Source organism: Schistocerca nitens, chromosome 1 (genome assembly GCF_023898315.1).
Source record: "Schistocerca nitens isolate TAMUIC-IGC-003100 chromosome 1, iqSchNite1.1, whole genome shotgun sequence".
Lineage (NCBI taxonomy): Eukaryota > Metazoa > Arthropoda > Insecta > Orthoptera > Acrididae > Schistocerca > Schistocerca nitens.
In genome coordinates this window covers 785,552,455-785,624,543 of record NC_064614.1, presented here as the reverse complement: position 1 = coordinate 785,624,543, position 72,089 = coordinate 785,552,455, and the positions used below count along the sequence as shown (strand labels likewise).

Below are 72,089 nucleotides of genomic sequence, written 5' to 3'. Positions count from 1 at the left end.
AAGCAGAAGGGTGTTTCACACGAACAAGGCAATGAGTTAGCATTCGACTAGGATTCTAAAATGTTATGTTTTCTATAAGTTAGAATACTAGGGCTAATTATTTTCTTTATGCACTTAATGCTTACCTTTAACTGCAGAAGATAATTACAAAGTTGTTTTGAACCATTTGATACATTCATAACTGTTTTAGAGATGGATCAGAAATTGGATGAACAGTTAACGATTCCTGAAGAGAAGCAATTCTTCGTCGATAGCAAATAGGCTGAGTCTTAACTGAAATAAAGTACAGTGCATACTATTTCTTTCGCGCAATTCAGTTCACGCTAAAATTTATCTTTCGTACTATTTTTGTTCAATTAGAGAAGCACAAGTCGTCAAGTCTTTTTGAGATTGACAATAGATGGCATACCCTTGTGGAAGGCACATTTTCCCGACCACCTCTACAGTAGCTGAATAATGCTGTCTGTACGATTAAAATACTATCCACAGTGGACCCATGCACTTCCGTGATGATACATGGAGTAGTGTTAGGGAGCAATTCAATTCAAGCAGAAAGAAGATTTTAGGCCAAAATGCGGCTTATCCGGACGATGCACAGCGTTATTTCATGAAGCTCATGTAGGCCTCTACTTACCGATATGGAAATTATTTTATTGGCGTCACACGCTTACGAGATTTGTGTCTGACAACATGAAGTTGTTTAAAAGAAACGGCAACATCCATTCAACGAACACAAGACGATGAAACAATATACCTGTCGTGAACACATCCTTAACTACTGTTCCAACATGTGGACACCGCTCTGCAACACACACTACAGAAACAACAGATTTTAAAAATCAATTTGGAATCTTTTCTCGCTAAAAATTCCTTCTGTTTCCAGCAAGAATGTACACTACTGGCCATTAAAATTGCTACACCACGAAGATGACGTGATACAGACGCGAAATTTAATGAACAGGAAGAAGATGCTGTGATATGCAAATGATTAGCTTTTCAGAAAATTCACACAAGGTTGGCACCGGTGGCGACACCTACAACGTGCAGACATGAAGAAAGTTTCGAACCGATTTCTCATACACAAACAGCAGTTGACCGGCGTTGCCTGGTAAAACGTTGTTGTGATACCTCGTGTAAGGAGGAGAAATGCTACCATCGCGTTTCCGACTTTGATAAACGTCGGACTGTAGCCTATCGCGATTGCGGTTTATCGTATCGCGACATTGCTGCTCGCGTAGGTCGAGATCCAATGACTGTCAGCAGAATATGGAATCGGTGCCTTCAGGAGGGTAATACGGAACGCCGTGCTGGATCACAACGGCCTGGTATCACTAGCAGTCGGGATGACAGGCATCTTGTCCACATGGCTGTAACGGATCGTGCAGCCACGTCTCGATCCCTGAGTCAACAGATGGGGACGTTTGCAAGACAACAACCATCTGCACGAACAGTTCGACGACGTTGCAGCAGCATGGACTATCAGCTCGGAGACCGTGACTGTGTTTACCATTGACGCTGCATCACAGGCAGGAGCGCCTGCGATGGTGTACTCAACGACGAACCTGGTTGCACGAATGGCAAAACGTCATTTTTTCGGATGAATCCAGGTTCTGTTTACAGCATCATGATGGTCGCGTCCGTGTTTGGCGACATCGCGGTGAACGCACGTTGGAAGCATGTATTCGTCATCGCCATACTGGCATATCCACCGGTGTTATGGTATGGGGTGCCATTGGTTACACGTCTCGGTCACCTCTTGTTCGCATTGACGGCACTTTGAACAGTGAACGTTACATTTCAGATGTTTTACGACCCATGGCTCTACCCTTCATTCGATCCCTGCGAAGCCCTACATTTCAGAAGGACAATGCACGACCGAATGTTGCAGGTCCTGTACGGGCCTTTCTGGATACAGAAAATGTTCGACTGATGCCCTGGCCAGTTCTCTCACGAAGTGAAAACGTCTGGTCAATGGTGGCCGAGCAACTGGCTCATCACAATACGCCAGTCACTACTCTTGATGAACTGTGGTATCGTGTTGAAGCTGCATGGGCAGCTGTACCCGTACACGCCATCCAAGCTCTATTTGACCCAATGCCCAGGCGTATCAAGGCCGTTATTACGGCCAGAGGTGGTTGTTCTGGGTACTGATTTCTCAGGATCTATGCACCCAAATTGTGTGAAAATGTAATCACGTGTGAGTTCTAGTATAATATATTTGTCCAATGAATATCCGTTTATCATCTGCATTTATTCTTGTTGAAGCAATTTTAATGGCCAGTAGTGTAGGTAATCCACGAAATAGTCTTTTGGTGTGTAATCCATCGATACGAAGGGAACGCATAAACAGAACAATATATATGTTCACATATGGGTACTTTAGCCTTGCGCAATCGTATTATTGCAATAAAAGTCACTGAAAATCCCTGGAAAGTAGAAATAAGCTTGGGTAAAGAGAGTATAGGCTTGCAAATAGTCTTCATGGGTTTGCCGCCGGATCACGTTGTGCAAATGGAACCTAGCCACCAGCAAGTTTGAATCACTTGAAGATGTCGGACAGTTGCTCCGAAGAAATATTGTGGAATTAGCACAATGTGATCCGGCGTCAAACCCATGAAGACTATATTTACAACACATCCGGCGGGAAAGCTTGAAGAATCACAGAATATAGGCCTGTTTATCACATGCAGCCGTCCTAGTTTCCGTTTTCTGTCGTTTTCCCAGTTCAGTCGTGCTAATCGTGGAATGGTTCCATCGAGTAAGCCATGATCAATGCCCTCCCCTTTCCTTCTCAGTACTTAAAAATTGTAAACTGAAGCAAATTCCTATACTGCAAGCTCATTGTTACCATCTTTATTGTTGTCAGTATTATTTTCATTCTTGCACTCTACAATTCCTTGATTTTTCATGTTGTGTTGGTTTCTTTCAGTATGTTCTGTGTAAACTGCGACACATTCTATGAGACTTTATCACTACACGATGTCTAACTGAACAAAAATTAAATAAATGAGCAAAAGTAGAGGGGAAATCTGCCGAGGTCGGAAAAAAAGACAGAAAATAAACACTCCATACTAACTTCAAAAATATATATCTTTATTTCCAATGATGTTATATGTTTTATGTACATGTTTTTACCTGTTCAGATACATGCAGGATTGTGTCCGGAGACAGTTTTAATACATATGTGCGTGGAGGATTCAAACTGGTCAGCTGCACAGACTACTGAACGGTGATAAAAGCTACTACCGATTTACAAAATTGGGAAGTACACTTTAGATTCATTAATCTTAAGAATGGTCTGATTATAGAAACTGCTCAATTGTCAGGAACTTTCAAGCTTTTAAAGGCGACAGCCACCAGTATGAAGGTATTAAGAGCTTAAAACTCTCAGAGTTACGCATAATACAAGAATGAAAGCACTTTTACTGAGCAAGATAAAAATTTTACAGATCGACGTAAAGTCGATCACAAGACACTTGACATACAATAGTCTACGAAATATATCATTAGAAAAGTTCTTAAATCGAATATAAACATTCATAAAAATAAGTAATGGATATATTTATTTCTAGGCACCACACACATTTGGGAGAAACATTCTAAAGGCTTCTCAAGTTTGAAAAGAGCTGCGCAGAGATGTCAACAGTTCTGACCCGGAGACAGGGCTGGACAAAGGGTGCTTTGACCTGAGAAAAAATTAACCCACCATACCTACTCGATGCGGACGAACATTTCCGTTTAGTAAGAGGAAATCTAGAACAGTTGCAGCTCAGAAAAGTAGCACAAGTAGCTTCAGTACCTCATCTCTGTGCCTAAGATGTTAACTAATTCCTACGACCATCAACATAATGCCGGAAGTGCTGGACCAACCAATACCCTTGATCTGCTTTGACCCATGACATCATCAGAATTACAGGTACAAATCAGTCCTCGAAATTTACATTCACCTCAACAAAGATTTCGTAATTGCATTCGGTGGCTTCTACACATCACAGCCAAACTACAACCTTTCAATGTAACTTAGACTCGGGCTATACAACAGATGTCACGATAACCTTCATTGTTATCAGTATTCCGTTACATCTCTGTCTGACCACGTATCATACGCAGCATAATATTGTCGTGTCGCGGCTCAAGGCGACGTCCGTTATCGATAGGTTCTACCCAACCTAAGACGCCTATGCACATCAGAATTCCAAAACGTGCGACGAGAATAGTTGTACAGACTGAAATGAGTTCGATCTGTGAAGAGCATGTTCCCGCATTTGTAACAAAATCTCTCCACTTCTGACTCTTCGGTCAACGTGTTCGTCTCTGATCCAACGTGAGCGCAACACAGTCTACCGAATATATGGCTTACGTATCAGCTGATCAGCTGATCCGAGTCTCTGATATACAGCTTGTCGAGACACTACAAAACCTGAGGCATATGTGAGCTCTGCTACAAACTACTCTCTTCCGTGGTGCAAGTGGGATCAGTTATCGATTTTGTTGAGGACTTTGTTGGTACACCTTCGTCGCCTTATGATAATATTTATTGTATCGCCGAACTGTCTCCAGCAACATTTTGTGGTACATTCAGAGCTCTTTGTCTGACCTTGTTCAAGATGTACTCCTAAAAATAACATGCAATTGGCGTCTTTGTGAAAGTACATCGTAAACTTTACCAAGGCCCAACACTCCACTAGCATCGAAGTGAAAACACGACCGAGATAGTGTTGAGTTTAGCTCTCCATGTAAATGCGAAGATCTGGATCGCAGTTTTGTAATATTTTCCGTAGCCATGAAGCGTTTCAGGAACCATCATCTTCAGAATTTATAGTATAAGCTTGGGATATTTTTTTCTTTATATTTCATTACCCTTGCCCCACATGAGCGAGGGTTGGAGGGGGGGGGGGGGGGGTAGGCTGCAGGTGGGACAATCAGTCCGCAGTTCAGCGAAAAGACGTGAAAAGACACAAAGCCGAAAGACAAGAAACTGTAAGGTCGGCGATTTTTTTTTAATTTAACACTTAAGCAATAAGAATAATTTAAAACAAGATGTATGACACAGTGGTCTTAAAAATGAAGTACCGCACTGTCGCTAAAAGTTAAAAGACCTGCGCTGAGAAGTATAGTCTGTTGTCGAAGGGAAAAGGTTATTTATTTAGTAGGGCTGCAGGGTGTGGATATAAGGATGGAGGGCTGATGCGTAGTATCGATGGAGAAGGAGTGGATGATGGAGACCCAGGAGCGGAGGAATAGTTGGCTGTGACGGTAAGACCATAAAATGAAGGGGAAAAAAGGGGTAGAGAAGGAAGAAGAGAGAAAGAGAAAAGTGGTAGAGGAGGACAGGAGGGGAAGGAAAAAATACAAGATACAAATTAGACTCGTATTTCGCGTAACTTGAAATCAGGCAATAGATGCGAACAAAAGCACTCCGTCTTCAGGCCATAAGTGGCCCATCGGGACCATCCGACCGCCGTATCATCCTCAGCTGAGGATGCAGATAGGAGGAGCGTGTGGTCAGCACAGCGCTCTCCCGGTCGTTACGATGGTTTTCTTTGACCGGAGCCGCTACTATTCGGTCGAGTAGCTCCCCAGTGGGCATCACGAGTCTGAGTACACCCCGAAAAATGACAACAGCGCATGGCGGCTGGATGGTCACCCATCCAAGTACCGGCCACGCCCGACAGCGTTTAACTTCGGTGATCTCACGGGAACCGGTGTATCCACTGTGGCAAGGCCGTTGCCAATAGGTGCGAATACGCACGAGAAAAGTATTACACAGTGTGTACCAGTTCCGTAAGGACTGTGGCTATGAAAAGTAATAGTCATGGATTATGTTCACAAAATCAATCTATTCGTTCCAAATAGTCTGCCCCTGGATCAGCACACGTCTGAAATCGTTTTAAAAATATTTTGAAACAGCCGCAACAGTCCTTTTTTGGAAATGAATTTCGTACTGCAGTACAGTTTTCTTGGACATCCTTCATTGCATGGTAACGGTGTCTCTCGGTATTCGGCTCGAATTGGACGAATTCTTACCTACAAGCACAAAAATTAAAACAGAACATGATGTTGCCTCACTGCTCCAGCGCCATTTTCCGATGGGTGTCAGACACGAACCGTTACATTCGCGGCCAGGACGCCTGCTGCAGCAATGACAGCGGTTTGACATTCTATATAGTTGTCAAAACATCAAGCATCGTAACCCCACAACTCGCCACGAGATAGCATTGCAATTTGGGATTTCACACAAGTAGTCCTAATGGAAATGGGACACACTGAGCACAATCATAAAAGTGAAAAATTACAAAAAGACGAAAGACTTAAAACACTAACTTCACAAAGTTGTTTAACACGAAACGTGCATGGGGACCTGATGTCAGCAATTTTTTCATTTAGATCGTCATCTATTGACCTCATGGTGTAGTTTAACTCGCAGAGCTCTAGAGTGCGAAACAAAACGAAGGAAGATTAGGGTTTAACTTCCCGTAAACAACGAAGTCATTCGAGACGGAGCACAAGCTCGGATTGTTTCAAGGATGGGGAAGGAAACCGGCTGTGCCGTTTCAACGTAACCATTCCGTCATTTCCTTGGAGCGATTTAGGGAAAACACGGAAAACCTAAGTGACGGCCACTGGACGTATATTTGAACCGTAGTCCTGTCGAATGCGAGGCCAATGCGCAGACTCCTATGCCACCTCGCTCGGTTTACGAGACACGGATATAAGCCACAGTCGGATCTAATCCGAGAAGAGGATTGACGACCGTTGGTTTGGTACACCAGGCAGCTTGCGTATGGTTTTAGGCAGTTTTCGACACTTGTTTAGTCGAATTGTGGGCTGGTCTCCAATTTACATCTTAGAAAATACAATACGCAAAAATTTACACGATTCATAGACAGATGTCGCTCACGACTTACTTCCTTTAGGTTACCTGTCGATTCTGCTAGTAGAAATGGCATTCGGTCACAAAAGTTAAATAAAGTTAAATTTCGAGATCTTGAAAAACAGTGGACGACGTACGACCTAATAAACGGTAGGATTTCATGTTACTTAACTTTGAATAAATGGATCATTCATGTCCCATGTTTGTACCAAAGATGCTGAAGATAATGCTTCTGCAAAAGGCGTCATGTCTAAGTGGCATAAGACGAAAGGGCGAGAAAGACTTCTATGTTTATCAGTGAGTGCCGATGTGAATATAGTGTGATACCTTAGCGAGGAATTTTTACCTTACGTCCTCAACAGTACTTAAATAGTAATGCGTTATTTTTGATCATTTTTGAAAAATGTGCCTGTTCATAACGGAGAGCCTTTCCCCGTCTGTGGCCAAGCCGTGACGGTCAGTTACAGTAGATGTCCTAATTTTCTCTTTCAGCTTTTCCTACCAGAAAGATGATACAATCTGACGAAAACAGAGTGCTTTACACTCACTTATTTGTAGCCATAATTATCTTGAACATTTGTCGCAGGAAATTGAAATACGAGGGTTGTCCAGAAAGTAAGTTCCGATCGGTCGCGAAATGGAAACCACTGGGAAAATCCGGTAAGGCTTTGCACAAATGTGTTGGGCAGTGTCTCTAGTATGCCCATCGATCGTGTCGCGTCGCTTTTTTCAGTTTTGAGTGAACAGTGAGCACGTAAAGATGCGTAGGGAATTGCGTCTCCCGCCAGGAATGAGGGCCTGGTTAGAGATTTCGCCTGTGTCATGCAGCCCACATAACACAACTGTCGAGCAGTTCCTTCCCCATGCCAATTCTCGGCCGCACACTGCAGGGGCAATGAAGACGCTCCTGCAGCGTTTCTGATGAGAAGTGTTTGATCACCCACAATACAGTTCGTAATTGGCCCCCCTGATTCTCATCTCTGCTCACAAGAACCGCTGGCTATGAAGACAAAATTTTTCCAGAGACAACGAGCTGCAGACCAGTGCAGATAACTGGCCGAAAGCACAGGCGGCTGCTTTCTATGACGAGGAGATCGGAAAGTTGATACAACACTACGACAAAACTCGAAGATGGAGCGGCGACTGCGTAGGGAAGTAGGTGGAAGCTGTACCTAACTGTTGCAAATAAAACGTTTCTGGTTTTCACTGTGGTTTCCATTTCGCGACCGATCGGAACTTACTTTCTGGTCAACCCTCGTATAAGGTCAGGCGCACATTCGGACGCAGGTGACGACGAAGTGTGCGATAGTAGAGCGCAGATCTTGCGTCATTCACAGGGTTCGGCACGGCGGCGCGAGTGGAAAGCAAGACACCAACAATAGTGCGCCTACTTGTACGGGGGGGGGGGTCAAAAATACGGAACACCGTGAGAAATGTGTGCTAGCCAAGACTGCTGGTTTTACTATTTGGCCATGGACAGCACCTGTGCGATGTTCTCAATGCGTTACAAGTGTCAGTTGTAGTCAAAACGGTGTTCTGTGTAGTTGTGAGTGCATTATGGCGGAGCTAAGTGAATTCGAACATGGGCGAATTGTTGGTACGCGTATGTTGTATGCTTCCGTAATCAAGTTTGGTGTTTTAAGAGGCACCGTATCGAAGATTTATACTGTATAAAGGGATACTTCATCCGCTAAATCACAAAACGGATGGAAATGTGTGTTGAGTAAACGGGACAGAGGATTATAGAAAAAGCTTGTGGAATGAACGTCGCACTCGCGAACCCTGTTAGGACCAACACAGCACGAAAGGAGCTCCGTAAGCTTCGAATTGTAAGGCGATCTGGTATTCCATAATCACTCATTAGTGGTGCGAATGCCCGTAGCAGGAAAACGTGGTGCTGAAACCATAAAACATGGACTTTGGTGGAAAAAAATCATTCGGTCGAATGTGTCTTACTGCATACCGTTTCCAACTTCTTGCTCAGTTTGCGTCGCAAAAGTGACATATGGTGGTGGTTTGGTGAAGATTTGGGCAGCCATGTGGTGGTATTCCATGGGCCCGTCGGGTATTCTACAAGGTTGAAAGTCTTATGGATTATGTGGCCTTTTTGGCTGATTAGGATCATTCCATAGTAGAATGTCCATTTCCCACTGGTGATGCTGTGTTCAAAGACCATAGGGCCCCTGTCCACACAGCTCTCATCCTCCAGGACTGGTTTTGCGAGCACGATGGCGAATTGTCGCATCTCACCTGACCATCAGTCACCAAAAAAGCACTCCGTCTTCAAGCCACAAGTGGTCCATCGGGACCATCCGACCGCCGTATCATCCTCAAGCTGAGGATGCGGATAGGAGGGGCGTGTGGTCAGCACACCGCTCTCCCGGCCGTTATGATGGTTTTCTTTGATCGGAGCAGCCGGCCGGTGTGGCCAAGCGGTTCTAGGCGCTTCAGTCTGTAACCACGCGACCGCTACGGTCGCAGGTTCGAATCCTGCCTCGGGCATGGATGTGTGTGTTGTCCTTAGGTTAGTTAGGTTTAAGTAGTTCTAAGTTCTAGGGGACTGATGACCTCAGATGTTAAGTCCCATAGTGCTCAGAGCCATTTGAACCATTTTTTGATCGGAGCCGCTACTATTCGGTCGAGTAGCTCCTCAATTGGCATCACGAGGTTGAGTGCACCCCGAAAAATGGCAACAGCTCATGGCGGCTGGATGGTCACCCATCCAAGTGCCGACCATGCCCGACAGCGCTTAACTTCGGTGGTCTCATGGGAACCGGTGTATCCACTGCGGCAAGGCCGTTGCCCACAGTCACCAAGATCTAAATATTATCGAGTCTTTGTGATCTACGTTGGAGTAGACGGTGCGTGATCGCTATTCACCTACAACATCGTTAACTGAACTGTTTAGTTGGGTGGGTTGTTGTTGGGGAGGAGACCGAACAGCGAGGTCATCGGTCTCATCGGATTATGGAAGAACGGGGAAGGGAGTCGGTCGTGCCCTTTCAAAGGAACCATCCCGGAATTTGCCTGGAGCGATTTAGGGAAATCACGGAAAACCTAAATCAGATGGCCGGACGCGGGATTGAACCGTCGTCCTCCTGAATGCGAGTCCAGTGTGCTAACCACTGCGCCATCTCGCTCGATATCGTTAACTGAACTTGCCCATATTTTGCAAGAAGAATGGTATAGGAGTTCCGTGAAAACTATACTGTACTTAACCGTTCCGAGACGAGTGGAAGCTGTTCTGAATGCCAGCGGGTTTCCTATATCGTACTGGGTATGATAACGTGTTGTGTGTTTGGTGTTTCCACATTTTTTCCATCCCCTGTATCTTCGGCACATAGTGTTCGAGACACAAGTTTTTCCCATGAAGTAATACAGTATATTTGAAGTTGTTTGGCAACGTGAAGCATCTAAATCAGTATAGCTGCCCCCTTCGATTTCAACTGCTGCACTTCACGTGTAACCCATAAACATTGTCAACAATTTTTCTGAGTTTTCCAAAGCCACTTACGTAATTCTTGTGGTTTTTTTTGTGCCAAGGCGTGAGAATAGCTAAATTTACATTTTGGTTATTTATTTGAAAAAATATAACAAAACTTATCTCAAGAAAACAACCAGCTTTTCTTCTCTGTCAACTAGATTTGTGTACTACAAAGTTCAGAAAAAATAAATTTCCGCACGACTTCGGGAACTTGTGGAACTGACCCTGGTCTAATCGGAAGTAGTTGGTGAATAGTTAATAAGAAAACTCAAATGTGAAAGCGAATTTGCGGAGAGTTTCTGTACTATTCGTATATCCATCCGCTTTACTCTCTGAGTTTTTCCGTTTTGAAGTGCTATGCAATACTATTACTACGTCCATTTCGTCATCAGAATGAGAGTACATATCCACGAGGAGGTCTGACGAACTGTTACTGTTCCGTTTCTGTCATTATTGTACGGTTTGAAGCTCAGTGCTCTGACATCGAGTTTCTTAAGTAGTAGTAATACGCCATGCACCTCTGCTTTTGAAGGTTTCAAAGTTTCTGAGCTCTGTTAAGTACAAACCATCCAAAGTATTTCAACATTTCCATCGACCTCAAACTTTCTGGCTTGTGAGTCTTGTAAACGTGAAGTCCCTGGTTCGACTCTCGCTAACACTAGATTTTCTTAAACGCCTGTCTGAATTCTGTATTTACTATCAAATATAAAATTTAATGTATAACACTATCCCCCCTCGTGACACTGTTCCTGTTTCGAGCAGCCGTTCACCTGCATGACGACCAACCCCATCACCACCATCGATCTGGTGTAACAAGAAACGTGATTCATCCAGCCAGATGACTCCACTGATCCGCGTTCAGATCTCGGTGATCACGCGGCCGCTGCAATCAATCGTAACTGACGTTGTCGCTGGGTCAACGTGGGAACACGTAGGGATCGTCTTCTGTGGAGCCCACTGTTCAACGATGTTTGCTGAACGCTGGCTTTGAAACAGTTGTGCCTGCACCAGCAGTGTCAAATATAGGACAGGTCGCCGCCTGTGCTGTTTAGAGAGTTGGCACGCCTCCGATGAATGTTGCCATCCATCATCTTGTCGCTTACTCGTGGTTTCACTGTAGTTGAACTGCTTTCCGTAGACGCTCGCGACAGTAGCACGCGAACAGCCGACCAGCGTCACTACTTCCGAGATGTTCGTTCTGAGGCACCAAGCCGTATAATCTCGTCTTTGTCAAAGTCGCTTATGGCAGTGTGTTTCCCAGTTTGCAGCCCGTATCTCGCTAGAATCATTTCCCATTCGTTGCCACCAGGCGCTATTAGTTCTCGCAGTGGGTGGTGGTCAAAACGTTTTGGCTCTTCAGTGCAGTTTTAAAATTCGTTCGTTGGCTTCAGAGTTAATTAGCATTGAAGTTAGCTAACCAGGCCGTTACCTGCGAACATTCAAGTGGCCTCTCAGATACAACTAGTGTCCGTTGTTCTCCTAGCGTAGACGACAGCCCACGAGTCTGCTCATCCTTTGGCTCGCGTTCGATCCTTTCTACCGCCCCATGTCCAGTTTTTGCACCGCTCTCTCGTTTGGATTTAGGAAACTAAACGAAGAACACGTTTGGTGACACCGCCTCGATGGGTCGCTTAATTTGTGCGCACAACGGCCTGACTGCTAAATTCAGTGCTAATTAATTCGGACACGGCCCATAAAAATTATTTCTCAGCACAACGTAGCCTGAAACACCCTTACAAGCTTTCCACACTGTTTCTGACCACCTTGTATTTGTCTATTTTCTGTCTTCTATTTTTCTTCTATCTGTACATACAAAAATGAAAGTTAGCCCCGCACTTTCTGTCAGTATGTTCGGTGTAATCTCATGTACTACTGTAGGGATAGTGATACGGTTTTCACCAACAGACAGACTCATTCACAAGGAATGTTTCTATATATAACTTGAAACAACGTGTTTCGTGAAAATTAGCTGAAATATGATGAATTAAAAAGTCGCGTGGCACTGTGAAAACGATGCCATTGCCATCTAGCACCCGGCAGGGTCACAGAATGATGTGTTTAGGTTTCGGTCTGTTAGTCATATAGTAATAGCACCTGCTAAAACGGGAAGTGAAAGAAGAAGAAGGGCTGCAATAGCAGAATGTCAGAACTCCTTGGAGCCGCGCAAGGCTACTCGAATGCAGTGGCTGGACGGTGTGAGCCACCACCACTGGGAAGCCGGCGTGAGCGATCACTGACAGGCCGGCACGAGCTGCCACTACGTGGAGGGCGGCAAAAGCTACAGCTGACTTCCTAAACGACCTGCGGCACAGACATTAGCCTGAAAGTAATAGATTTTTTTGTATGAGTCAGTGTTTGAGGGGTGTGAAGGGAAATGTGGTAAAAGGTCAAATAGAAAATGTATCTTACAGTGGACTGACGCTGCATTTAGGATGCCGGCAAATGGTTCAAATGGCTCTGAGCACTAAGGGAGTTAACTTCTGAGGTAATCAATCCCCTAGAACTTAGAACTACTTAAACCTAACTAACCTAAGGACATCACACGCATCCATGCCCGAGGCAGGATTCGAACCTGCGACCGTAGCGGTCGCGCGGTTCCAGACTGAAGCGCCTAGAAACGCACAGCCACAGCTCACTGGGTGGCCAGCAGCTCAACAGCTGCCATCATTGGCACAACCTGTCACTCCAACGCCAATTAAATATGGAACTTATAATAGTTGTACCTACTGTCAACCTACCGGGTACGTGGTGCTTAAATCGTTTGAGTTATATAAAAATGTTGATACTGAGTTACCTAATGTAGCCCGCCCGGCTAGCCGCGTGGTCTAAGGCGCTGCTTTCCCAGTGGGAAGGCGTGCCGGTCCCCGGCACGAATCCACCCGGGGAATTAGTGTCGAGGTCCGGTGTGCCGGCCAGCCTGTGGATGGTTTTCAAGGCGGTTTTCCATCTACCTCGGCGAATGCGGGCTGGTTCCCCTTGTTCCGCTTCAGCTACACTGTGTCGGCGACTGCTGCGCAAGCACCGTTTCCACGTGCACATACACCATAATTACTCTACCACGCAAACATTTGGGGTTACACTCGTCTGGTATGAGACGTTCCCGCGTGGGAGGGGGTTCCACTGGGAGCTGAACCGCACAATAACCCTGGGTTCAGTGTGGGGCGGCGGTGGGGTAGGTGGAATGCTGTGGCCTGTTGTGGGGTTATGAACCACTGAGGGCCACGACGGGACGAAGCCTCTCCGACCTTTCTAGGTCTCCGATTCAATACAATACAATACAATACAACAGCTAATTTGGTTTTCTGAATTATAATTATAGCACTACACAGTGCCCCATGATCATGATCTCCTCTACGCCAGGTTAGTCATCCGGCTGTAGACAGTGCTAACCTTGTGAAGCCAGGGCAGGTCACTAATATACTGTATTGTTCACTTAAGAGTAAGACAGTTCGTATATCTGCATCAAATTTGAATTTAAATTCACGTGATTAGCAATTACAAATAAAACATATTATTCTTACTAGAACTAATTCTTCGATGGGTAAGGCTTGGCATAGTCTGACATAACAATATGAATCACGGTAGTCGCTGGAAGTAGGATTGTTTAAACGTCTCTAAGTAGTGCCTGGTATGCTAGCTTCGGCGTAAAGCGTATGTGCGCCTGTGTGCGCGTTACATTAAAAATCGAATGTCAGAGGTCACACTGTTAATGGTGTATTTTTGTCAAATACTAGAATTTGAAAGTTTGTGATCGAGTGCTGTGTGCTATTGTCCAGTAAATTTGTGACTCATCACATTTGTCGTTATCAGTGAGAACCACACCCAATTCGTTATCAGTGAGTACCCTGCACAATGGTGACAAGTACCCATCCCATAAACTGACGAAAAGTGAGCCATGCGCGACTCGTGTTCGTGCCGTTTATTACTTGAAACCTTGTCTTTACGGTACCACAGTCCCGTTTCTTATTCGATTTCCTGGCGTCACTAAGTTGCTGGCCTGCCTGCTCGTGAGTGGCAGCAGCAGCGGTATCAATAAGAGTACTGTCGTACTATCTTTGGAGCGACCGCTAGGATTTCCGGGTCGTGGTGTGCGGAGAGTTCAGTCGGGATGGGGCACCAGTATGGCCCTGACAGCCAGTACTCGCCCGACCGTTTCTGGACCTCTCCAGTTGGTCATCTTGTGGGACATGGGTCGGCTCCTTCCTTGTGCAGAGATGTCGGTTGGCCAATGGGCAAGTGTTCCCTCTGCGTGGTTGGGTCCGAGCCAGTGTCTCCGGGTTGTCGTGTGTCTGAGTTGTGAAGGGACATCAAGGGAGTTGGGACGAAGCAGCAGTGAGGTCCACACAGCCATGACTCGCCCGTCCGTTGCCGACACACATGACTTGAAAGGGGGCGACCTTGGTTGGTCGTTCGGTCGGTCGTTTCATTGGACGACGTGTATTTGGTCGCCGACTGCTTCCGGCTTCCCTGTGTGTCGACTTGTGATTCCTCCTAGTTGTTCCACAGTGACTGGTTTTAGTATTGTTCAAGTTGTTTGTGGAAGTGTTTCGCGGAACTGTGTGTAGCTTGTGTGGTTTTGACTCAGCAGTTATTTTAATTCTGTCTGCATGCTGGATTGAGTCGGTCAGTTGGGACAGAGTAGCGAGGATGTCTCCATGGCGGGAGGTCAGGCTGGGGCCACTGGCGGCGTGCACGTGCGGTCGTATTTATGAGGCACTAGCTGCGAGAGCTGCAAAGTTCATCGCCCACCGGACGTGGACACTGAAATTGAGTGATTAGTTAACCTGTTATGAAACCTCACTGCTGTGGCATGTCTTCGTTCATTGCCGGTTGTTGTTTTCTGGGCCGTTCCCGCAAGCAGCAACGTATGATATGTTGGAGTCAGTGAAATCCTGCAGCCGTCTTTCTGTGTGGTGTCTAACTATTGAATTGGTACATACTTATTAGTGAAGTGCACCAGCGGTATTTTCTGCCTTGTGGCCGTTAACGTTCCAGGTACCTGCCTTGGTCATTACCGTAGTTTCTCAGCAGTGTGTTTTTCCTCATCGTCTTGATGCTGTGTGGCATGGTGTGTAGCTCGACAGCCTTTGGTGTTGTTCATATTTCTGAGTGGTTGTTGTGTCTTGACTGTATTTACACGCGAATTTTCAAGACGTAGTGTTGCTGGTATCTTCGTCCTCGCTGATTTTTCCGTTGCCGTTCTGTTGGTCTGGCGGAAGGGAATTGATTAGGTTGTTGGTCGGTCCTTCAGCGATCACTGGGTCGGGTTGCCATCCGATTATTTAGTATTACACTTGGCTGCCTGTCTCAGCTAAACTTATGTTGGAGTTACCTTCTCAGGCCGACCCTTAGAGCACTTCTGAACACCACTGTTCTATTGTTTTAGATTGTGATTTTCTTTTAGTCTCAAGTACTGTGCGAGGTCTTCAGCCGTCTATTAATTTAGTTTGTTTTAATGTTAGGATAAGGCCTTCAGCTGTCTGAAATTAAAACTTTGAAGATCCTGCTTGAACTAATTTTTTTTTTAAAAAAAAAGGGGAGCATTTTGCCCATTGGAAATCCTTATTATTATCCAGGCCGTAAGCCTTGAGTTGTTCTACGTTCAGTATGTGGCCTTCAGCTGAACTTTACATGAAATATTTTAAGATAAGGCCTTCAGCTGTCTTAAAGAGCCGGCCGGGGTGGCCGAGCGGTTCTACGCGCTACAGTCTGGAACCGCGCGACAGCTACGGTCGCAGGTTCGAATCCTGCCTCGCGCATGGATGTGTGTGATGTCCTTAGGTTAGTTAGGTTTCAGTAGTTCTAAGTTCTAGGGGACTGATGACCTTAGAAGTTAAGTCCCATAGTGCTCAGAGCCATTTTTTTTTTGTCTTAAAGAAAAATTTGAAGAGTCACTTGTTTAAAACCTTTTTAAAATTTCTTGTCTATCTGAAATTCTTGTTACCAGGCATTAAGGCCTCAGTTCTTCTATTTCCAGTGTGTGGTTCAAATGGCTCTGAGCACTATGGGACTCAACTGCTGTGGTCGTAAGTCCCCTAGAACTTAGAACTACTTAAACCTAACTAACCTAAGGACAGCACTCAACACCCAGCCATCACGAGGCAGAGAAAATCCCTGACCCCGCCGGGAATCGAACCCGGGAAGTGTGTGGTCTTCAGCCGAGTTTTTATGTAAAATTTTGTAAGTAAAGTCTTCAGCCGTGTGTATTCCTTAACGCAATTTTAATAACTTGTGTTCGGGCCTTCAGACGTATTGTTTTTGAATGCTTTTAATAGCATGTGTGATTAAGTGTTTTAGGAAAGTATAGTTTTTATGTTTTATGCAACTGACAGTAACTGATTTTGGCCCCTTTCCACAAGTATAACCTGATCTGCTCTGTCCCGCAAACCAGATTTCAACAAGGTTACTTTCTGACCCGGAATGTATTAATTAAATGAGTTTATCTACTGTGGCAGCGAGGGTAGAACGAAGAGAAGATCGGCCTAAGGTGTGGGAGCATACAAATGTTTGTTATTTAACATTTTGATTTAAATAAGAAATGTAGAATGCAAATGAAAGTCGAAAACGTTGCTGCTGGAGAGAATCGACAGTGAGACTTTGTTACTAGATGATTTATGGACACGTACTTAGCTACCGGGTTTGTGTAAAATTCTTGTAATTGTTTTTACATAACAGCGCTCCGAAACATTCCGATCTTCGAAGGAGATCTTTTCGAGTTTTTGGAGAAGTGTGTCGTAGCCTGAAGCAAGTGATGGCCCGGTGCTGAGCTTCAAGTCGTAGAAGGATGAAGAATATCGAAGGACTCGTTCGGAAGGTAAGATTCGTAAGATCAGCCAGTGCTTCGCAAGACAGCGCGATGCTGGCACAGAACATCTCCCAACGTGCGTTCAGACTACGATGGGCATTTTATCCTGCGCTGCTCTACCCTGCGTCGCGGCCTCACGACACGTCCGCGAGAAACTCCAGCCCCGCTAGTTGCAGTGCTACCGGTCGGAGATCATCCGAAGGGCGGCCCGAGTTCTCGCAGTCGGCGCGCCAGCTGCGGCCTGGTGAGGACGGCGGCGCGCAGGGCGTCCGCGAGGGCGTCGGCCTGGAAGAAGGGCGGGAAGGGCGCGTCCTCGAGGGCGAACACGTGCACGCGGCCCGCGGCGTCGCCGGCGACGAGCCCGCGGCCCGACGGCGTGAAGAGCAGCTGCGTGCAGAGGCCGGCGGCCGTGGCGGAGGCGGGGCTGGGCGCGGCGCGGCGCAGGTCCCACAGGAAGAGGCCGGGCGCGGCGGCGGCCGCCAGCAGCGTGGCGTGCGACGGAGACCAGCAGGCCGCCTGCAGCGGCGCGCCGTGCCGCAGCGTGGCCAGCGCCTGCCACGCGCCCTGCCGCCACACGCGCACGCACCCGTCCCCGCCCGCCGTCAGCAGCACCTGACACCGGCCACAAACAGCACAAACATGGCTCTGAGCACTATGGGACTTAACGTCTGAGGTCATCAGTCCCCTAGAACTTAGAGCTACACTACTGGCCATTAAAATTGCTACGCCAAGAAGAAATGCAGATGATAAACGGGTGTTCATTGGACAAATATGTTATACTAGAACTGACATGTCATTACATTTTCACTCAATTTGGGTACATAGATCCTGAGAAATCAGTACCCAGAACAACCACCTCTGGCCATAATAACGGCCTTGATACGCCTGGGCATTGAGTCAAACAGAGCTTGGATGGCTGTACAGGTACAGCTGCCCATGCAGCTTCAACACGATAAAACAGATCATCAAGAGTATGGCGTATTGTGACGAGCCAGTTGCTCGGCCACCATTGACCAGACGTTTTCAATTCGTGAGAGATCTGGAGAATGTGCTGGCCAGGGCATCAGTCGAACATTTTCTGTATCCAGAAAGGCCCGAACAGGACCTGCAACATGCGGTCGTGCATTATCCTGCTGAAATGTAAGGTTTCACAGGAATCGAATGAAGGGTAGAGCCACTGGTCGTAACACATCTGAAATGTAACGTCCACTGTTCAAAGTGCCGTCAATGCGAACAAGAGGTGACCGAGACGTGTAACCAATGGCACCCCATACCATCACGCCGGGTGATACGCCAGTATGGCGATGACGAATACACGCTTCCAATGTGCGTTCACCGCGATGTCGCCAAACACTAGATGCGACCATCATGATGCTGTAAACAGAACCTGGATTCATCCGAAAAAATGACGTTTTGCCATTCGTGCACCAAGTTCGTCGTTGAGTACACCATCGCAGGCGCTCCTGTCTGTGATTCAGCGTCAAGGGTAACCGCAGCCACGGTCTCCGAGCTGACAGTCCATGCTGCTGCAAACGTCGTCGAACTGTTCGTGCAGATGGTTGTTGTCTTGCAAACGTCCCCATCTGTTGACTCAGGGATCGAGACGTGGCTGCACGATCCGTTACAGCCATGCGGACAAGATGCCTGTCATCCCGACTGCTAGTGATACCCTTCTGAACTCACCGATTCCATATTCTGCTAACAGTCATTGGATCTCGACCAACGCGAGCAGCAACGACGCGATACGATAAACGGCAATCGCGATAGGCTTCAATCCGACCTTTATCAAAGTCGGAAACGTGATGGTACGCATTTCTCCTCCTTACACGAGGCATCACAACAACGTTTCACCAGGCAACGCAGGTCAGCTGCTGTTTGTGTATGAGAAATCGGTTCGAAACTTTCCTCATGTCAGCACGTTGTAGCTGTCGCCACCGGCGCCAATCTTCTGTGAATGCTCTGAAAAGCTAATCATTTGCATATCACAGCATCTTCTTCCTGTCGGTTAAATTTCGCGTCTATAGCACGTCATCTTCGTGGTGTAGCAATTTTCATGGCCAGTAGTGTACTGAAACCTAACTAACCTAAGAACAACACACACATCCATGCCCGAGGCAGGAATCGAATCTGTGACTGTAGCGGTCGTGCCGTTCCAGACTGAAGCGCCTAGAGCCGCTCGGCCACAACGGCCCGCCAACCAGGACAGTGTAGCCGCCGCTGGATCGAGCAGGATACGGTGGCCGGCGTGGTATGACCAGTTTTCGTCCAAGTTGCGAAGCGAGTTCTTTCGTTTCTTCGGAAGCGGAAGTCGGCGATGACAGAATGGAGGCGTGCGTTCTACAATCTTTCTCAAACAATTTTACAGAAATTATTCGATAAATAAATTTGGTTTTTCCTTTACATGTTGCTTTATATGTCAGCTTCATAATGATGTGCCCATCATTTCGTTAATGGTCGTATTTATTGTAATATTTACGTGGAAGTAAGACACTTTGCGAAAGTCGAAAATGTTTTCAATGAAAAAATTTTGCGCTTGATGCACATTATACAGTAAGTTGCTGCGTATCAAATTTAGCTAACATACTGAATGTTTCTTTCGACTTGGGTGGAGGTCTCTATCTGTCACCAATCTCGAGAAAATTGATCTGGTTTAGCACATTCATGTGTGGTCGCACGGCGCCAGCGACAAAACCAGAATGAAACATCCGTAACATTCCTCATGTTTCACACACAGTTAGATTGGTTTGTCGGGCGCTCGACTGCGCAGTCATCAGCGACATATGCATACAGTTAAATGTCACTTCGGCAAATGATAGAACACAAAGACAAGAGTTGGTGTATCGTTGTTATACAAAACTTCGTTATCTTCCGTGCTATTCAACTAACTACAGACTTTTTCGATGAAAGAATGTAATTAAAAAAAATGGCTCTGAGCACTATGGGACTTGACATCTATGGACATCGGTCCCCTAGAACTTAGAACTACTTAAACCTAACTAACCTAAGGACAGCACACAACACCCAGTCATCACGAGGCAGAGGCCGGGAATCGAACCCGGGAACCCGGGCGTGGGAAGCGAGAACGCTACCGCACGACCACGAGCTGCGGACAAAGAATGTAATTGTTACTGGCCATCGATAGCTGGTGAAACGAGAAATGCTATGCGTTTTGGACAAATACAACTGAAGAAATTAAACGTTTTTTACTGAGGATGAGCTTTTTCGAGATACTGACCGTATTTTTCATCAGTTTTTCACTTAATAAACATAATAAACCACTGTATCAGAACCCTCTCGCAGTGGCGTCTGCATGACATGTTATTGAGGCCAGACTATGTAAACTCCGCTGTGTTTTGGCAAGAGAAGCAAATTTTAACCTGGTGACAAGAAGAATGTGCAGGTTTTACTCAAAATTAGCCACTCGTGACACTTTTCTGAAAGCTTCAAGTGGTTAACAAGCTAAGGGGAAATAAATCGCATTTTCGGCGGAATTCTTTTTAGATACTAACTGAAGCAGTGGTGACACATCTATTTGGATGCTAACCATGCAAATTTGGGCTTCTGGGCGCACCACTTAATATTTACAAAACACGTTAGTACAGGCTTCGGTTTAGAACAGCACTTCCCCTCCAGTTCTCGGCGTTTCCCCTACAGCGCCTGCCCACAGCCCGCACCACAACCACTCTCCCAACGCGTACACTGTCCTCTGTCCAACTGCTGCCCGTGGTATTCCGCGCGGATCCTACATTGGTATGAGCACTCGGCCAGAAACCAGCCGTTACCGAAACCCAGGGCGCAACTGCAGCATTATGCAATGGAAACTACACTATCTGATCAAAAGCATCTGGACATCTATTAGCGGAGATTAATACGAGGTGTGTCCACTTTTCACCTCTCAGATTGCTTGAACTGTGCTGGGGACATTTTCAATTAAGAGTCATAATGTCCGTGGAACAAGACCCTACCGTCATTGGCAAAGACATCAAGCACTGGAGCGATGCTCGTCATCCACAATAACGTTCACATAGTCCACAACTGACATTGTGGCTTCTTTTACTACTGAAGGTCCCATGGAAGCCCAGGTGAATGTCTCCCACGACATAATACTATCCCCACTGACCATTGTCTCTAGTACGGTACCTGTTTCGATAAGCCGTTCATTATAATTCATCCCTAAGGTGTTCCATTGGCTTCACGTAAGGGCTCTTGACAGACCAGTCCATTTCAGGAAGTTTATTGTCCACAAACCGTTGCCTCATAGAGGCTGTTTTATGACAGGATATTTTGTCATGCTGGCACAAACAACATCGCTTCAGAATTCTTCCCCTACTCTTCTATTCTTCCGCTGTGGCCATTAACAAAATGATGGTTACGTCATGTTGAAGTGACATGCGAAGATATAAGGAACGCAAAAACGAATTTATTTCCCGAATAGTTTCCGTAAAATCGTTTGAGAAAGACTGCAGGGCGTCCGCCTCTATTCTGTCATCACTGCGCATCTACAATTGCCCGAAAGCGGGCAACTGATCTGGACTTCGGACGAAAATCGGACGCTGCGCAGCGGCTGCCGTATCTCGCGCGGACTCTAGTTTAGGATTGACTGTCTGGCAGGAGCATACGGAGGCGCAGCTCAAATTCGCGAACTCCTCACTTTAGAAATATGGAACTTCTATCAATGTGTTCTGCAAAAGCTGCACCCCGCTTTCATTTTAGTTTTATTTGCGGCAACAAATTATTAAGACGACGTGCGGACAATTCACGAAAACGAATTTTCTAACGACGTTACCGAATTTTCGACATGCGGGAAACTTTTTCGTTATTAAATTTAAGTGAACACATTAACTGAATTAAATCTTAAGAATACATCAAATTTTCATCTGCTCGAAACCGGAACTCAGACTTTTCTAACACGAGATACTTTCAGTTAAATATGAAGCACTATGGTCTGCTAGCGCGTCAAGTACTAAGCCTCACCCTTATGCTTTTGTTACGAGAAGCAGATTGCTACGTTTATAATTAACCTGTTATTAATTTTTCTTATTCATCTACTTATTTACGACATAACAAAACGTAACATATATGCATGTGTATCGCAGTGAGAAAACGTGTCTTAAATAGGCCAACTAGTATTTGGAGGGAAACAAAAGCGATACAAGAAAACGTTACTTCGGTATTGCAGCCACTAAATTATAAAGAGTAATATTTATTTTGTGTCGTATAGACTGAATTTCTAACACGAACTTCATTTGGAGTTTGTTGCTGAGGAGCCCTTTTTATTAAAATGTCAAAACTTACGAAAATTTGATTTTATAATGTAGCTATTTAAACATTGCAAATTCAGCACTTTGAACAAGCAATTGAATCCGCCATTACTTCATTTCTATAGCGAAATCGAAAGACTCCACTAACATCACTTTCGTCGCTATGACAGATACCTGAAGTATTATTCTTACTGTAACTATTGTAAATTTATTAACATAAACCGTATCCGACTATCCTGAAAAAAACCCGAGTCTTTAATAAGGACCTATAATTAGCTGATTGTCGGATTTTTCTGTCTGTGATAATAATTTCAAACATAATGACGAACCTCATCATCAGCAGGTGGTTCTATATTGGTAATCCGCTTACCCATAGAATGTTTTCCCCCCAAAGACTTGCAAACTTCGATATTTTTCCAGCTTCCTTTTATTTATCGAACATTTCCTTGTCCACCCAAATTATAGAGTTTTTGTTTATGTTCAGAGCTGCATTCTATCCATTACATTGTTAACGGAGAGCAGCGGGCCCCATTAAATTTCTCAGTCTCAAAGTAGGCGCATAATGCCCAAAGCATTTTTCTCGACTGACCTCGTACGGAAATCCACTGACCAAGAGAAGGATGCGATCTTTTCCACTCATAACTTTTCTCGAACTTCTTTCCGATATTGTTCAGCTTCACAAAACATATTACAACAACAACAAACAAGATAAGAACTCCTGCAACAGCAGAAACGACAACAAAGCAAAATCACACGCTGCAACGATCACACAGGACAGCAGTCTGCCAGAAACTCGAATACGGTGCAAGAGGGAAGTGTTGTGAGAATTAGATTTATATTCTGGAACTGTGTATCTGTAATCATGAAGAGTGTATTCTTTGTTAGTTAAGCTCATTAATATGTGACAGGAAATTTAGAGTTTTGTAATGTATATACGAAAAGTGCAAAATGATTTGTTAAAATAATGAAATTTTATAATATGTGTATGTTTATAAGAAAGAAAATGTTTATTGGAATCTGGTTCATGCTTAGGGCACTTGTAAAATGTAAAAGATGTAGTGGAGCCCCTCCGCAAGCTCCGCCATCGGGCAGGCCGTTCGCCGGCTGCCGGCCTTTCAATTTGACGCCACTTCGGCGACCTGCAGTCGATGAGGATGATGACAGCACAACACCGAGGTCGTGGGTGGAGAAAATTCCTCGACCCAGCCTGGAATCGATCCCGGGCCCAGAGGATTGACAATCCGTCACGTTGACCATTTTTTTTTAAATCTCATTTTGTTCCTTTTAGTTCCTTGCATCTGCTCGGGGCGGACGTCGCAAGACACCCATTTCAGTTGGTCGTTGATCCATTAACTCAGTTTGCTAACCCTCTTTTTTTTTTCGTTGTTGATCGTTGTGTTTGGTCATTGCGGACGTCACAGGACATCCGTTAAAGTTCGTTTGTTGATCTTTCCACTCAGTTTTTTTTATTACAGAGGCCAACCAGCTCTATGACCGAACACGCTGAGCTACCGTGCCGGCTGAACCGGAGGACTCCTCTGACCGAAGACGCTGAGCTATCGTGCCGGCGTCCATTCAGCTACCGGGGGCGGACAACAACGGTAGTGTCATGGCGCGACGTAAAAGGTGGTTTTAGCGGTCGAACTGTGCGGCTCCTGAGTGTGAACGTTACGCAGTCAGTGGCTAACCGTTGCACGATACACATCGACGGTGCCGAGAGAGGCAACTGGAAGCTGCTTTGCAAGGGATTTTTGCCTCGGATGTGGATCTGGCTATTGTTTGGTATTCTCGGCAAAAAGGAATGGCTTTAATATGTTGAAAATCCGACGCCAAGAAGAACTTTTATAGAGCATTCGAACCTCAAGAGCCGTGAGTACAGTTAGCCGCCATGCCGCTTGCCACCAAAACTTCGCCGTTGCTTCACGAACTTCATGCATCCAGATATGTATATGGGCATGGACCAGTTAATTTGTGTGAGTGGTTTTAATAATAATTCAAATGCTATAAATCTGTGTTCGGAACCATATCTTCTATGCTAATCACGAACCTATGCAGGGTCCTCTCCTAAGTGCTGCTAAAACCGAGTATCCTGTATTAAATGAATAGTTATTGCTTTCAAGTGATTCAAAGTGGTTTCTATTTGTTTGTCAAATGTAAAAGGGGTGGAAAAAGTTAAAGCTAGAACTACAGAACTGAAGTCAGATAGGATTTTGCTAAAGTAGCCTACTTTCAGTTCATTGCAAAGTATAGTTTTGCAAGAATACAGTGCCAGATTGTGTAAATGCTACTGTCTAAAATACCTGCTTCACAGGTGATAAAAAAGGCAAATAAGTTAAGCTCATTTTAAACATAATATGGTCTTGATGACTATCGTGAATGATTCCTTTTCTTTACTTTAACTGAGCTCAGTGTTGAATATTTTGTCTTACAAAGTAAAATATAAACTATTCGAAGTGCAGTTAAGGATTTGCTTCGTTTGAATTATAAATAAACGGGAAGCAGTCTTGATCGCATTAAGTTTTTTAATGTGGTGACCGGTTTCGATCTTATTATAAGATCATCTTCAGACCATAGATGTCTGCCGGAGGCGGTGGCGCATGGCAACCCTCTTGCTGGTGGTGTACGTTGCAGTACACCACCAGCCACAAGCAAGAAGGTTGCCATGCGCCACCGCCTCCGGCAGACATCTATGGTCTGAAGATGATCTTATAATAAGATCGAAACCGGTCACAACATTAAAAAAAATACATGGGATCAAGACTTGTCCTGTTTATTCTTAATAATTATAGATCGCTGTTTCCTATTATAAGATCTATGTTTTTTAAGATTGTTTGAATTAGTCTTTTCTACTGAAATAATGATAGAGCTTGACTAGTGACACTATACTAGTTTATGGGTCCCCATCATATTCTTCACAATAAGAAAGATAATTCGACTATTATTGCTACTAAGGAAATCTGACATATGTATGGAGTGCAAATAGTGTAATTATGATTTTATTTACCTTTATTTGTGTTTTTACATGTCAGTTGCGATAGAAGCTCCTCATGTCCAAATGTAGTTCTGTATTTCATGCAGTAATATTTCAGTATTGGTTTAAGTAATGATCTTGAGTGTAGCTATTGTTAGTATGAGGTTCGTGGAAAATTTGCTTCCTATGCTTACTGGTAGCTGCTGCTACACACAGCTCAGGCTGCCCTGTGTCAGTTTGTACCCTGTCTGCTATTCAAAGGGAAATATTAATGAAACTAACTTCAACAGCCAATACTCAATTTTCTTAAACATATCTTTCCGATGAATGTTCCAATTGGCTGGTGATTGTTCACTTTTTTTTAATCACATTCGAATTTTTCCATTTTCGTTAATCCCCAAAGTTAAAGTCTGTTTAGTTTTTCTGTTAATTTCACCATATTCAAAATTATAGTCCGATACCTTGACCCATTAGACACACGCGCGGTCAGAATTTTCAAAATCCTCTCAGAGGGTAACATTAGCTTGTTTCACGGCAGGCTAGTGCTACACGCCCTCTACTACTTCCGTCGTAGCTGTTAATCCTAAAGTAATTTTGTATAGACTATAGCGATGTTGACGAAGGAGTCTCGAGCGAAGTCGACTCACCCCAATAATGTTCCAATTCCCTCAGTTCGGGACTCTCGGTAGATTATTCCTTTCAGGCATGTTGTCCACAAACCATTGCCTCACGTGATTTCCCTAAATCACTTCAGGCAAATGCCGGGATGGTTCCTTTCATAGGGCACGGCCGCCTCCCTTCCTCATTCTTCCCTAATCGTAACCGGCCGGAGTGGCCGTGCTGTTCTAGGCGCTACAATCTGGAGCCGCGTGACCGCTACGGTCGCAGGTTCGAATCCTGCCTCGGGCATGGATGTGTGTGATGTCCTTAGGTTAGTTCGTTTTAAGTAGTTCTAAGTTCTAGGGGACTGATGACCACAGTAGTTAAGTCCCATATTTCTCAGAGCCATTTGAACCATTTTGAACCCTAATCGTAACGGGGCGATGACCTCGCTGTTTGGTCCCATCTGCCAAACCAACCGTTGCCTAATACATGCTGTTTTATAACAGGGTGATTTGTCCGAATCCTTCCTCTACTGCAAACACCACACAATGCTGCAAAATGTGTTCATATCCATCCACATTTAGAGTTTTCTTGAGCGCAATAACGGGACCAGACCATAGCAACAAAATACATCCCCATACCGTTCAAAATGGTTCAAATGGCTCTGAGCACTATGGGACTTAACTACTGTGGTCATCAGTCCCCTAGAACTTAGAACTACTTAAAACGAACTAACCTAAGGACATCACACACATCCATGCCCGAGGCAGGATTCGAACCTGCGACCGTAGCGGTCACGCGGCTCCAGATTGTAGCGCCTAGAACACCACGGCCACTCCGGCCGGTTACGATTAGGTCGTTTTAAGTAGGACCTTCCCTGTACTTCACTTTTGCCACTACACATGATCAGAGGTAAAGTTGTCCAGACATTCCCCAAACCCATACCACTCCATCGGATTGCCGTTGCTCCAAATCGCTTGTATCCAGTGATCCTCAGTCCACCGCCGGAAACGTCGCTTAGCACTGCCTACAGAAATGTGTCGCTTATGTCCCTCATTCTTTCTAACACCCTACGCGCATTCATTGTGCGACTCACAACTGATTCTGTGCGGCCCGCAAGTCATCAAAAGTTGCACTGGTTTGAATTCCCGTGCGTGCCTCTCGCTGCAGCGCGGCACTGACAAGGAGACGGCACGAGCGTGGGGTGGAGGTTTTGTCCGAAATTTTGTGTGGTGAAAGAGGACCCCTAACAGCTCACATGGTAAAATATTAGGACGCACTACCCGGAAAATCCCGGGAAAAATCGATCCAAAGTTTCTTAGGTGCCTTATGAGTGTAAAATGTTAGTCCATTGCCGAGCCGCCGTCTGGCCTATTCTTGGAATGCTGTAATTTATCACGTCAATTATCTGTCACCTTATTTATGTCATTTAATTGTAGCCATTTTTGTTACTGTTTTCGTGGAATTAAAAAAAAATAAAGATGTGTAGGGCTCGTACTCTTACGCCAGAGGTCTCTCGGGTTCTATTCCTCCTCTGGCACTTTTTTTTCTTCTGTTTCATTATCTTTGTTAATCCACCAATTATTCAGAAAGTTTCCCAAACCTACATTATCTTTAACAAATTAGTTACATTATTGAATAAAAATTATTTTATTTTTGTCCTACAACACAATTCATGGCGGTGGGTTTTCCATTTTTCATTGTAAAGTATATAAGGAGAATCATTGGGTTTTTAATCAGAATAACGAATTCGATTGGGAAACATTCAATTTTTATACATATAATAATTACAAACAAGAACCGCAGTGGTAATTATCGTAAAAACAAACAAAGCAATAATTTTGCGACATCTTGCGCAACATATAAAAGCGGATTTTTTACAATCACAGGGCGTTTGCAATAAATCTGTACAAAAATATGCCCCATTAACATTTACGAAAATGTTTTGAGTTTCTGATAATTTTGAGCCAAATCAGGCATATTGAATCATGTCTCGAATATTGGTGACGATAACTGATGGTGAATTATAGAATGAATTTTTATACAGTCTTCCTGGGAATTAATTTCACAATTCTCCTGTAACAATGCGCTGCAATTTTGCAAGCAAACAGAAGAAAAAAAAAGTGCCACAGGAGGAATCGAACCCGAGACCTCTGGCGTAAGGGTCCGACTGCTAACCGTGTTTTTTCCCATTTTTTTCCCTTATTAAAACAACCATATATGTACATAAGCACAAAAAAAATAATGAAGTGCTGGAACTGTTTCAACACGAATTGTATCCTACAATAAACTGAAGAACACATTTCAATATAGTGCCATTTGTAAGCTTACAAAATAGAACAAAAATAGTAAACTGACAATAGCCTCTTCAGTCCAGACAGAGAATAGAACCAAAACGCAAACATATATATAATTGACTAGGCCAGACGGCGGCTCGGCAATGGACTAACATTTTATACTCATAAGGCACCTAAGAAACTTTGGATCGATCTTTCTCGCGATTTTCCTAGTAGTAGGTCCTAATATTTTAAACACGTGAGGTGTTTGGGGTCCTCTTTCACCACACAAAATTTCGGACAAATTCCTGACCCCAGGGTCGTGCCGTCTCCTTGTGAGAGAGACGCCACTGTGGCGCCGCCTAGTTGCAGCTGCGGCTTATCGGGTATATTTCTGGAGCTCTTGCATCCAGTTCTCGGCTTGGAACAACCAAGAACTCAACTTGCTCTCCATGCAGGACGCTGCTCGCCCTACCAATACAGAGCCGTTACGTGGTTCGTGACAATGACAGTGTCAGTTACCATCAGACATTAATGTTATTTCGTATACCGGTTGCGGCCGATACTGGGGAATGCTTGCATACTAGACTTCCAAATTGGAGGGCGCCGTTGCATGGGTTGACTGATGTTTCCGTGCGGCTGCTCTGGCGGTTTATTACATATGAATAGGGGTCGACAGTATCTTTGTCTGCCGTATTTTACGAGCTGTAAGACGCACCGTTTTCTTCGTAAACCTGTCTCACAAAATTCAGGTGCGTCTTATATTCGAAATTAATATAAAAATGTCCAGTGTTTAACCCGCTAGTGTTAAAAATGAACATATATTCGATGCGGGGTGAAACCTATCTCTGTCTGGCAGCTTTGGATTCAACTGACAGCAGCAGTGCACAGATGCGACGAAAATGAGATGCGGGGATTGGCAAGCTTGCTGAGACCGTCTACCTCCCGCCCTGCCTCCACAAACGCAGAACACTGTCTAGCCTATGATGTCTCATTGCAGTCTACGGTGCCTGTGAAGCTGAATTGAAAGTGATTTGTGGTATCGGTAACAGTACAATATTTTTGTTAGTAGTTAGTTTCGTAATGGGAAAAATAAAAGGTATATAATGCAGGCTATAATTTGAAAGTAACAGCATATGCAAGAAGAACAGGGAAGCGGAGCAGCTGAGCGGCATTTCGGCCGTCCTCCAACAGGGAAAAAAAAAACATTGGCGATTGGCTGGCTAGTGAAGAAGAACTGAAAGAAAAAAAGGATAAATGTGCAGAGGAGTGAATGCAAAATTGCCGAAACTAGAAGATGACGCAGCGAAATGGATTCACGGACACCGTCAACATGGCATTTCAGTTAATACAAAAATGATTCAGATACTCGCTGGAAAGCTAGCGCTACAGTGCAACTTAACAGAGCGAACCAAAACTAAAATGTCTCAGAAAACGCCACAAGAGTACGAAGAGAAAATATTATCTTTCCATTGCCTTATTATTCAACATTCAAAGGAAACCTCAGTGAAACTAAGCCAAATAGCGAATTTTGACGTAACTTAGTTGACATTTGATGTGACGAGTAACCGAACTGTTGCCATGAAAGGTGCTAAAACTGTAACTATAAAAACAAGTGGACATGGAAAAATACGCTACGCCATTGTCATTTCATGTTATGCTGACTGTACTACACTTAATCCAATGATAATTTTCAATCTCAAAACAATGCCAAAACCTTCTGAAATACCGTCACGTGTTGTCGCTCATGTGCACGACAAGTGTTGGATGAACCAGGCTCGTATCAAATTATGGATTAACAGAGCGTGGGAGAGAAGGAATAGCGCTTTATTGAACAGTTGTCTTCTTGGGCCGCATCAGTTTAGTAATCATTGGAAAAATTCTGTGAAAGAGAAATTGAGAGAGGGAAATACAGAGTTTTCTGTTATTCCAGGAGCCGGCTGTTGTGGCCGAGCGGTTCTAGGCACTTCAGTCCGGAACCGCGCTGCTGCTACGGTCGCAGGTTCGAATCCTGCCTCGGGCATGGATGTGTGTGATGTCCTTCGGTTAGTTAGTTTTAAGTAGTTCTAAGTCTACGGGACTGATGACCTCGGATGTTAAGTCCCATAGTGCTTAGAGCCATTTGAACCATTTTTTTGTTTTTCCAGGAGGGTTTACTTCATAATTGCGATTTCTTTATGTCTCGATATATAAACTATTTAAAATGTATATGAGAGAGGAATGGAACAAATGGATGATGGATTAAACCCAACATGAATTCACGCCGAAGGGAGCTTTAAAACGACCAACAATCAATCAAGTGTGTCTGTGGATAAAACAGTCCTCCTCTAGAGTGAGAGAAGAAATTATTGTTAAATCTTTCGAGAAGTGCGGCATAAGTAACGCTCTCGAGGGCAATGAGGACCATCTTATATATGAAGAGGAAACGATGACGATGAAGAGGAAGAAGAAAAAGAAGAAGACGAATAAAGCTCAGATGACGATTTTTAGGGATTTTGAAGGTCAGCTCGGTTTTATAAACTAAGATTTTTGTAGTCTGGCTTTGGAATCTAATAATAAAATGGTATATTTTTAAAAACTGCTCAAAAATTAAGGTGCGGTTGTAGCTAGCTGAGATTTATTACCCGTTTGAAGAATAGAATGGTGCTGAATTGTATTATACAGACAATTTATAATTTGGTTGCTGATTGAACTAGTCGATGGACATGCATTAGATCACGTTGTTAGTTGTCTGACTGTACTGCAATATACCGTTCAGTCAGAATATTTCGTGGTAGAAAGAGGTGTTTTCTCTAAGATTGGTGATGTTTCTTATCGCCTGATGACCAAATCACTAAATTACACCTGATTGTAGATTGTAATTAAGAGATTAGGGTCTGTTTTATTACAAATGTGTGGTAAGTCTTTTGTATTTTGTTTTATTGTAATTGTGTCCAAATCCATTGGTGTCGTTTTATTATAACTGTGCGTGAGCGCCGCCCGCGGTGGTCTCGCGGTTCTAGGCGCGCAGTCCGGAACCGTGCGACTGCTACGGTCGCAGGTTCGAATCCTGTCTCGGCCATGGATGTGTGTGATGTCCTTAGGTTAGTTAGGTTTAAGTAGTTCTAAGTTCTAGGGGACTGATGACCATAGCAGTTGAGTCCCATAGTGCTCAGAGCCATTTGAACCATTTTTTTTGTGCGTGAGCCCATCTGAAGTAGCATTTACTGAGGATTTTTTTTACTATTCGAAGTCTTGCAATAAATAAAGTGTTAATGGGGGGTTTAGAATTATTTTTTAAAGAAATGTTTGTTCGATGTTGAAATTTCAATAAATATGTAATCCAAAAGTATTTGTCACAGTGGAGAAGCGAAGGAACGGCACATCTAAACTAAGGCCACTCAGACCTCATATACTGGTGACCGTCGTGAAAAGCGGAGAGTGGTTGCAAAAAGTTGCACGAAATCAGCGGAAGGAATCACTCGTAAGTTGCCAAGTGCTATCGGTAGTCCAGCTAGCACAAAGGCCGTAGATAGGGAATTAATAACAATGGAATCCAATGGTCGAGCAGCTCTTCAGAGCCACACATTTCTGTAGTCACTGCTAAGCAACACTCGAGGTGGAGTAAAGACCGACGACACCACTGGACAATGGATAACTGGAGACGAGTGTTGAAGAACCTGAGTTTGGCGAATACCTGCGGAACGTCACCTTCCACAACGTGTAGTGCCAATAACGAGGTACAGATGAGGTAGTGTTGCGATATGGGGGTGCTTTCGTGGTTCGAGTTTAGTCCCCATATGACTCTCAAGAAACGCTGAGTAAAGAATCCTACGAACGCATTTTAGAGCATTGAGGGGAATAACAGTTCGGAGACAATTACTGCATCATCATGACAATTCACCCTGTCATGAAGTAGTTCTGAAATGGACTGGTCTGCCCACAGTTCAAACCATCAGTGGAACACCTTTGGGATGAGTTATAACGTCAACTACGCTGCAGACACCAGCGTCCAACACCACTACCTCCCCATCAAAATGTTCAAATGTGTGTGAAATATGCTAAGGTCATCAGTCCCTAAGCTTACACTTTACTTAACCTAAATTATCCTAAGGACAAACACACACACCCATGCCCGAGGGAGGACTCGAACCTCCGCCGGGACCAGCCGCACAGTCCATGACTGCAGCGCCCTAGACCGCTCGGCTAATCCCGCGCGGCGCCTCCCCATCCTTTACAATTCTCTTGCCGATACCACATGGTTCTGGAGTCCGTTCTTGTGTTTTCCAATGTCAACAGTAGGAGACCTGCTTTTAAATTCACATTTGAAAAAGTTGTAAATGCGGTAAATAACCCGCCTCGCCTGCTTGTGAAGCACTTCAGGTTTGTTGCCGTCAGCTGACGTTTTCTTTAATCGCACTTAAACATTTACAAGATACACATTCACAGTTATACTGCTGCAAGAAAAAAAAGGAAACAAAGAAATTGATATTTGCATGAATAATTCGGTTGTCGCGAAGTGCGGCAACAGTACAGCATGTAGGAGCGAGATTCTCGATCTCTAGCTGTAACTCTCTGGCCGCCAGTGGCTAGTAGAGGGGGATGCGCAGAACGAATGAAAATTGGGCTGCCTTCTTACATGACTCAAACAATAGACGAGAAGCTGAGCCGCACTGGGATCGAATACATTTGGAGGATTGACGACCGTGGCTGCGACAACAGCCAGCCTGAATGTGTTATTTTATGAAATTATAACATTTAAAGTATGATTACACAAACACAACAAAGTTTCACAATCACAGTCCGGTGGCGCGCACGAGTTCCCTTCCTAGGTAGCCGATGGCTGCGGTGACAGGAAGGATATCAGGCCGCACAGTTAAATAAACATACAACTGTGAAAACTTGAGTAGAGCAGGGTGTGTCCTAGACGAGATAATCTCTAACGAAAAGAAGAAAAAGTTGCCATCATATGTGTAATTTGAGAATCTTATACACTGACGTCACAGAAGTCAGAGGGTACCTCCTAATATGGTGTCAGACCTCCTATTGCCCCTACGTAGTGCAGCAAGTGAACGTGCCATGGACTCAGCGACTCGTTGCAAGCCCACTGCAGAAATATTGAGCCATGTTGCCTCTATACCCGTCCATTATTGTGAAAGTGTTGCCAGCACATGATTTTGTGCACGAACTGATCTCTCAGTAACGTCCCATAAATTTTCGATGGGTTCAAGCAAGGCGATCTGGGTAGCCAAATCATTAGATCACATTGTCCAGAATGTTCTTCAAACCAATCGCCAACAACTGTGGTCCAGTGACAAGGCGCTTTGTCGTCCAAAAAAATTCTGTTATTGTTTGCGAACATGAAATCCACAAATGGCTCCAAACAGTCACCAATTAGCTGAACATAACCCTGTCCAATCAATGATCGGTTCATTTGGACCAGAAGACGCATTCAATTACTCGTAGACACGGCCCACACCATTATGGATCCGCCACCAGCTTGCACAGTGACTTGTTGACAACTTGGGTCCTCAGTTTCGTTGTGTCTGCACCACACTCGAACACTAACGTTAGGTCTTATCAACTGAAATTGGTACTCATCTGACAAGGCCATGATTTTCCAGTCGTCTAGGGTCAAACCGATATGGTCACGAGCGCAAGAGAGGCGCTACAGGCGATGGCGCGCGGCTAGCAAAACGCACTAGCGTCAGTCGTCTGCTTCCATAACCCATTAGTGTCAAATTTCGCCGCACTGTCCTAATGGATTCGTTCTTCGTATGTCCCACATTGATTTCTGCGGTTATTTCAAGCAATGTTGCTTATTTGATAGCACTGACACCACTACGCAAAAGCCGCTACTCTCGGTCGTTACGTGAAAGCCATCGGCTACTGCGTTGGTCGTGGTGAGAGATAATGCCTCAAATTTGGTATTCTCGGCACACTCTTGACACTGTGGATCTCGGAATATTGAATTCCCTAAAGATTTCCGAAATGGAATGTCTCATGTGTATAGCTCCAACTATCATTCCACGTTCAAAGTCTGTTAATTCCTATCGATAGGTCATAATGCCGTCGGAAATCTTTTCACATGAATCACTTGAGTACAAACGGCAGTTCCGCCAGTGTACCGCCCTTTTATATCTCGTGGGCACTATGCTACCGCAATCTGTATATGTGTATATCGTTATCCCACGACGATTTTCATATCAGTTTATCTTTGACTGTATCTGTTTGCTGGTTGGTTATCTTTGAATGTGCTTAATAGCTTAATACTTTCGACGTCCATAATACTACATGGACAATGTAGACATGCAGGGGTTGGGTAAAAAAGTTATGGAAATACAGCGAGAAATGCATAGTTGAACATAAATGCAGGAGCTACACAAGTCTGTAGGTTTCACTGTTGTATTTGACCACGAACGGTATCTGTGCAACGTCGTCAACAAATTGCAAGTGTCAATCGTTGTGAGTGCAATATGTCGGAGCTAAGTGAAGTCGAACTTGGGTACATTGTTGATGTTCGCATAGTGTGCCCTTCTGTAACCAAGGCAGTCGAAGTGTTTCGTGTTTGAAGAGGCACCAAAACGAAGATTTATACTGCAAACAGGAAAAGCGGAAAAACGTCATCTGATAAGTCACAACATAGACGAAATTCTGTGTTGAGTGACTGTGGCGGACGGCCACTGAAGAGCACCACGGCTGCGAAAATCACTGCAAACATGAATGACGTACTCAGTACCAAAACAACTGTAAAGGAGCTGGACGACCTTCAATTCCAAAACCAATCAGTGATGCAAATGCTCGCGACAGGAAACCGTGGTGGCGGAGCCATAGAACCTGGACCAAAAAACGGTAGAAGAATGTCATTCGCTCAGATGAGTTTTGTTTCATGATGTTTGAAACTTCTGGCGAGTTCACGTCCCAAGTGTGAAACATAGCGGGTGTTTGGTTATGATTTGGGCAGCCATGTCGTGGTATTCCATGGGCCTCACGGCCACTCTGCGAGGTGTCATTACGGCCAAGCATTATGTGGCCTTTTTAGCTGATCAGGTCCATCCCATTGTGCAATATTTATTCCCCAATGGCGACATTGTGTTCCAAGACAGCGGCGCACCTATTCAAACAGATCGCACCGACTAGGACTTGTTTTGTGAACACGAGGATGAATTCTTCAGTTGAAACTTCCGGGCTGAAAGGCCGTGGTCGAAGTTTAAAATTTCCACCTAACATTTCGTCTCCGTCTGCGGAAGACTGACTGACATCTTTATTTAAACATCGCCTGACGACAAGTTATTTCCAATACAAGAACGAGTTTTACGAACAGATCGACGGGGTGGCGATGGGACGCCCTCTCAGCCCAGCTGTTACCAATTTATTTATGGAGATCTTCGAACAGCGAGCGCTGCAGGCTGTTAGTAAAAAGCCAGCTAAATGGCACCGCTATGTTCATGACATATTTGTAATGTGGACTCATGGTGAAGAAGAGCTGCATATCTTCTTGGTGCACATGAACAGTATTAACCCGAAGATACAGTTTACGATGGAGAAAGAGAGCAACGGTAAACTCAATTTCCTGGATGTGTCGGTAATTAAACGGGTGGATGGGACGCTGGGCCACAAGGTATATAGAAAGAAAACTCACATGAATCGATACCTCCACAAGGAATCAAACCATCGTCCTAGGCAAATAAGAGGTATCATGAAAACCTTGGCGGACAGAGCCAACAAAATCTGCGAGCCGGCTTACTTGCAAGATGAGTTAAATCACTTACGGTCAGCCTTCGGGAAAAACGGATATACCAGCAAGAAAATTGATCGAGTCCTCCATCTAAGAAGAGAAGAAGCCAAAAGTCAAGAGCAACGACGGTCACCTACTGGAAAACTTTTCCTACCGTTTATTAATAAGATTACGGACCGTGTCGGGAAAGTTCTGGCCAGGTATGGGATCGAAACAATCTTCAGACCCACCAAGAAGATTAAGGAATATTCAAGGGCCGGCCGCGGTGGTCTCGCGGTTCTAGGCGCGCAGTCCGGAACCGTGCGACTGCTACGGTCGCAGGTTCGAATCCTGCCTCGGGCATGGATGTGTGTGATGTCCTTAGGTTAGTTAGGTTTAAGTAGTTCTAAGTTCTAGGGGACTGATAACCACAGCAGTTGAGTCCCATAGTGCTCCGAGCCATTTTTGAATATTCAAGAACTGCAAAAGACGCCCGACACCCCCTAGCAACACCTGCGGTATACAAAATTCCATGCAGTTGTGGGCAAGTGTATATTGGAACAACGAAAAGAAGTGTAAACACCCGCTTAGCCGAACATAAAAGAAACTGTCGCTTAGGACACATCGAAAAATCGGCCGTAGCTGAGCTTTTTCGAGATGGGAACCACGAAATTAAATTTAATGAGACAAGCGTTCTAGCACGAACATCCCATTATCATGCGCGCATGTATAGGGAAGCAATAGAGATTCACAAAGACCATAATAATTTTAAAAGGAAAGAAGAAGTTTTAAAGTTGGACAAAATATGGATGTCGACCTTGCGCCAACAGCATGCCAATCGATTACTCTTAATCGAGAATGATGACGCCTTCCAAAGATAGGTAACGCGTCAGCATCACGTGGCGAATGGTAGTGCCCTCTATGCGCTCTATAAATGCGAGAGTACCTGGAGCCTCAGTTTTACAATAAAGGAAAAAAACCGGTTTTTATCTCCATTTTAAAGTCGCCCCTCTTTTTGTCTATTGTCTTCCATGATGTTCCCCCTTTTTTGTATCTACGTTCACCATGTTTTCTCCATTTGTTATTTTTAAATGACTTCTATTGTTTGTTCTATGTCTTTCGGCTGAAGAGCAGCGCATATGCTGCTGCCAGTCCGGCCCGATGGGGAATTGAAATACAATAAAGGAAAAAACAAAATAAAGCCTCAGTGGCAATAGCCGGACAACCTCAGAAGATGTCTCCCGCAGACGGAGACGAAAGATTAGGTGGAAATTTTATACATCGACCAAGGCCTCTCAGCCCGGATGTTTCAACTGAAGACAACACCGGCCGTGAAAGCCTACAATGTATGACGAGGATGAATTGTCGCATCTCCCCTGGCCAACACAATCACCAGATCTCATTGTTATTGTCCGCCCCGATAGCTGAGTGGCAGCCGGCACGGTAGCTCAGCGTGTTCGGTCAGAGGGCTGCGTGCTCTCTGTAATAAAAAAAACTGAGTAAAAGAATCAACGATCAACTTGAACGGATGTCTTGTGACGTCCGCCCAGACCATGCACAACGAACTATATCGAACAAAATGAAAAGGAAAAAAAAAAGTGGTCAACGTGACGGATTTCCGTCCTACGGGCCCGGGTTCGATTGCCGGCTGGGTGGGGAATTTTCACGGCTCAGGGTCTGGGTTTTGCGTTGTCTTCATCACCATTTCATCCCCACTCGGCGTGCAGGTCGCCCAATGTGGTGTCGAATGTAACAAGACCTGCACCACGGCGGCCGGATCTGCCCCGCCAGGGTTCTCCCGGCCAATGACGCCAAACGCTCATTTCCATTTTCCATTGTTATTGATCCTTTGTGGTCTACTTTATAGAGAATGGTGCATGATCTCTATCCGCCTCCAGCATCGTTACCTGAACTTGCCATTATTCCCTTGAAAACCTACAGGGCTTGTATGTACCCATTCTGAGACGCTTTGAAGCTGTTTTGAAGTCTAGCACGTTTCCAACATTGTATAAGGCATGGTAATGTGCTGCGTTTTTGGTGCTTCCTTATTTTTGTCCAACTCTGTATTTCCAATACAAGCATGTTAGTGTGTGGAAGTAATGATTTGCCTTTTCCTTGTTCATAGAACTTGATAATGAGATCATGTCTTCTCGGAACTAGTTGTGTTTTCAGTTAAGAAAACCACAATTCTGGACACCTGGTACGTCATAATCTCCGTACTGAAACTGTTCCATAATCAAGCGATCTGACACCTTTCATTTTGGTCCGTAAGATTCCCCAAAGCGGAAAGTTCCTGAAGAATGGAAGAGAGGAGGAGGAGGAGGAGAGCTAGAGGAGACCAGTAGTCACCTGCGGGCAGAAGGGCGAGTACTGCAGGGAGTAGACGGGCCCGCGGTGCGCGCGGAAGTGGTCGAGGTGTCGGTGCAGGCTGCGCGTCGAGCAGACGTGCACGCAGCCCGCGTCGGTGCCCACCAGGTAGTCGCCCGCGCCGCCCGGCCGCAGCGCCAGCACCAGCGCCGCCGCGAAGCACGACACCGGCTCCCCGGGCGGCGGGGGTTCCCCGCCCGGGCGTCGCGGCGCCCGCGCGCCAGGGGGAGGCGCGACGCCGCGCACGGCGCCCTCTGGCCACGGCACGCGCATCACCTGCGTCTGCTCCAGCCGCGCGCCATTGCGCCGGTACCTGTCAACGGCGCCGCGCTGTTCGAACAGCTGAGCCTCGCTCGCGGCCTGCGTTAACACGTAACGTACTAGCTTCTTAGCAGTTTACCGATTGACGGTCTCGAAATAAGTACGCAGGCTTCCCCGGCCGGCGTCATGATCATAATAGTCTTCTTGGTGTAGTTCTGCGTCATAGTATAAATGATTATAAACATAAACCAACGTTCCGACCGTATCACAACGGCCTACCACAGGACAAGACTGATTTTGGTGCAGTTTTTTTCCTTTATTAGGCAACGGCCTTGCCGCAGTGGCTACACCGGTTCCCGTGAGATCACCGACGTTGAGCGCTGTCGGGCGTGGCCGGCGCTTGGATGGGTCACCATCCCGCCGCCATGTGCTGTTGCCATTTTTCGGGGTGCACTCAGCCTCGTGATGCCAACTGAGGAGCTACTCGACCGATTAGTAGCGGCTTCGGTCAAAGAATACCGTCCTAACGGTCGGGAGTGCGGTGTGCTGACCACACGCCCCTCCTTATCCGCATCCTCCTCGGAAGATGACACGGCGGCCGGACGGTCCCGGAAGGGCCACTTGTGGCCTAAAGACGGAGCTTTTTTTTTTTTTTTCCTTTATTGTTATCTCACTTCCCTCGCCCAATATCGGCCGGGGGAGGGGGGAGGGAGTCTGCCAGCAGTACAGTTCTCCACTTTTCAGCCATGCGAATTACAAAACATTTACAATGAGAAATATAAAGAAAATTGGGGGTTGTCTTTTGTTTTAAATTAAAAATCAAAGATGGAAAGTTAAAAAAAACTGAAATATGTACATTTTAAAAACATCTCAGAAAAGTGAAATTCTTCTGATTAAACACTGAAGCCCTGCACTTTCACTCAAAAACTGAAGAACCTGCACTAGGGCGAGAGGTATTGACAGAGAGAATGTGCTCTAGGGTTGAAAAGTGTGGGTAGAAAGATAGGCGTCCGTTAGACAGTAAAAAATATGGAAATGAGAGGCAGGAGCTGAGGTGGATAGTGGGAAATACAGTCGGTGAGAAAGACAGAGGTTGAGGAGTACTGTGTTGTATGGGTAGGGCAGTGGGGTTGCAAGAGGAAAGTAATGGGGCTGGATCTACATCTCAATCTACATCTACATGATTACTCTGCAATTCACATTTAAGTGCTTGGCAGAGGGTTCATCGAACCACAATCATACTATCTCTCTACCATTCCACTCCCGAACAGCGCGCGGGAAAAACGAACACCTAAACCTTTCTGTTCGAGCTCTGGTTTCACTTATTTTATTTTGATGATCATTCCTGCCTATGTAGGTTGGGCTCAAAAAAATATTTTCGCATTCGGAAGAGAAAGTTGGTGACTGAAATTTCGCCGCGACGAAAAACGTCTTTGCTTTAATGACTTCCATCCCAACTCGCGTATCACATCTGCCACACTCTCTCCCCTATTACGTGATAATACAAGACGAGCTGCCCTTTTTTGCACCCTTTCGATGTCCTCCGTCAATCCCACCTGGTAAGGATCCCACACCGCGCAGCAATATTCCAACAGAGGACGAACGAGTGTAGTGTAGGCTGTCTCTATAGTGTCCTGCCAATGAAACGCAGCCTTTGGCTCGCCTTCCCCACAATATTATCTATGTGGTCTTTTCAACTGAAGTTGTTCGTAATTTTAACACCTACGTACTTAGTTGAATTGACAGCCTTGAGAATTGTACTATTTATCGAGTAATCGAATTCCAACGGATTTCTTTTGGAACTCATGTGGATCACCTCACACTTTTCGTTATTTACCGTCAACTGCCACCTGGCACACCATACAGCAATCTCTTCTAAATCGCTTTGCAACTGATGACCTTACTAGACGGTAAATTAGAGCATCATCTGCGAATAACCTAAGAGAACTGCTCAGATTGTCACCCAGGTCATTTATATAGATCAGGAACAGCAGAGGTCCCAGGACGCTTCCCTGGGGAACACCTGATATCACTTCAATTTTACTCGATGATTTGCCGTCTATTACTACGAACTGCGACCTTCCTGACAGGAAATCATGAAACCAGTCGCACAACTGAGACGATACCCCATAGGCCCGCAGCTTGATTACAAGTCGCTTGTGAGGAACGGTGTCAAAAGCTTTCCGAAAATCTAGAAATACGGAATCAAATTGAGATCCCCTGTCGATAGCGGCCATTACTTCGTGCGAATAAAGAGCTAGCTGCGTTGCACAAGAACGATGTTTTCTGAAGCCATGCTGATTACGTATGAACAGATCGTTCCCTTCGAGGTGATTCATAAGGTTTTAATACAATATATGCTCCAAAACCCTACTGCAAACCGACGTCAATGATATAGGTCTGTAGTTCGATGGATTACTCCTACTACCCTTCTTAAACACTGGTGCGACCTGCGCAATTTTCCAATCTGTAGGTACAGATCTATCGGTGAGCGAGTGGTTGTATATGATTGCTAAGTAGGGAGCTATTGTATCAGCGTAATCTGACAGGAACCTAATCGGTATACAATCTGGACCTGAAGACTTGCCCGTATCAAGCGATTTGAGTTGCTTCGCAACCCCTAAGGTATCTACTTCTAAGAAACTCATGCTAGCAGCTGTTCGTGTTTCAAATTCTGAAATATTCCATTCGTCTTCCCTGGTGAAGGAATTTCGGAAAACTGCGTTCAATAACTCCGCTTTAGCGGCACAGTCGTCGGTAACAGTACCATCGGCACTGCGCAGCGAAGGTATTGACTGCGTCTTGCCGCTTGTGTACTTTACATACGACCAGAATTTCCTCGGATTATCTACCAAATTTCGAGACAATGTTTCGTTCTGGAACCTATTAAACGCATCTCGCATTGAAGTCTGTGCCAAATTTCGCGCGTCTGTAAATTTTAGCCAATATTCGAGATTTCGCGTTCTTCTGAACTTCGCATGCTTTTTCCGTTGCCTCTGCAACAGCGTTCGGACCTGTTTTGTGAACCATAGGGGATCAGTTCCATCTCTTACCAGTTTATGAGGTATGAATCTCTCAATTGCTGTTGCTACTATATCTTTGAATTGTGAGCCACATCTCGTCTACATTTTCATAGTCAGTTCGGAAGGAATGGAGATTGTCTCTTAGGAAGGCTTCTAGTGACACTTTATCAGCTATTTTAAATAAAATTATTTTGCGTTTGTTTCTGGTGGATTTGGAAGAAACGGTATTGAGCCTAGCTACAACGACCTTGTGATCACTAATCCCTGTATCAGTCACGATGCTCTCTATTAGCTCTGGATTGTTTGTGGCTAAGAGGTCAAGTGTGTTTTCGCAACCATCTACAATTCGCGTGGGTTCGTGGACTAACTGCTCGAAATAATTTTCGGAGAAAGCATTTAGGACAATCTCGGAAGATGTTTCCTGCCTACCACCGGTTTTGAACAAGTATTTTTGCCAACATATCGAGGGAAGGTTGAAGTCCCCACCAACTATAACCGTATGAGTGGGGTATTTATTTGTTACGAGACTCAAATTTTCTCTGAACTGTTCAGCAACTATATCATCAGAGTCTGGGGGTCGGTAGAAGGAGTCAATTATTAACTTTGTTCGGCTGTTAAGTATAACCTCCATCCATACCAATTCGCACGGAGTATCTACTTCGACTTCACTACAAGATAAACCACTACTGACAGACACAAACACTCCACCACTAATTCTGCCTAATCTATCTTTCCTGAACACCGTCTGAGACTTCGTAAAAATTGAAGCAGAACTTATTTCAGGCTTTAGCCAGCTTTCTGTACCTATAACAATTTCAGCTTCTGTGCTTTCTATTAGCGCTTGAAGCTCAGGGACTTTCCCAGCACAACTACAACAATTTACAACTACAATCCCGACTGTTCCTTGATCCAAGCACGTCCTGTTTTTGCCATGCACCCTTTGAGATTGCAGCCCACCCCGTACTTTCCCGAGGCTTTCTAACCTAAAAAACCGCCCATTCCACGCCACACAGCCTCCGCTACCCGTGTAGCCGCCAGCTGAGTGTAATGAACTCCTGACCTATTCAGCGGAACCCGAAACCCCACCACCCTATGGCGCAAGTCAAGGAATCCGCAGCCAACACGGTCGCAAAACCGTATGAGCCTCTGATTCAGACCCTCCACCCGGCTCTGCACGAAGGTCTGCAGTCGGTTCTGTCAACGATGCTGCAGATGGTGAGCTCTGCCTTCATCTCGTAAGCAAGACCGGCAGCCTTCACCAAATCAGATAGCCGCTGGAATCCAGAGAGAATTTCCTCAGATCCAAATCGACACACGTCATTAGTGCCGACATGTGCCACCACCTGCAGCTGGCTGCACCCTGTGCTCTTCATGGCATCCGGAAGGACCCTTTCCACATCAGGAATGACTCCACCCGGAATGCACACGGAGTGCACATTGGATTTCTTCCCCTCCTTAGCCGCCATATCCCTAAGGGGCCCCATTACGCGCCTAACATTGGAGCTCCCAACTACCAATAAGCCCACCCTCTGCGATTGCCCGGACCTTGAAGGCTGAGAATCATCCTCTGAAACAGGGCAGGCAGCTGCATCTGGCTCAGCCAGAGACAGTACCTGAAACCTGTTTGTCAGACGTACCGGGGAGGCTTTCAGGTCAGCCACCAGGGACGTCTTTCGCTTCCTGCCACGCCTTGGAACGACCTCCCAATCAACCACAGGCGAGGGCTCAGCCCCACTGCAGGCAGCAACCGGGGCAACCACAGCGGCAGACCAATCTGGGGACAGACGGGACGAGGTTGACATCCCCAAGTCCGGCTCCCCACAGTGGTGCCCATTGGCAACAGCCTCAAGCTGCGTGACCAAAGTCAGCGCCGCCTGCAGCTGTGGGCGAAGGGATGCCAACTCAGCCCTCATCCGAACACAGCAATCACAGTCCCTGTCCATTCTAATCGATGTTGAACAACAGTTACTGAAACACGAGTCCGTGCCTATATAATGCAAGGGAAACACGCAAAGAATGTATGAACTAACCTGTACAAATGCCTAACGACTGCGCTACAATCTGCCTGAATTTACGATTACAGTAACTAAAATTCGAAATTACACCTCCTATACGAAACTCACACGCAATTTAAGTAATAATCTACGAAGTAAACACAGAAAATGAGCTATATACGTATCTTTCTGCGCTGTCGATGTGCACCTACTGGGAGCTCAGAGAGGGAGAGGAGAGAGGAGCCTACGTGTGGATTGGGATGGGTAGGGAAGAGTTACAGTTAGTAGGAGGGTTAAATAGCAGGGTGAATCTCAGTGACTAGGAGTTGGTTGAAGTTGCACCGGGATAGGATATGGAGTGTGTGTAGGTATAGGGACGGAGGGATATATTTGTGAAGGCGCAGCAGTATACCAGGATTGGTGATCAGAAAGCATGTGGTAGAGGAAAGGTGGCTCTACTTATTGTAGACGATCAGTATCAATATGTCACATTTTTGAAACTTTATTGGCCCTAGAATATAAAGGGCTAGTCATGACAGAAGGGGAGAAGGTACGAGGGGCAGTCAAAAAGTAATGCCTCCTATTTTTTTTTCTACGTTTAATTGTCAGGAAATTTAAATGCAATTACATAGGTTGAAAACCACAACATTGAGGATCATTTTGTCATTTTTCAATGTAATCTCCGCCCATCTCTACAGTTGTGGTCCATCTTTGAACAAGGGCATGTATCCCAGCACGGTAAAAATCACAGCTCTGCTTCCTAAGCCATTGACGCACGGATGTTTTGACGGCCTCCTCATCTTCAAAATGAATCCCACGATGAGCTTCTTTTAGTGGCCCGAACAGATGGAAGTCTGATGGTGCCAGGTCAGGGCTGTATGGGGGATGAGGCAAAACTTCCCATCCAATTTTGACAATCTCGTCAGAGGTGTGACGACTGGTGTGTCGTCTTGCATTGTCATGCAAAAGAAGAACATCTGCCATTGATTTTGTTGGGCGAACTCGCTGAAGACGTGCTTTAAGTTTTTTGAGGGTTGTGACGTATTGAACAGAATTTATTGTGCATCCCTGCTCCAAAAAATCAACCAGAATCACACCCTCTGTATCCCAGAAAACTGTTGCCATAACTTTCCCTGCCGATCGCACAGTTTTGAATTTTTTCTTCCTCGGCGAGCTTGTGTGACGCCACTCCATTGGCTGCCTCTTTGATTCGGGTTCAAAAAAATGCATCCATGTTTCGTCCCCGGTCACAATTTTTTTCAGAAACTCATCTCCCTCCAAACGGAAGCGCTGCAAGTGTTGGGAGGCTATTGTTTTCCTTGCCTCTTTATTCTGATCAGTTAACATTCTTGGAACCCACCGTGCACAAACTTTTGAGTACCCCAATTGTTTAATAATCGTGATCACACTGCCTTTACTAAGAGAAATAATGCGACACACTTCATCTGCAGTCACCCGACGGTCACCACGAATGATGTCATCAACTTGCTGAATGTTGTGTGGAGTCACTGCACTCACCGGCCTGCCGCTCCGCTTTTCGTCAGTCAACGGTGTTTGCCCTTCAGCTTCCTTACAACGACGAACCCATCGTCTAACAGTGCTGACATCCACTGTCACAACACCATACACCTTCTTCAGTCTTTCATGAATGCGTATGGGCGTTTCATCTTCTGCATTCAAGAATTCAATCACACAACGCTGTCTCAAACGAACATCGATGTCGGCCATCTTACAAACTTCTGCTGTGCTGCCACCTGTTGACACAGAAAGTTACTACTGCAGTGGATTGCAGAAGAAGGTTTGAGGAATGGCGCCAAATTCAAATTTTTCACTTAACTTAATTTCTTTAAGTAGAAAAAAAATGGGAGGCATTACTCTTTGACCGACCCTCGTACAAAAGAAGCGACTGATGGGCTGGTCGGGTTGTAATTGATTGACGACAGTCTGAAAATTGTCTCTTAGTTTCCCATGAGCATGTTTTCTTCCTGGCAATGGTCTTGCCGCAGTTGATACAACGGTTCCCGTCGGAACACCGAAGTTAAGCGCTGTCGGGCGTGGCCGGCATTTGGATGGGTGACCGTCCGGGCCGCCATGCGCTGTTGCCATTTTTCGGGGTGCACTCAACCTCGTGATGCCAATTGAGGAGCTATTCGACCGAATAGTAGCGGCTCCGGTCAAAGAAAACCATCATAACGACCGGGAGAGTGGTGTGCTGACCACACACCCCTCCTACCCGCATCCTCAGCTGAGGATGACACGGCGGTCGGATGGTCCCGATGGGTCGATGGGGCCTGAAGACGGAGTGCATGTTTTCTTCGTGGTGTGCGGGTAAATTCACTAGCAGTTCCCTACTAGCTGTTTGTTCAGGCTACTGTGGCCATATCCAGTGACACTTCTGCCCTGAAACCGCTCGCGGCCCATTGGTCTGGGGTAGCTATTGCTGTCCCCTCTACTGATGTTGTCAGGCTGCTTAGTAATTTTAATCACCTCTAGAATGTTTCGTTGGCGCATCCACGATTCTTTCGCCAGCACGCGGATCTCCTGGAACAAGATAGGCTGTCCACAGTCATAGTGGTGTTCCGCTATCGCCGATTTATTATTTATAATGGCACATAAACTCCTGCAGCATTTAGTTTGTTGACTGTATCCTTAGTGGAACGTATCGTGTTGTGGTTCCTGTGGCTGCTGCGGAAAATCGGTTCGAAACTTCGTCGGCGGAGGACGTTGCTTAGTCTTTCACTGACGCCCTTGCATATGGTTAGTGTACTACCGGAACTTTCTCTTCCATGCCCTCTTCATTTGTTTTATTTCGGTTGCTATTTTATACTATGACGCGGTACTACACCCTGAGGAAATTTAATCGTCAAGTAATTTCTTCTACTTTCACTGTTGCCTTTATCTCGTACCTTCACGCGGTTGGCATGGTTATTATCCGATTTCGCATTGTTCCTGTTAGAGGGTGGCCGAATGCCTTTCCTATCACCACCCCTTTACCCCCCCCCCCTCCCCCCAACGCTTGATAGACGGAATTTGAGTACCATAACTGCAATCATCATTCCATTAGAACTACTGACGGCCTTGGGAGAGCCAGTCATGACAAAACTCTACCATCTGGTGAGCAAGATGTATGAGACAGGCGAAATACCCCCAGACTTCAAGAAGAATATAATAATTCCAATCCCAAAGAAAACAGGTGTTGACAGATGTGAAAATTACCGAACTATCAGTTTAATAAGTCACAGCTGCAAAATACTAACGCGAATTCTTTACAGACGAATGGAAAAACTGGTAGAAGCCGACCTCGGCGAAGATCAGTTTGGATTCCGCAGAAATGTTGGAACACGTGAGGCAATACTGACCCTAAAAAATGGTTCAAATGGCTCTGAGCACTATGGGACTCAACTGCTGAGGTCATTAGTCCCCTAGAACTTAGAACTAGTTAAACCTAACTAACCTAAGGACATCACAAACATCCATGCCCGAGGCAGGATTCGAACCTGCGACCGTAGCGGTCTTGCGGTTCCAGACTGCAGCGCCTTTAACCGCACGGCCACTTCGGCCGGCATACTGACCCTACGACTTATCTTAGAAAATAGATTACGGAAAGGCAAACCTACATTTCTAGCATTTGTAGACTTAGAGAAAGCTTTTGACAATGTTGACTGGAATACTCTCTTTCAAATTCTAAAGGTGGCAGGGGTAAAATACAGGGAGCGAAAGGCTATTTACAATTTGTACAGAAAGCAGATGGCAGTTATAAGAGTGGAGGGACATGAAAGGGAAGCAGTTGTTGGGAAGGGAGTGAGACAGGGTTGTAGCCTATCCCCGATGTTATTCAATCTGTATATTGAGCAAGCAGTAAAGGAAACAAAAGAAAAATTCGGAGTAGGTATTAAAGTCCATGGAGAAGAAATAAAAACGTTGGGGTTCGCCGATGACATTGTAATTCTGTCAGAGACAGCCAAGGACTTGGAAGAGCAGTTGAACGGAATGGACAGTGTCTTGAAAGGAGGATATAAGATGAACATCAACAAAAGCAAAACGAGGATAATTGAATGTAGTCAAATTAAATCGGGTGATGCTGAGGGAATTAGATTAGGAAATGAGACACTTAAAGTAGCAAAAGAGTTTTGCTATTTGGGGAGCAAAATAACTGATGATGGTCGAAGTAGAGAGGATATAAAATGTAGACTGGCAATGGCAAGGAAAGCGTTTCTGAAGAAGAGAAATTTGTTAACATCGAGTATAGTGTCAGGAAGTCGTTTCTGAAAGTATTTCTATGCAGTGTAGCCATGTATGGAAGTGAAACATGGACGATAAATAGTTTGGACAAGAAGAGAATAGAAGCTTTCGAAATGTGGTGCTACAGAAGAATGCTGAAGATTAGATGGGTAGATCACAAAACTAACGAGGAGGTATTGAATAGAATTGGGGAGAAGAGGAGTTTGTGGCACAACTTGACAAGAAGAAGGGACCGGTTGGTAGGACATGTTCTGAGGCATCAAGGGATCACAAATTTAGCATTGGAGGGCAGTGTGGAGGGTAAAAATCGTAGAGGGAGACCAAGAGATGAATACACTAAGCAGATTCAGAAGGATGTAGGTTGCATTAGGTACTGGGAGATGAAGAAGCTTGCACAGGATAGAGTAGCATGGAGAGCTGCATCAAACCAGTCTCAGGACTGAAGACAATAACAACAACAACAACAACTGCATGTACAAATGGTATAAATGTGTAACTGATGCGGGAGGTCGGTATCAGCCCGGTATTCACCTACTCGGATATGGGAAACCACCTAAAGCCACATCCGGCCTGGCCGGTACACCTGTCCACGGTGTTCATCCGGGAGGACACGATCACGCCAGAATCCCGAAAGCGGCCTGCTAAGACACGCCGTTATCTGTGCGGGTAACAAGAAATTATTAAGATGTTCCTATAATAAATGAAAGAATGGCAACTGCACGATTTAAAATAGGACGACGACAAATGATAATGATAGCTATGTTACGGTCCTGAAGAAGGGCACAATGTCGAAATAATCAATTTTTTTAAAATATGACCATCTGTAATAGATACATGTATTAAGAGTGACCAGCTTATCGTGAGTGTAGATTTAAAGGCTGGGGTACACAAAATACCTATTCCAACTGTTGTTCGAACTTTCAGAGAAGTAACAGTAAATGAAAGTGGAGAGGAATTTGGCAATTTGCAACTTCCGACCAGCTGAAATTAACAAATACCTATTTTCTCAAGAAAGATATTCGTAAGTTTTTATGGAGTAGTCGAGGCAACAGATCATTAATCGATTATCTAATAATCGATAATACGCTAATTCAATGGTGCAGGATGTTACAGAACACAGGAGCAGTGATAGATATTCGGATCACTATTTCATAATTTTTAAAATTATAATAATTGCAAAACGAAGGAAAACCACCCGAACCACAAACGAGAAAATGAGGAAGTGTACACGGCGTACCTCCACCAAGAAGAAAATTTAAGAACTCTTCATGAAAATAAAATTACAAAGTACCTAAGCGAAACTCCACTAATGACGATGTAAATAAAGAATGGAAAAACATAATGCAGGAAATCTATAAAACTATAAATGAAGTTTTAGGAAAGAAGAAATAAAAAGGGTTTGAGAAAATGGCACGTATCTGTGTCATTCTCATGTGTAGTGTGCAGCATTCAAACAAAATTGCTTTGCCTACCGTTGTGTAACTCACTTTTTGAAGTCTTCTCACATATACTAACACCGAAGCTGTTATAGATATGAGAAACACAATCACAAAAGCAATGAATACAAAGAGAGAGGTAAGACAACGATGTTTTACTTCCCTGATATGAAGTAATGTAAATGGAAAATGCTGAATAAAAAAGGAGTATTTTTAGATCGTGACGTAAGACTAAATGCAATGTTCTAAACAGATGACTGTTACTAATTGCAAAGAACGAAGATGACCTTCAGATGTGAGCTTACAAGATGCAGCAGATAGCCACAGAATAAACCTAAAATTGTCTGTAAATATAAAAAAAAGTGGTGCCATTTCAGCTCGTACAACCAGTAAGATCAAAAGTAGTCTTCAGCCATATAATCTTGGAGCAAGTTAAACATTTTAAAGATCTAGGATGCGACATCAGGCTTGAATGCAACCATGACGTGGCCCGACAATTAAATAAATTTAGTTTCATATAAGGAATAATTGTAAAAAAAAAACTGCAGAATAAAACCAGGAAAGAAACACAGTTGAAGTTTTACGAAACCATAGCAGTACCAACCCTTACTTCTGGAAGTGGAACATTGGTCACTACAAGACTCCAAGAAACTAGAATACAGGCTCAAGAAGGAGGCTTATAAGGGAGTGCAAGTGTGTACAAGAAAAGATCGTAGAAGAAATGAGGGTGTAAGATAAGACTTAGGAATAGGTATCCTAAAAGGAAAGCCGGCCGAAGTGGCCATGCGGTTAAAGACGCTGCAGTCTGGAACCGCAAGACCGCTACGGTCGCAGGTTCGAATCCTGCTTCGGGCATGGATGTTTGTGATGTCCTTAGGTTAGTTAGGTTTAACTAGTTCTAAGTTCTAGGGGACTAATGACCTCAGCAGTTGAGTCCCATAGTGCTCAGAGCCATTTGAACCATTTTGAACCTAAAAGGAAAAATAAACGACATGTAGACAATATGGGGCAGAGGAAGAGTTCCGGTAAAGGTCGCCAATTGTAAATGCACTGGAAGAAGAATTGTAAAAAGCCATACAAGAGACTGATAACGTAACAGACAATTTGCCTAATACAGTGGTTCCCCCACCTGGGGATAATTACTCCCTGAAAAGGAAAATTTTATTTTCTGGGGTGTAAAAACAAATAGGTACAGCTGTATTTCGGTCGCGAAACTGTTTTTTTTTTCATATTCCTGACAGAATGTCTTGGACGTTACAGCTTGTAGAATGAATGTTTGCAGATGAAATAATGTTATTTGCCGGCTAGTAAAGTCATCAGAAGATCACAACCAATTTGTTCAAATGGCTCTGAGCACTATCGGATTTAACTTCTGAGGTCATCAGTCCCCTAGAACTTAGAACTACTTAAACCTAACTAACCTAATGACATCACAAACATCCATGCCCGAGGCAGGATTTGAACCTGCGACTGTAGTGGTCGCGCAGGTCCAGACTGTAGCGCCTAGAACCGCTCGGCCACCCTGGCCGGCCACAACCAATTGCAAAATGATTTAAACAGTATATCTGTATGGTGTGAGAGGTGGCAAATGACCCTAAATAACGAAAAGTTTGAGGTCATTCACATGTGTACTAAAAGAAATCCGTTAAAGTTCGGTTACGCGACAAATCATACGATTTAAAGGCTGTCAATTCAAGCAAATGCTTAGGACTTACAATTACGAACGACTTACACTGGAATGATCACAGAGATAATGTTGTGGAGAGGGGAAATAAAAGACTGTATTTTATTAACAAAACACTTCGAGGATGCAACAGACCTACTAAAGAGACTGCCTACACTATGCTTCGCCCTCCTCTGCTATATCAGGTATGGAATCCTTTTACCAAACGGGATTAACGAAACACATCGAAAAGGTGCAAAGAAGGGCAGTTCCTTTTGTATTATAGCGAAATAGGGGAGAGATTATCGCGGATATGATACGCGAGTTGGGGTGGTAATCTTTAAAACAAAGGCGTTTGTGTAAAAAATTCTCGATTTTCTTCCCAGCTCAGCTCGGGATAAAACCTCGATCTTTCGACGATAGCCTCCATTGTCATCGTCGGGAGCAACTGACTTTCTTAATTGCTGCTGCTGTGGCCTTATATAGCCATGATAGCGGCAATATAAGGCCAACACAGCACCAACGAAGACAGTCAGTTTCTCCTGACAATGAAGATAGAGGCCATCGTCGAAAGCTCGAGATTTTATGCCAAATTGACACAGCAAGAAAACCGAGAATGTTTCAAATGCCAGTGCCGTCACGAAAAACATCGTTCTCAAAGGCGTTGGTCGATGCGGGCAAGTTCTTTTCACGATATATCAATCTCCAACTTTTTCCTCCGAACGCGAGAATATTTTGTTGGCTACCGCCTATATAGGGAGAAATGATCATTGTAATAAAATAAGATAAGTCAGAGGTCGAATTTAAAGATTTAAGAGTTCGTTTTTCCCGCAGGCTTTTCGATAGTGGAACGATACAGATGTAAGGTGCCAGGCAAATCCAACACCTTCCATGAAAACCCTGACATGATAAGCAAATCCAGTAGTATGTCACATAGCTCCGAATAAATCGTGACATTAAATTAACCAAAGTAATACGAGCAACGAGTGAGCAAATGGAATACCACAGACTAACACAAGAATGCCTAAATGCATGTCATACCTTCCCACCGTGAGACAGACACAGTTCCGAGGGGAGAAACGAGAACAGAAGCCGAGAGCAGAACCGTGTTAAGCTGGAAGGCCCTACGATAAGGCACGGACACCCACGTCGCCAGCTAACCGCTAGGACCACACACCAGCCGCAAGTTTTAGCGTGAGACTTTTTCGCGTCTCTGTTACGTTGCAAACTTTAAAAACATTGCCCCACCACGAAAAGTATAACGTTTCTCATTGGATAGACAGAATTTTTGTAGGCGGAGCTTAAGGTTAACATTGAGACCCTGATTGGTCAGATGAAAACACAGCCAGATAGTTTTTTTAAACCAACTTCGGTAAATTGTAGTAAGGAGAAGTTAGGACAAGAGTTGCTTCCGAGACGGCGAGGTGAGCGGAGCTGTGCTGCCCGCCGCCCCCTCACGAACACCGACAAGGTAATGAACGTACGCGATGCCGCATAACAGCGCATAAAGCTTCACTCAGAACTGCAGAAGTCTCATCTGTTACACCCCCTTTTTGCGTAATACTAGTGTCGATCGTCAATTAAAGCATTTGCCACTTGAAGTAAAAATCTGAAACGCGATGATTTTTCTGTCATATAGTTATTGAGAAGCCACATCAGCCACTGTAATTTACGACAAGTTAGATAAGTAATTAAAGATAATTGAGACTCACTGTAGACCATTTTGATAGTTTTCTCTCTTGTGAAACTTAATTTAAACCTAGATTATACATGTGATATGGCATAGGTCATCCTTCGATCCATTGTAGAACTTGGAAACCCACTCAGGGAATATTCGTTCACATTTTTGTTGAACGCAGTTGGTTTTTATCATCCTTTATTAAAACATTTCCTTTTATCAATAGTGCAATTTATAAACAATGTTTTGTGAGTAGAATAAAATTTCCAATGGTAAACTTAACTGCTTTTTCGATGTTATTTTACCAGCTAACTAAAAATAGGAAAGCCTTGAACCCCTTCCACTAAATTTAGTTAGTATTAAGATTCTTTTACAGGGAGTGCAGTGGAGCTGACGCTGAAATCATTAAGTATTTGGTTATTTCATCGCTAGTCTCACAGAACTCTTCTGAACTCTACATGTCATGTGTGGTCTGGCGTCTCCTTACCAGCAACAGGTCCCAGGTTCAAACTAGTCAATTCCCTAAAAAACACGCTTAGAGCGTCGTTGCGCGAAAGTGGTAGGGAGACACGATATACACTCCTGGAAATGGAAAAAAGAACACATTGACACTGGTGTGTCAGACCCACCATACTTGCTCCGGACACTGCGAGAGGGCTGTACAAGCAATGATCACACGCACGGCACAGCGGACACACCAGGACCCGCGGTGTTGGCCATCGAATGGCGCTAGCTGCGCAGCATTTGTGCACCGCCGCCGTCAGTGTCAGCCAGTTTGCCGTGGCATACGGAGCTCCATCGCAGTCTTTAACACTGGTAGCATGCCGCGACAGCGTGGACGTGAACCGTATGTGCAGTTGACGGACTTTGAGCGAGGGCGTATAGTGGGCATGCGGGAGGCCGGGTGGACGTACCGCCGAATTGCTCAACACGTGGGGCGTGAGGTCTCCACAGTACATCAATGTTGTCGCCAGTGGTCGGCGGAAGGTGCATGTGCCCGTCGACCTGGGACCGGACCGCAGCGATGCACGGATGCACGCCAAGACCGTAGGATCCTACGCAGTGCCGTAGGGGACCGCACCGCCACTTCCCAGCAAATTAGGGACACTGTTGCTCCTGGGGTATCGGCGAGGACCATTCGCAACCGTCTCCATGAAGCTGGGCTACGGTCCCGCACACCGTTAGGCCGTCTTCCGCTCACGCCCCAACATCGTGCAGCCCGCCTCCAGTGGTGTCGCGACAGGCGTGAATGGAGGGACGAATGGAGACGTGTCGTCTTCAGCGATGAGAGTCGCTTCTGCCTTGGTGCCAATGATGGTCGTATGCGTGTTTGGAGCCGTGCAGGTGAGCGCCACAATCAGGACTCCATATGACCGAGGCACACAGGGCCAACACCCGGCATCATGGTGTGGGGAGCGATCTCCTACACTGGCCGTACACCACTGGTGATCGTCGAGGGGACACTGAATAGTGCACGGTACATCCAAACCGTCATCGAACCCATCGTTCTACCATTCCTAGACCGGCAAGGGAACGTACTGTTCCAACAGGACAATGCACGTCAGCATGTATCCCGTGCCACCCAACGTGCTCTAGAAGGTGTAAGTCAACTACCCTGGCCAGCAAGATCTCCGGATCTGTCCCCCATTGAGCATGTTTGGGACTGGATGAAGCGTCGTCTCACGCGGTCTGCACGTCCAGCACGAACGCTGGTCCAACTGAGGCGCCAGGTGGAAATGGCATGGCAAGCCGTTCCACAGGACTACATCCAGCATCTCTATGATCGTCTCCATGGGAGAATAGCAGCCTGCATTGCTGCGAAAGGTGGATATACACTGTACTAGTGCCGACATTGTGCATGCTCTGTTGCCTGTGTCTATGTGCCTGTGGTTCTGTCAGTGTGATCATGTGATGTATCTGACCCCAGGAATGTGTCAATAAAGTTTCCCCTTCCTGGGACAATGAATTCACGGTGTTCTTATTTCAATTTCCAGGAGTGTAGAACAAACAAACACCACGCAGAATGTTAGACAGAAACAAATAGAAAGTCGTTCTGTGAACCCCCCCTGCCTGTCACTTAAGTGTGAACTGCCGAGTACTCAAAAATGGCTCTGAGCACTATGGGACTTAACATCTATGGTCATCAGTCCCCTAGAACTTAGAACTACTTAAACCTAACTAACCTAAGGACAGCACACAACACCCAGCCATCACGAGGCAGAGAAAATCCCTGACCCCGCCGGGAATCGAACCCGGGAACCCGGGCGTGGGAAGCGAGAACGCTACCGCACGACCACGAGATGCGGGCGCCGAGTACTCATGTAGATGTACACATATCCTTCAATATATCATGGAAATGGCTAGCTAAGCTTAGCAGTTATTGCAATAGACCAAAAAGTGCTTCATTACTCACTTTGCAGCACGAACCAACAGACAGCACAACACAACAGTAACTTTGTATGCAATGGGTACCACACTGCTGTAGGGTATACATTGTATTATTATTAGTATTATTATTGTTAGGGGTAGTTGTCAAATACAAAGCAATCGCACCGTGAAGACGTCCAAGTTAGAAGTAAGAAGCCCAGCAGTCAAGTAATTTACAATCAATATGCCTAACTATAGAGCACACAGTTTAATTTGGTTGATTCTAAATGGGGTGCAAGTAACGCTAGGGAGATCAGTGCCGCAGAGGAGGCGCGGTTGATAACAAGTGCCTTTTCTCACTGTCGATAATCAGCTTTCTTTTATGAGAAGGGGCTTTAGGTAGCATTCAACAGGCTCTAAGAATTGCTTCATAGTTATATAAAAATGGTTGTTAGAAACAAGCAATACCAATTGTCTAATTGACCCATTGGTTTACAGTTTAATAAGACAACTACGAAAACTAAGTATCATTTACTGTTCGCCATTTTAAAAGTAACAAAGAAAATTATTTTTAATTCTAAAGTTTGCTTACGCGATAATGTTGATAATGATAAGGGTTGCACTCAGGGGTAATGGTCTGAAAAAAGTTGGGAAACACTGGCTTAATACATGTAATTGCCCTACTGCCCATTAAAATTGCTACACCACGAAGATGGCGTGCTACAGACGCGAAATTTAACCGACAGGAATAAGATGCTGTCATATGCAATGATTGGCTTTCCAGAGCATTCGCCGGCCGGAGTGGCCGAGCGGTTCTAGGCGCTACAGTCTGGAACAATGCGCCCCTACGGTCGCAGGTTCGAATCCTGCCTCGGGCATGGACGTGTGTGATGTCCGTAGGTTAGTTAGGTTTAAGTAGTTCTAAGTTCTAGGGGACTGATGACCTCAGAAGTTAAGTCCCATAGTGCTCAGAGCCATTTCAACCATTTTTTTTTTCAGAGCATTCACACAAGGTTGGCGCCGGTGGCGACACCTACAACGTGCTGACACGAGGGAGTTTTCCAACCGATTTGTCATACACAAACAGCAGTTGACCGGCGTTGTCTGGTGAAACGTTGTTGTGATGCCTCGTGTAAGGAGGAGCAATGCGTACCATCACGTTTCCGACTTTGATAAAGGTCGGATTGTAGCCTGTCGCGATTGCGGTTTATCGTATCACGACATTGCTGCTCGCGTTGATCGCGATCCAATGACTGTTAGCAGAATATGGAATCGGTGGTTCAGGAGGGTAATACGGAACGCCGTGCTGGATCCCAACAACCTCGTATCACTAGCATTCGAGTCGAGATGACAGGCATCTTATCCGCATGGGTGTAACGGATCGTGCAGCCACGTCTCGATCCCTGAGTCAACAGATGGGGACGTTTGCAAGACAACAACCATCTGCACGAACAGTTCGACGACATTGCAGCAGCATGGACTTTCAGCTCGGAGACCATGGATGCAGTTGCCCTTGACGCTGCATCACAGACAGGAGCGCGTGCGATGGTGTACTCAACGACGAACTTGGTGCACGAATGGCAAAACGTCATTTTTTCGAATGAATCCAGGTTCTGTTTACAGCATCATGATGGTCGCATCTAGTGTTTGGCGACATCGCGGTGAACGCACATTGGAAGCGTGTATTCGTCATCGCCATACTGGCGTATCACCCGGCGTGATGGTATGGGGTGCCACTGGTTACACGTCTCGGTCACCTCTTGTTCGCATTGACGGCACTTTGAACAGTGGACGTTACATTTCAGATATGTTACGACCCGTGGCTCTACCCTTCATTCGATCCCTGCGAAACCCTGCATTTCAGCAGGATAATGCACGACCGCATGTTGTAGGTCCTGTACGGGCCTTTCTGGATACAGAAAATGGTCGACTGCTTCTCTGGCCAGCACATTCTCCAGATCTCTCACCAATTAAATACGTCTGCTCAATGGTGGCCGAGCAAGTGGCTCGCCACAATGCGCCAGTCACTACTCTTGATGAACTGTGGTATCGTGTTGAAGCTGCATGGGCAGCTGTACCTGTACACGCCATCCGAGCTCTGTTTGAGTCAATGCCCAGGCGTATCAAGGCCGTTATTACGGCCAGGGGTGGTTGTTCTGGGTACTGATGTCTAAGGGTCTATGCACCCAAATTACGTGAAAATGTAATCACATGTCAGTTCTAGTATAATATATTTGTCCAATGAATGCCCGTTTATCATCTGCATTTCTTCTTGGCGTAGCAATTTTAATGGCCAGTAGTGTATGAAGAAGATACGCTCTACGTCTTTTGGTGTCGGGCTAAAATGAGCTGGGGATCTACAAAACTGTCACCAAGTTCGATAATTCAGTGGAAATGGACTGGGATACGAGCAGAAGATGCTAGTGGTGTACGAGAGCGAACCTGGAGATGCGGCCCTCCTGGTCGGCGGCGAGCAGATCCTGCAGCTGCTGGCCGCCCTCCTCGGCGTCTGGGCGCGGCAGCCACTCGACGTGCCAGACGGGGGCCCTCACGGGCGCCGCGCCTCGCGCCACCACCCTGCAGGCGCCGCCGGCGGCGGACACGTCCACCAGGGCGACGGCGCCGTCGTAGAAGCCGACGGCCAGCAGGTTGGGCGCCGCCGGGCAGAAGCGCAGCGACGACACCTCCGCGCCGAAGCCGTAGGCGCGCTCCGGCTCGGCGGGGTTCTTGACGCACCAGACGCAGACGGCGCCGCGCCCCCGGCCGCCGCCGTAGTGGAACTTGCCGTAGGCCGCGGCCAGCAGGTCGCCGCACGCCGCGCTCCAGCACAGCGCCGACACGCTGCGCCCGCTCACGCGCTCGCACTCGAACACCCACAGCGGCCGAACGTGGTAGCGGAAGCGCGGGCCGCCGCCCTCTGCGCCCGCCTCCGTCAGGCCCTGCACGGGCGCAGCTAGGGTGACCAGACGTCCGGATTAATCCGGACATGTCCTCCTTTTTAGCTCTTTGTCCGGGATCCGGGCGGATTTTTACAGTGTCCGGCTTTTTCGCAAAGTTGAACGTAATACAGTTAAATTTGCAATTCGGCCCCTTCTATTGCTCTTTTCTAAAATACCGTAACTATCAGAATGAAATTTTCACTCTACAGCGGAGTGTGCGCTGATATGAAACTTCCTGGCAGATTAAAACTGTGTGCCGAACCGAGACTCGAACTCGGGACCTTTGCCTTTCGCGGGCAAGTGCTCTACCAACTTTTTTTTTTTCATCTCATTTTGTTCGTGTTTGTTCGTTTGCGGACGTCGCAAGGCACCCGTTTCAGTTCGTCGTTGATCCATTAACTCAGTTTTTTTTATTACAGAGGGCAGCGAACCCCCTGACCGAACACGCTGAGTTACCGTGCCGGCTGACAGCTACGCAAGCACGACTCACGCCCCGTCCCCACAGCTTCACTTCTGCCAGTACCTCGTCTCCTACCTTCCAAACTTTACAGAAGCTCTCCTCCTTTCTTTCAGGAGTGCTAGTTCTGCAAGGTTCGCAGGAGAGTTTCTGTAAAGTTTGGAAGGTAGGAGACGAGGTACTGGCAGAAGTGAAGCTGTGGGGACGGGGCGTGAGTCGTGCTTGGGTAGCTCAGTCCGTAGAGCACCTGCCCGCGAAAGGCAAAGGTCCCGAGTTCGAGTCTCGGTCCGTCACACAGTTTTAATCCGCCAGGAAGTTTCATATCAGCGCACACTCCGCTGTGGAGTGAAAATTTCATTCTAGAAACATCCCCCAGGCGGTGGCTAAGCCATGTCTCCGCAATATGCTTTCTTTCAGGAGTGCTAGTTCTGCAAGGTTCGCAGGAGAGCTTCTGTGAAGTTTGGAAGGTAGGAGACGGGGTACTGGCAGAAGTGAAGCTGTGGGGACGGGGCGTGAGTCGTGCTTGGCTAGCTCAGTCGGTAGAAAACTTGCCCGCGAAAGGCAAATGTTCGAGTCTCGGTCCGGCACACAGTTTTAATCTGCCAGGAAGTTTCATACCTTAACTACTGGTACGAAGGCAGTGTTAGTAGGTGGCACCAGGATCGTCGATGTTATCGTTGATCGACCTATAAGCTATTGCAAATATCGATTATTTAAAATTTTATTTTCGTATCTTCGCTTTGTATTGCCTTGGCTTCCTGTAGCGTGCGTCTGATTTGTGAGTGTAATTTTTAACCGAGTGAGCTACGTAAAGTATTTGGCTATGCCTAAACGAAAGTGTACATTTTCTGATGTCCTTTCCTGCAAATATCCGGCTTTGAAGAAAGGGAGAAATGAATTTGAAGCGGAATGAAGATATGTGGAGCTGGAACGTACGTCTCAGTGGCCAATAAAGGTAAGAAATAACTCGACAGATTAGCTGTCATCGTTTTATTTCATTGTTTCGTAGTCATTCAATTTATTTGTGTTCGGAAGGTTAAAGTGCAGTTTACATGTCATCAGCTGCTGCTTGAATTGTAGATGGTAGCGGTGCGTCGAATGAAGGGAGGGCATTTAGTCTTACGTTTTTCGCTTTGTAAACAATTCCGTGTTGTTGACATAACAAAACAATTGACGCCACACTGTCACCACTATCAATGTTTTTAATTTTTTTTGTATTGCTTAGTTAACCACCACCTGACCATCAGTAACAATTAACTACTAGTTTCACCGGTAATTCCCGGCAGTCACGTGACTTGTCCAAAGCTGACGGGTGGTATCCTCCTCATCTGCAGTTGACCTGTTTGATGTGTCCTCTTTTTTTCTTCCTTTGTCCTCCTTTTTGAAGCTGTTAGTCCTCGTTTTTAAACAATTGCATCTGGTCACCCTAGGCGCAGCAACATTGCGTTCAGGCGGACAGAAGGGAGACACAATACTGACGGAAACTTCTGTTACGATACTGAAGTATCCCTTCCCCGTATACTACACTGACGGAAATAAAAGTCGCAACACCAACAAGTAGTTGTGCAACCTATAGGAAAGTTGGTAGGCGTGGTTCTATATCTGCAAAATCATGTCTTTTCAAATTCCGCGAAATTTCTGCAGCTTAGTAACATGTGGGGCCGTCCACATGAGATTCTGATATTTTTGGATCCTTGAAAAAAGACAATCGTGGCCGTCAATCTTATTCGGACGAAGAGGTGCAGGCCTGGGTACAATTATGGTTCTGTTGCCAACTTCAAACATTTTTCAGTGAGGGCTTTGATCGCCTTGTCCCAAAGTGGAATAAATGTATTCATGAACAGTTTAGTTACTTTTTTCTACTTGCTTTTTTATTATTTGACTGTACCTCATAGATGGAAGTCACCAAAATATTTTGCATTCAGAGGAGAAAGTTGATATTGGAATTACGTGGAAAGATCTTGCTGCAAGGAGAAACGCCTATGTTTTAATGATTGATAGCGCAACTCGCGCGTCATATCCTTCCCACTCTCTCCCCTACTTCCGGTGATACAAAACGAGCTGGCTTTCTTTGAATTTTTTTTAGTGTCCTCCGTGAATTCTATCTGGCAAAGAATTCATCCGGCGCAGCAGTACTCCAGAAGTCGGCGGACAAGGGTGGTGTAGGCAGTCTCTTTAGCAGATTTGATGCTTCTCCTAAGTGTTCTACCAATAAAATGCGGTCTTTGGCTCGCTTTATTCGCAACATTTTCTATGTATTGATTTCAGTTTAAGTTGTTCGTTATTGTAATCCCTAGATGTTTGTTTAACTTGCCTATGATGAGTGATAAGGGGCGGTCTGAAAGTATTCCGCTTGAAGAGACTCTTCTCAGCTAAGATCGCGTTTGTAAAACTTTTATTCAGGATGACTGGTTTCGGTAAACAGAGCTGTTGTCACGTGATCTGCGAATAGTGCTTATGAAGTGTAAAACATCTTACTTCATGAAAACTAGCGTACACGTCATAATTATAATACATAAACGAGCAAGTCGAAAGTTATAAGCGAAAATCGTTCTGATATCTCTGACAGTGGAATACTGTAGTGGTGCTGTTGTTGCTAAGATTGTAGAGTTGGCTACTTTCAGAGATGGTAGTACGGACCAAAACAAGAAAAAATGTCTCGTAAACATGGGCTCTAAAATGCAAATCTTAAGACCTATGAGCACTTAATCAGTAAAATAGATGTGTTTCACAGTAGCGAAGATGAACATGTGCTCATAGCTCCTCAGGCATGCATTTTAGAGTTATGAGAACGGATTTCGCTTATAGCTTTCGACTCGCTCGTTTCCGGTACAGGGACCCTTACATCAAATTGATATATATATATATATATAAAAACTGAAAGAGTAGTAATCATAAGGAGGTAAAACAGTAGGTTAAAACAGACAAGATGTCATTAGGACTGCAACGTAAGTCATATTTCAAAATCCTATCTTTGTAAAACGTCATGTATAAGACAAAATAATAGGACAGAAGCCCGCATCTCGTGGTCGTGCGGTAGCGTTCTCGCTTCCCATGCCCGGGTTCCCGGGTTCGATTCCCGGCGGGGTCAGGGATTTTCTCTGCCTCGTGATGACTGGGTGTTGTGTGCTGTCCTTAGGTTAGTTAGGTTTAAGTAGTTCTAAGTTCTAGGGGACTGATGACCATAGATGTTAAGTCCCATAGTGATCAGAGCCATTTGAACCATTTTTTTTTTTTTTTAGGACAGAAACTTTTATTAACAATATGCCTGCACGGCTTTCGACTATTTGAGGACGAAACTGAGAGAGAGCTTGTGTGTTCATTTCATAGTCAATTGCAAATATAAATATGGAATACTAATAAAAATGTGATAACGGGTATACAATTATAAAATTATTTCAGTAGCTGATGGAAACTAAAATACTTTCTAAAAGTAAAAAGGACGTAAGTAATCATATCGTGATAAAACAGTACGTTAGAAAAGACGTACGTCGTTAGGTCTACTCCCTCAGTGTTATTCTTAAATTCTGACTTTGTACGATGTCCGATACAATAAAAAATATCACACAGTAACATTTATTGGCAATATACTGCACTGCAGAAAACTAGTTGACGACGAGGTTCCACATGTATTGTTTAGGTATTTAGTTCAATGGAATACCATGTCGTTTTCACACTGATAAGCATTATAAGCACAGCCCGCAACGACGGTGGATGCCACTTGGTGGCTAGGCGGGCGCGTGACACGGTAACGAAAGTATGTAGGCGGAGCAAACACGGACGGGGGATCACTCTGGCGAAGATATGGGTTGTAAATGAAGAAATCCATTCAGATAAGCGACTTTGACAAAGGTCGCATTATTATTACGTACAGTCTGTAAACGAGTATCTCGAAAACCGCGAAGCTGATCGAATGTTCACGTGCTACTGTCGTCGGCATATACGTAGAGAGGTAGGGCAGTGAAACTACCACTACGCTCTAAATGGTTGGACGTCCACGACTCTGCACAGAACGTGTGGTTCGGTGGCTTGTTTGCTCTGTAAAGTAGGATAGATGGTGATCAGTGCCATCCCTGCAAAATTGTTTCGGAGCACACAGTTCATCGAACATTGTTGAACGTGGAATTCCGCAGCAGACCCTCCCTAAGTGTTGACGCAACGACATCGTCAATTACGATTGCAGTGGGCACGGAACCATAGCGGTCAACGTAAACGTGTCAGCTCTTCGGGTGAATTGTATTTTTGCCACACTAGGTCGACGGTGTTCTCCACAAACGACATCTTCGAAGTGAACGGCTGCTCGAAACGGGCAGTGCGACGGATGCAGGCTGGTGGAAGCAGTACTGTGCTATGGGAGACATTCTCCTGCACTGGCATGGATGGGATCTGTTCAAAATGGTTCAAATGGCTCTGAGCACTATGGGACTTAACTGCTGTGGTCATCAGTCCCCTAGATCTTAGAACTACTTAAACCTAACTAACCTAAGGACATCACACACATTCATGCCCGAGGCAGGATTCGAACCTGCGACCGTAGCTTGGGATCTGTGTAGTAATCGAAGACAGCTGTGAACCATCTGCATCCCTTCATGCTTGATGTTTCCCCGACGGCGGTGTCGTCCTTCAGTAGTATAAAAGTCCGTGTCTCGGAGCCAGAACAGCGTCACAGTGGTTTGAGGCGCATTACAGTGAACTCACGTTGATGTCTCGGCACCGAATTCGCCAGATGTAAATCCTATGGAACCCATGTGGGTTGCTATTGGACGCCGCCACAGGGTACGCAAATCAGTGGCCCGTTATTTATGCGAATTACATGACCTGTGCGTAGACATCTAATGCCACATACCTCCATAGACCTACCAACAAACTGTCGGATAGCTGATACGCAGAATCAGATATGTATTTCGTTCTAAAGACGGACAAACGGCTATTAAGGAGGTGGTTCAAATGGTTCAAATAGCTCTGAGCACTATGGGACTTAACTTCTAAGGTCTCAGTCCCATAGAACTTAGAACTACTTAAACCTAACTAACCTAAGGTTCAAATGGTTCAAATGGCTCTGAGCACTATGGGACTCAACAGCTGTGGTCATAAGTCCCCTAGAACTTAGAACTACTTAAACCTAACTAACCTAAGGACAGCACACAACACCCAGCCATCACGAGGCAGAGAAAATCCCTGACCCCGCCGGGAATCGAACCCGGGAACCCGGGCGTGGGAAGCGAGAACGCTACCGCACGACCACGAGATGCGGGCTAACTAACCTAAGGACATCACACACATCCATGCCCGAGGCAGGATTCGAACCTGCGAACGTAGCGGTCGCGCGGTTCCAGACTGTAGCGCCTAGAACCGCTTGGCCACACCGGTCGGCAAGGAGGTGGTCATAATGTTTTGGCTCATCAGTGTATATTTATCGTGTAACTGAAACTAAACGAATTTTTTAGCGATCGTGTGGAGGTCTTCGTACTGTTTGTTGTTGAGAGCCAGGCGTACCTTGAAGATCTTCTGCTGGGCACGGAAGACGTTGCTGGCCAGCACGCGCTCGACGGTGGCGCAGGCGGCGGCGAAGGCCGGCTTGGCCGCGAGCGCCTCCAGCTGCCGGCGGTGGTCTGCCAGCAGCCGCGCGTCCTCCGCAGCGGAGGAGGAAGACGTGGCCGAGGGCCGGGTGTCGTTCGCCTGCGCCTCCTGCTCGGAGCTCCTGCTGCGGCGCGACAGCTGGGAGCGGCGCGACGTCAGCGACGGCCGGCCGCGGGGCCTGGCCGCCGCCGCCTCCGCCGCCCCCTCGCCCGGCAGCTGGCCCTCCATCCGCCCGGCGGCCGCGGCGGCCACCGACTCGGCGCCTCCCGCTGCGTCGCGGGCCGCCTCCACCCGCGCGACCTGCGCAGTCGTCGCAGCGCGCGCGTCGCCGCAGCCCGCCCGTCCACCCTCGCTGGCGGCTGCCGCGTACTACACGTCCTTCCATTTCTCTTTCTCAGTTCATCACACCGTCGAAAAACTTCGTTTTCTTCTAGTAGACATTAGGGTAGGTGGGGGCAAAGGTGCACACTTAACGCTTTTCTAAACTTATAAGTCACAACAGCAATAAACGTTTTTACAGGTTTCGGTCTGTTTTAGACGATCTTCAGACCCGTAAAAAATGTTCAAATATGTGTGAATTCCTAAGAGAGCAAACTGCTGAGGTCATCGGTCCCTAGACTTACACACTACTTAAACTAACTTACGCTAACAATAACACACACACACACACACACGCTCCAGGGAGGACTCCAACCTCCGGCAGGAGGGGCCGCCCAATCCGTGACATGGCGGCTCAAACTGCGCGGCCATTTGCGCGGCTCAGACCCATACCGTGATGATAGATGTGGATGTGAACTGAACAGGCGCTACACCTCCACGGACGCTAACTGAAGCAATTAGCGTTCGTGGAGGTGTAGCGAATTGAAAGGTAACCCTAGTGGTACTATATAAATTGAGTCGGACCACATAAATTGACTGGGAATGTAGCCATAGTTATAGTGTCCTAACATTTATTTTCTCTTTAAAACAGGCATAAATGATGCCAAAAAAGTTATTGATTGAAACTTCCTGGCAGATTAAAACTGTGTGCCGCACCGAGACTCGATCTCCAGGTCCCAAGTTCGAGTCTTGGTCCGGCACACAGTTTTAATTTGCCATGAAGTTTCATATCAGCGCACACTCCGCTGCAGAGTGAAAATCTCATTCAAGTTATTGATTAAATACCGTAAATAACTAACAGGTGATTCAAGACTACACTGGACAAGGATCCTGGGTGGCAGAGACAGTTTAACTACTGGAGTGAATCAAGTACTCTGGCTCTAAAAATATGGATAAGGCAAACTGAATTGATCTGACGCTGAGCAGACTGACTGATCAAATCTACTATAGTTTCTCTACATAGGTGCAGCTGAGAGCAAGTAGCGATTGAGATCTGTACGCCCTGACAATGCTGGAGCAGCAGTACATTACCCTGTTTGCTTCGTGTGGTAATATAACCAGCAGCTGGCGAGATGTGTACAGTGGAGGTGAGATGTGAAAGCGCCACCTGTGAATCGATCGTGGCCACGAAAGAAATGTAAAAATCTCACGGTCCAGCGATCAGGCAGACATTGGGACTGACAGGAAAGCGTTTTGCCACTGTGGAGGAAGCAAAACAAAAATCGCTGGAAGGCATAAAGAACATCCCGATAACTGAATTAAAAAACTGTATTAAACAATGAAAGGATCATTTGAAGAACTGCGTTGTGGTCAATGGAGAATACTTTGTAGGCGATCAAAATTTGGTGTAAAAATAGAGGCAAAGGTGGAAAAATGGGCCCCTGCTATTATTATGGGCCCCCTATATATTTGGAAGTACAGGCCACGAATTCTAGCGGAGAGCAAATAAACTACTAGAACTAGTTGCCAAACTTCACTGTAGTGCGCGCAGACGTAGTAGCTGTCATGGTTTGTGAGTAGTTGTGCTGTGAATTTTTTCGCTGTCATCAAAAGTTTGAAAGGTTAGTGTTTACTTGAGTAAAACTCAAATTTCTAACAGGTTATTAGTAAAACTAAGGTAAGGTACGTATTTGGCTTGTTGTTAGGATGCCGTTTTACATTAATTAACGTCGGTTGCGAACCAAACTAACCGTAGGCAAAATCCTTTTCCCCAAGATGTGGATATATGGGCCCCTTTTGCTGCTGCTATTATGGGCCCCGTAAAATCAATCAGATTTTATGCGACCATTTACAAATATTGCTACTCTTTATGTTTCAGATGCCTCGAAGACATCTTGTACCCCCCAAAAAATCGAAACGGCAATCGTGGGACAAAGCAAATATGGCAAATTCTACTGTAGCTATTAAAGAGAAAAAAATGTGGTTGAAAAAAGCGGTTAAAGTGTTCTCTGTCCCTCGTTCTACGCTCCAGGGGCTTTCACGAATCGATAAACCGGTCGAAAAAATAGTTAATATTAAATTGGTCCGTCCACCGGTTTTACCACAGGGACTTGAGGACGAACTGGTTAAATATCTTCTCATTATGGAATACAAATTCTACGGCCTTACCAGAAATGACGTCAGGTGCATGGCCTACCAGCTTTGCACAAGAAATAAAATCCCTCATCCATTTGTAAAGGGCGAAGTTGCTGGTCGAGCTTGGTTTGACCATTTTATGTCATGGCACAAAAATATTCTATCTACTTTTAAGCCATCCGCAACTTCGATTTCACGTGCTAATGGGTTTAATAAACAAGCTGTAGCCAATTTCTTCAATTTACTTGAAGCTGCGTTCAGTAACTACAAATATCCTGTGGACAGAGTTTTTAATGTATACGAGTCAGGCTTTAGTGTCGTTCAAAGCAAAATTTCTCGTGTCATCGGCCTCAGGGGGAAAAGGCAAGTTGGTGCATTATCTGCAGCTGAAAGAGGATCACTTGTAACGTGTGTGTTCTGCATGAGCGCGTCTGGTACTTTCATCCCACCAATGCTAATTTTCCCCAGGAAAAATATGACGGATACACTGATGAAAGGGGCTCCGCCTGGCTCTATAGGAAGGTGTCATCCCTCTGGTTGGATTCAGAGCAACCTTTTCACTGACTGGTTAATCCATCTTATCTCTAAAACAAAGCCATCAAAAGATGATCCTATTTTGCTTATTTTAAATGGCCACCAACCCACTCAAAGAACATTGACGTAATTGGCATAGCTCGTGAACACCACGTTACAATAGTTGGCTTGCCTCCTCACACTACACACAAGCTGCAACCACTAGATAGGAGCTTCATGGGACCCCTTAAGAATCATTATAATGACTACATAAGGCAATGGATGCTGCACAACAATAGGCCTCTTGGGCCATTCGATATTGCTGAGCTACTTGAGAATGCATTCCTGAAATATCAAACAGCTGAAATAGCCATTTCAGGGTTCAGAGTCACAGGAATTTTTCCTGTAAATCACAAAGTGTTTAATGATATTGACTTTGCTCCCTCTGAAGATATTGACGTTCAAAGTCTGACTGTAGATGCTCTGAAAGCCAGTAAAGGGTGAACTCCTAAGGACAAGCATTCAAGTCAATCAGCTCAATACTTTCATCCTGGCACATCATCGACATTAACTACACCATCTGCAAGAGACTTGGCAGAAGCTGGGCCCTCAGGATGCTCTTCCCAACAACGTTTTGGTCATGTTTCTCCCCAAGACGTATTGCTGATACCAAGACCAAAAAGAAAATTGACAAACAAAGGCCCTAAACCCATTACTTGTGCTGTTGTAACTTCTTCTCCTTATAAACATGCACTAAAAGAGGCAGAAGAAAAGAAAAATAAGAAAACTAAGAGGAAACAAGACGGAAAAGAAAAGAGCAGTACAATGAAGAACGGCGGTAATTAAAAACAACCAAATTCTAGAACAAGTAGGAGAAATAAGTTAGTGTATGAACATGAATCAGATGAAGAAGGTGAAGAGGCAAGTGTAGGTTTTGATTCGTGAGAATCCTTCCCAGACATTGAACTTGGTGTTTCTATCCCTGATGTTGACGACGCTGTATGTCTGAAAAAACCCCTTCACAAAATAGACAAAAGGTGAACTTTGGGTCCAGTGTATAGCCTGTGAGATGTGGGCTCACAACGAATGCGCTGGATGCGAAAAAGATGCTTATATGTTTGACTATTGTAAACAGACTAGGTGTAGGCTGTGAAAACCATCCCACCAGTAGGCTAATTAACAATGTTCAAAGTGAATCTTTCTTTGATTGTACACAAAAATTAAATAAAGTTATTTTTTTCAAATTTTTAATTCTTTTTATTTCAAACTACCCCCATATTACCAGCACAAATTCTTGACGCAACAAAATGCAGACTATCAGAAAAAAATAAAATTTTGTTTTAAATATTAAAAAGTTGCACCAAAACATATCGTAACTATTACAGGACATACTAGAGAAATGTTTTATGTTAATTTCAGGTGATTATACTAAAAATAAAAAGTGTTATATAAAAAAAACAAAGTGGGGGCCCATTTATCCACCTTTATCTCTATTAATAAATAAAGACGCTATGACGAATTTGCCTTTTTTTTGGGGGGGGGGGGGGGATCCCCCATGATATTTAAGTGATGCACTGAGGTGAAACAAGGCATGAGGTAGCGAGGGTGGGGGAAGGGGAGGAGGGAGCAAAGGGGCTATCTGCCCCAGGCGGCAATGTCAGGGGGTTACCACATTTACACATTTATATTCTCGCAGGAAAAACCTTCTTCTACAAAGCGCCTGTTATCCAGTGCACGTTGGTCTATCTATTATTCATATGATTTTGAAACGCATCCTTGTTGGAATTTGGGCATTTTTGAATATGTTCTAAGTTGATTTCTGGACGAATCATAAGTCGATTTTTGAATGCGTGCAAAGTGTACGTGATGTCTCTGCCAGAGAAAACCGCGTTGCATCTAGAAACAAAAAACTTGCCCACAGACAACAGGGGGCCGGGCTATACGAGCTGAGACGAATAAACCCGAATGGGTGAATGCCAATAGCTGTTTGTTTACGTGGTTGTTTGAGCGTGCGAGTGATGCGCGTTTTTATAATCATAAGCGAAATCCATGGAGTCAGACCACCAGAGTGTGAAGAAGTGACTAACAGGTAAGAAAGATTAGATACTAACTTCTCGGTGTACCCAAGAAAATGAAATTTTAACAGAAAATTTTTGCTAGATCGTCACACTACTGAGGGCCACTTGTACAGACCCTGGTTAACAACCCCTTTAAGTTCTATCTTCGGAATAGCGCGGATAACGCGTTGTACGAACACATAACACTAAGTAGAGAAAAAACGCGGGATAACTGAACCGGTGATTCTAGCAGGATTAGTGAAGCTAACCGGAGAATAAGTTTGGACAATCTACATCTATATGGATACTCCGCAAATCACATTTAAGTGCCTGGCAGAGGGTTCATCGAACCACAATGGCAGGAATAGTTCAAAGGACATCACACACACCCATGCCCGAGGCAGGATTCGAACCTGCGACCTTAGCAGCCCCGCGGTTCCGGACTGCAGTGCCAGAACCGCACGGCCACCGCGGCCGGCCCGGAATAGTTACGGAATTAGTGACGATAAGATTTTTTTATTAGAACAAGGAAGGAGAAGAAACTGGGATATCACACAAATTATATGGAAGAATATAACGATTCCAAATTTATCTAAAAATTCCGGCTACTAGTACTACTTTTCGATCTCATCGGTACTTCGTGAATTATATTCTGTCGTGTTATTTATGTAAATGAGATAGAAAAAAATGACTATTTGTGCCAAAATAGTCTCACTTATTTGGCATGTATTACAGTTGCGCAATATTAGAAAGACCTATTTCATTTTATCTAGCAGACAGTTACAAAATAGACGTAATCAAATCGAGAAACCAAACCAGTCTTGGGTACCATTCGTTTTAACAGCTTTCTCATAATTAGACAACGACATTTTGATTTTTCATGTAGCAAAATATTTGACGAACATTACGTCTCTCGCAGAAAGGAAAGCATGCCGTGAAAAGCTATAGCAAGATTACAGAGAAAAAAATGATGCTGGAACCTAAGGATTGAAGAAATTGAACTGCCTTTTTTGTCTCCTGCCTTTGCTGCTTTTATGTGTCCTATATTTAATTTTGTGTCACACAAAAGAGAAAGTTATTGCCTAATAGGCAATAAAGAGTGCATATTTTCTAAAGAGTTCTTATTCACCCGGTCACAAATAATCCCACCCAGTACATTTAAGGGAGGTATGATGTCATACCGTCCGAATGGTAGTAGGAGAGGCATCACAGGACATTTTAGTTTCCACTGTCTTGAATAGAGGCTTGATGGCTTCCATTACGAAATATGCACGTCTAAATTCCACAGAGCGAAATGAGCGCCACTATTATTAAGTTTCTGCCCTTGTTCGGAAATATCGTAAATCCAGGGCTGATATACTGATGGCGGTAGGACCGCGTACACAAGGTATAAAAGGGCACTGCATCAGTGGAGGTGTCATTTTTATTCGGGTGATTCCATGAAAAGATTTCCGGCGCAGATTATGGCCGCGCGATGGAAATTAACAGACTTTGAACGGAGAATGGTTGTTGGAGCTATACGCATGGGACATTCCATTTCGGAAAACGTTACGAATTCAATATTCTGATATCCACGGTGTCAGGAGTGTGACGAGAATAACAAATTTCAAGCATTACCTCTCACCGTGACCAACGCAGTGGCCGACGCCCTTCAAATTAACGAACAATAGCAGCGACGTTCGCGTAGATTTGTCAGTGTTATCAAACAAGCAACACTGCGTGATATAACCGCTGAAATCAGTGTGGGAAATACGAAGAACGTATCTGTTAGAACAGCGCGGCGTAATCTAGCGCTAATGGACGATGGTAGCAGACGACCGATGCGAGTGCTTTTGTTAGCAGCACATCGCCTGCAGCGCCTCTCCTGGGCTCGTGACCATTTCGGTTGGACCCTGGGCGACTGGAAAACCGTAGCTTTGTCAGATGAGTCCGATTTCAGTTGGTAAGAGCTGATGGTAGGTCCGAGTGTGGCGCAGAGCCCACGTACCCGTGGATCCATGTTAACAAGGCAATGGGCAAGCTGGTGGTGGCTCCATAACGGTGTGGGCTACGTCTACATGGAAAGGACTGGGCCCTCTGATCCAACCGAACCGATCGTTGACTGGAAATGATTATGTTCGGTTACTCGAAGACCATTTGCAGCTACTCATGGACGTTATGTTCCCAAAGAACGACGGAATTTTTATGCATCACAATACGCCATGCCATTGGTCCACAGTTGGTCGCGATTGATTTGAAGAACATTCTCGAGGGTTCAAGCGAATGATTTGGCCACCAGATCGCCTTAGATGAATTCATCGAACATTTATGGGACGTAATCGAGAGGCCTGTTCGTGCACAAAGTCCTGCACCGGCAATTATTGACGGCTATAGACGCAGCATGGCTGAATTTTTCTGCTGGGGACGTCCAATGACATGCCACGTCGGCAGGGGCCATTCTAGAAGTCGGTCGAGGTGAGAGGGCGAAGGGGGGGGGGGGCTAATGGGCGGGAGGAGATTTTGGCGAATGGAATATTGCTTTAAAAAAGGGGAGTTGCGGTCCTCCACAGACAAATTGGTAAAATTTGGTGTTGCTTAAAGTAGTTTTTGGCAACTGTTTTCGAGTTCAGGGTAAAAAACGTGTATTAATAAATAATAAGACGCCCATTTTAAGTTAAATGATATTTATTGGTTTAGATAGTAAGCTATTTGCCGCTCTTATTCTTTTTTTAAAATGTGTTTGAAATACATATATACATTATAAAAAAAGATTGAATCTATTGGAGTAAAACATTCGCTGATTTCTGAAGTCATTTTATCTAGTGTAATATGATGCTCCATTGGTGGCGGGGAGGGGGGGGGGTGGATGGCTTTAGCCCCCATAGGGAGGGTGAGCATTCTGCTTGGTATTGGCTAGAGACCGTTGGTGTCACAATGAGGCTGGCACGGGCGACTAGAAATTTAGTCTGTCATGGAGGCTGTGTAGCGTAGTGCACCAATGTGATTATACGGCAAATGCGCCGCACCACACACGCTGTGGCGTGTTACTCGTTCATTTGACTTTCGGTTTGGTTCGATACACAGTTGGATAGATCAAGACAAGTGACAT

The 72,089-nt window shown here is 45.2% G+C and overlaps 1 protein-coding gene and 2 pseudogenes across 1 annotated transcript; all 3 read right to left on the bottom strand.

Moving 5' to 3' along the window:
* Positions 1-5,616: 5,616 nt before the first annotated feature.
* On the bottom strand, positions 5,617-5,733 carry LOC126207458 (5S ribosomal RNA; annotated as a pseudogene).
* A 3,828-nt stretch (positions 5,734-9,561) lies between these two features.
* On the bottom strand, positions 9,562-9,678 carry LOC126203167 (5S ribosomal RNA; annotated as a pseudogene).
* Positions 9,679-17,355: 7,677 nt separating this feature from the next.
* On the bottom strand, positions 17,356-66,567 carry LOC126203656 (dynein axonemal intermediate chain 4-like). The gene is made up of 5 exons (XM_049938058.1): positions 66,465-66,567; positions 63,894-64,336; positions 57,434-57,940; positions 38,320-38,697; positions 17,356-17,775 (listed from the first exon to the last, which is right to left on the bottom strand). The coding sequence occupies exons 1-5, from the start codon at positions 66,565-66,567 to the stop codon at positions 17,356-17,358; spliced, it is 1,851 nt and encodes a 616-aa protein (XP_049794015.1).
* Between the last annotated feature and the right edge of the window lie 5,522 nt (positions 66,568-72,089).

What these genes read in the sequence shown, in the direction of transcription:
- LOC126203656 (XM_049938058.1), bottom strand. Translation starts at nt 66,567, where the DNA reads ATGGTCAAACCAAGCTCGACCAGCAACTTCGCCCTTTACAAATGGATG. An exon ending in TGCACCTGACGTCATTTCTG is followed by an intron (nt 64,337 to 66,464) that starts GTAAGGCCGTAG and finishes AGTACGCGGCAG; the next exon opens with CCGCCAGCGAGGGTGGACGG. An exon ending in ACTCGCCCTTCTGCCCGCAG is followed by an intron (nt 17,776 to 38,319) that starts GTGACTACTGGT and finishes GGCCGGTGTCAG; the next exon opens with GTGCTGCTGACGGCGGGCGG.